Source organism: Ovis canadensis, chromosome 11 (assembly GCF_042477335.2).
Source record: "Ovis canadensis isolate MfBH-ARS-UI-01 breed Bighorn chromosome 11, ARS-UI_OviCan_v2, whole genome shotgun sequence".
In the NCBI taxonomy this organism is placed as follows: domain Eukaryota; kingdom Metazoa; phylum Chordata; class Mammalia; order Artiodactyla; family Bovidae; genus Ovis; species Ovis canadensis.
This window is the reverse complement of record NC_091255.1, coordinates 49,235,110-49,307,198: the sequence shown is the minus strand read 5'-3', so window position 1 is coordinate 49,307,198 and position 72,089 is coordinate 49,235,110. Positions and strand designations below refer to the sequence as shown.

At 39.4% G+C, this 72,089-nt stretch overlaps 3 protein-coding genes across 5 annotated transcripts in view; all 3 read left to right on the top strand.

The window, feature by feature from the left end:
- KRT24 (keratin 24) overlaps nt 1–1,519 on the top strand; it is a 4,359-nt gene extending 2,840 nt beyond the window's left edge. The window contains exons 5-8 of the mRNA XM_069543436.1: nt 1–67; nt 409–626; nt 838–965; nt 1,162–1,519. The exon at nt 1–67 is cut by the window's left edge and continues 59 nt beyond it. Of these exons, the coding sequence (XP_069399537.1) occupies nt 1–67; nt 409–626; nt 838–965; nt 1,162–1,265 (517 nt within the window). The 3' untranslated portion in view covers nt 1,266–1,519. The remainder of the gene's footprint in view (nt 68–408; nt 627–837; nt 966–1,161) is intronic.
- Nucleotides 1,520–32,311: 30,792 nt separating this feature from the next.
- KRT222 (keratin 222) lies at nt 32,312–42,040 on the top strand. Of its 2 annotated transcripts, none has more exons than XM_069542427.1 (6): nt 32,312–32,488; nt 35,508–35,636; nt 36,362–36,582; nt 39,042–39,118; nt 39,424–39,559; nt 39,974–42,040. In XM_069542427.1, the coding sequence occupies exons 1-6, from the start codon at nt 32,393–32,395 to the stop codon at nt 40,200–40,202; spliced, it is 888 nt and encodes a 295-aa protein (XP_069398528.1). In that variant the 5' UTR covers nt 32,312–32,392; the 3' UTR covers nt 40,203–42,040. The 2 variants fall into 2 exon arrangements, with proteins under 2 accessions (XP_069398528.1, XP_069398529.1); XM_069542428.1 differs by having other exon boundaries at nt 32,346–32,570.
- Nucleotides 42,041–45,145: 3,105 nt separating this feature from the next.
- Nucleotides 45,146–67,115, top strand: SMARCE1 (SWI/SNF related BAF chromatin remodeling complex subunit E1). Of its 2 annotated transcripts, none has more exons than XM_069543435.1 (11): nt 45,146–46,095; nt 48,301–48,352; nt 48,529–48,572; nt 51,479–51,583; nt 56,445–56,525; nt 57,711–57,842; nt 58,107–58,278; nt 63,010–63,182; nt 63,718–63,819; nt 64,434–64,644; nt 66,842–67,115. In XM_069543435.1, exons 2-11 carry the CDS (start codon nt 48,346–48,348, stop codon nt 67,048–67,050), a joined length of 1,236 nt encoding a protein of 411 aa, XP_069399536.1. In that variant the 5' UTR covers nt 45,146–46,095; nt 48,301–48,345; the 3' UTR covers nt 67,051–67,115. The 2 variants fall into 2 exon arrangements, with proteins under 2 accessions (XP_069399536.1, XP_069399535.1); XM_069543434.1 differs by having other exon boundaries at nt 64,434–64,656.
- The last annotated feature ends 4,974 nt before the right edge of the window (nt 67,116–72,089 follow it).

The following is a 72,089-nucleotide window of genomic DNA, read 5'->3' as shown; positions in this document are numbered from 1 at the left end:
TGAGATCACAGAACTGAAACGCACTCTCCAAGCCCTGGAAATTGAGCTGCAGTCCCAACTGGCCATGGTTTGTGCAAAGAACTTCTCACAACTCTCCAACAGGGAAGTTGAGCAGTTGGTTTCCTTTCTTTGCCAAGATGTCCCACTTGGCATGTCATAAAAGCAGGATTAGGGAGGACTGTATTATGGTTGTCAAAAGCATAAGACATTCCAGTTAAAGATAATGTGTCTATTTCCATGAAAGATTTAGTTTCAAAAATAATAGCAAGAAAAATTAAGGAAGCAGAGAAAGCCATAGAGGTGGTAACTCATGGAAAGTGTCTCCTAGTATCTTATAAAATGTATTTTTTTAAAAACCACCCAATGATCTATTTTCATGGTGAAATTTTAATTTGCTTCTTCTCTTAGAAAAGCTCTCTGGAAGGGACCTTGGCAGACACGGAAGCCAACTACGTGGTGCAGCTGTCACAAATTCAGATGCAGATCAGCAGCCTGGAGGAGCAGGTCTGCCAGATCCGGGGTGAGACCGAATGCCAGAACGCAGAGTACGAGCAGCTGCTGGACATCAAGACCCGCCTGGAGATGGAGATTGAGACCTACCGCCGCCTGCTTGATGGAGAAGGAGGGTAAATGAAAGTCAGAACATGCTAAATGCAGACCTTGGTGTACTTATGTTATGCAACCAAAAAGGGGCATGGGGACCAGGCTTTTATTTATAATGTAAGAGTGACACGGTCCGATGAAAAGACTGCTGCCATCATGGGAACGAGCCCACTGTGCGGAGGGTTTCTCCTGCCTTTGCAAAGTGCAAAAACAAACAGTTCTTTTTTTCTCCAGTGGTTCTGGTTTTGGAGGATCTGATTATAGAAGTTCAGGATCCAGAAACATGGGGTCCAGAAACATGGGATCCAGGGATTCATCTGTGTCTGATGGCTCAAGATCTGGAACTTGTGTCCAAGGCAGAGGTAGATAATTTTTTCATGTTTCTGATTATTTTAGAATTGAAACATAAAGACATGCTTTGCTTCTCATACAAAAAGCATGTACTATTGTTCACATCATCTTACCTAGATAGAACATACTCAGTGAATATATTTGGATTTCTCTTGATCTGTGTTTCTGTGAGTTTCCAGACTGATATTGTGATCCTGTGATTTTCAGACCCAAGCAAGAGTAGAGTGACTAAGACCATCGTGGAAGAGGTGGTGGATGGCAAAGTCATCTCATCTCAAGTCAGCAATGTTTCTGAGGTGAAACTGAAATAAGCAATTTCCAGATCAACAAGAGTGTCTTTCAGAGGAAAAAAAAAAAAAACTCTAAAGGACACCAATGAAGAAATTGCATCAATCTAGCCATCTTTCAGGATCACTTCAGGGAAAAGTATCTATCCAGAAATAGAAGACGAACCAATTTTTCTGCATCCTCTTCTTTTCTTATTAGAATGCTCTTGAAAAAAGTTGAAAAGACAGCTCTGCTCTAATTGCTTCTGTGCTTCAATAAACTTACTTTTGCAAGTTAACTACATTATTCTTGAATTTTTTTTTAAGAAATGCAATACTTTAACCTAGAAATGAAGTTACCAATTGTGACCTGGCTGCATTATCATTATGAATAATAATGTATGTATTATACATTATTTATATAGTATCTTCCTCATGAGAATCAAAATTATAGCCATTTTATATGTGGGAAATTTTAACAACATCACATTAGAACACATTGATAGTTGACATTAGACCTCAGGTCTCTATGACTGCAGTTAACAGTTCAGCCCAAAGAAGGATGAGATTATTTGAATAATCAATCTATAATTAATTAATATCTAATTTCTTTTTTCTGCTTTTATTTTTGAGTTTTATTTTATATTAGAGTATGTTGTTGTTTAGTCACTAAGCCTCTTCCAACCCCTTTGTGACCCCATGGACTGTAGCCCGCCAGGCTCCTCTGTCCATGGGATTATCCAGGCAAGAATACTGGAGTGGGTTGCCATTTTGTCCTCCAGGAGATCTTCCTGGCCCAGGGATTGAACCCAAGCCTCCTGCTTGGCAGGGGGATTCTTTACCACTGAGCCACCTGAGGCTCTTTTATATTATAGTTGATTTACAATGTTGTGTTGGTTTCAGGCGTACAGCAAAGTGATTCGGTTATACATATACGTATATCTGTTCTTTTCTAGATTCTTAATATGCAGTTTCTTTTTGTCCATCACCGAACTGGGGATTTCATGAGATAAAAAGAAACATAAAATATGTCTCTGACTTCAAAAAGTTTACATTTTAGATGGAAAGGAAAGCTAAAAGCGCAAAGAAGACAGCAGACAATACAGGGTGTTACTACTAAGGGCTTGATTCCACAGTATCCACCAGAAGTGCCACAGGAATCTGACAATCCACGTTTGCAGGACACTTAGGAGAATGGTCGAAATAAAAATTGTAGGAAAGAAGATGGGATGCGTGATACGGTGCCAAATTCCTGAAAACTTTCAAAGCCCCAAAGAGAAGAGATGCTCAGACATTTGCTCCCTCATCAAATTTAGCCATGGAGAAGACAGAGGCACCCCACTCCAGTACTCTTGCCTGGAAAATCCCATGGATGGAGGAGCCTGGTGGGCTGCAGTCCATGGGGTCACGAAGAGTCGGACACAACTGAGCGACTTCACTTTCCCTTTTCACTTTCCTGCATTGGAGAAGGAAATGGCAACCCACTCCAGTGTTCTTGCCTGGAGAATCCCAGGGACGGGGGAGCCTGATGGGCTGCCGTCTATGGGGTCGCACAGAGTCGGACATGACTGAAGCAACTTAGCAGCAGCAGCAGCAAATCTAGCCGTTATCTCTAACCAAATTGTCACATAGCCAAGCCGGTGTTTCCTTTTCCCCTGCAGAGCTCTGTCTTGCCTTGCTGGGAAAATGAAGCCTGTTAAAGTAGGGTAGAGGGTAATATAGGTCAGTCTCAGGAAGAAACAGGCAAAGGATAAAGCCAGATTCTATAAGGACTTTCCCACTCAAGGAATTTAATAGAGCCAGATCACAAATTAGATCATCAATCCCACAAGCCAGTCCTCAAGAAAAGAACATGCAGCTTGGCACAAAAACTCAAATTAAATATTACAAAAGGGTAAACTTGAATGTAATTCACGGAAATTGTTCCTTCAAATATAAAGTCAATAAGAGCTATACGAGCGTATCATACCTTAATAATAAAAACAACCAAATAATGTAGCTCTTTTCTTACAGGCACATTGAATAAAAAATTAAAATGAACCTAAAAGCACCCTGTAACCAGAGAATGAACTTAGTACCTAAGCATCAACCACTATTCAGAGAAAAAGAGCAACATTGTCTCAAGTCAAACATGTGTTTCCCATCAAAGCATTACAGCAAGTTAAAACTTGGATGTTTCCTCTCTACTGAAAAGTGAAGAAATGTGAACTGGCTGATTCAGCTTTGATTAAAGACAGAAGGACAGACTTGGACACCAGCTTATATGTGGCCTCCCATCCTTCAGGTCATCATGGTCACATCAAGAAAGCCTCTCTCCGTGAGTCATCCCAAGTCCAGTCTTCCAGTCCTGTACTACCCGGGACCTATGTTTATGGCCAGTATTAGCCTCATGTCAGGGCGAAAATATGCGGCTACTCTGAAGATTATCTTCAGGTGAAACCCTCATTCTGGGTTCCTTGGCATGCGTTGAGATGCTGCATTTGTACTAAATGATGGTTTACAGATACAGAAAGTTCTAGTTCATAAGCGCCAACTTGCTGAGATGCAGTAGAATGTGTTATGAGCTCATCCAATTTTAAAAATTGAAATTATTGAATCATTTTGGATTGTAAAATTGATTTAGAGGGCTGAATAAATACTAAGGACAGGGTGTTCCTATGTTATTGTTTGACATTTCAAAGACAGGTACTGGATTCCAGCCTATTGTCGTTATTCAGTCTCCAAGTCATGTCCAGCTCTTTGAAACCCTGCGGACTGCAGCACACCAGGCTTCCCTGTCCCTCACCATCTCCCGGAGTTTTCCGAAGTTAATAGCCACTGAATCGATGATGCCATCCAACCATCTCATCCTCTGTTGTCCCTTTCTCCTCCTGCCCTTAATCTTTCTCAGCCTCAGGGTCTTTTCCAATGGATTCCAGTCTACCCACCACAAAACTTATCCAAAGATCTGGAAACTGTTTAAAGGAAACTGCAACAGTTCAGTGTAAAATGTTATATAATATGTTATAATAAAGAGTTATGATGTGGATATCCTAAGAAATTAAGAGAACAATGCACTTCCTTTGGGAAGCTAATTCATCAGAATGATAGGGAGAAGAGTTCTCTCAGAGACTGACCATTCCTCATAATGTGACAATTAAGATCTGTTAGATTCTTCAATATGCTTAGACCCAGAGATCTGGTATGTGCAAGGATGTTTGTTACATTATTTTCTAACAAAGTAAAAGCATGGAAACAGCCTGAATGGCCATCAATAATGAATAAACTATGTGCATACAGACAATGGAATATAATGTAGACATTAATACGAATGCATTGAATAGAAATAAACTCACAGACATACAGAAGAGACTTATGGTTGTCAAGGGGGAGGGGAGGAGAGTGGTTGAGTGGGGTGTGGGGTTAGTAGATGCAAACTATTATATATAGAGTGGATAAACAAGCTCCCACAGTACAGCACAGGGAACTATGTTCAACGTCCTGTGATAAACCATAATCCAGTTCAGTTCAGTTGCTCAGTTGTGTCCGACTCTTTGCACACCAGGCCTTCCTGTCCATCACCAACTCCCAGAATTTGCTTAAACTCATGTTCATCGAGTCGGTGATGCCATCAAACCACGTCATCTTCTGTTGTCCCTTTCTCCTGCCTTCAGTCTTTCCCAGCATCAGGATCTTTTCCAATGAGTCAGCTCTTCGCATCAGATGGCCAAAGTATTGGAGTCTCAGCTTCAACATCAGTCCTTCCAATGAATATTCAGGACTGATTTCCTTTAGGATGGACAGGTTGGATCTCCTTGCAGTCCAAGGGACTCTCAAGAGTCTTCTCCAACACCACAGTTCAAAAGCATCAATTCTTCAGCGCTCAGCTTTCTTCACAGTCCCACTCTCACATCCACACATGACCACTGGAAAAGCCATAGCCTTGACTAGACGGACCTTTGTTGGCAAAGTAATGTCGCTGCTTTTGAATATGCTGTCTAGGTTGGTTTTAGCTTTTCCTCCAAGGAGCAAGCATCTTTTAATTTCATGGCTACAGTGATTTTGGAGCCCAAGAAAAGAAAGTTTGTCACCGTTTCCATTGTTTCCCCATCTATTTGCCAAGAGGTGATGGGACCAGATGTCATGATCTTAGTTTTTTGAATGTTGACTTTTAAGCCAACTTTTTCCCTCTCCTCTTTCACTTTCATCAAGAGGCTCATCAGTTCCTCTTTGCTTTCTGCCGTAAGGATGTGGTCATCTGCATATCTGAGGTTATTGATATTTCTCCTGGCAACCTTGATTGCAGCTTGTGGTTCATCCAGCCTGGCATTTTGCATGATGTACTCTGCATATACATTAAATAAGCAGGGTGACTATAATATCCAGCCTTGACGTACTTGTTTCCCAATTTGGAACTAGTTTGTTGTTCCATGTCTGGTTCTAACTATAGCTTCTTGACCTGCCTACAGATTTCTCAGGAGGCAGGTAAGGTGGTCTGGCATTCCCATCTCTTGAAGAATTTTCCACAGTTTGTTGTGATCCACACAGTCAAAGTTTTGACGTAGTCAATAAAACAGACGTAGATATTTTTCTGGAACTCTCATGCTTTTTCTATGATTCAACGGATATTGGCAATTTGATCTCTGGTTCCTCTGCCTTTTCTAAATCCAGCTTGAACATCTGGAAGTTCATGCTTAACATACTGTTGAAGCCTTGCGGAAGCCCAAAACAGATGTCATTTTCATTATAGGGGACTGGAATGCAAAGATAGGAAGTCAAGAAATACCTGAAATAACAGGCAAATTTGGCCTTGGAGTATAGAATGAAGCAGGGCAAAGGCTAACAGAGTTTTGCCAAGAGAATGCACTGGTCATAGCAAACACTATCTTCCAACAACACAAGAGAAGACTCTACACATGGACATCACCAAATGATCAATACCAAAATTAGATTGATATTTTTTGCAGCCAAAGATGGAGAAGCTCTATCCAGTCAGCAAAAATAAGACTGGACACTGACTGTGGCTCAGATCATGAACTCCTTATTGCTAAATTCAGATTTAAATTGAACAAAGTAGGGAAAATCACTAGATTATTCAAGTATGACCTAAATTAAATCCCTTATGATTATGGAAATGACAGTGGAAGTGACAAATAGATTCAAGGGATTAGATATGATAGACAGAGTGTCTGAAGAACTATGGACGGAGGTTCATGACACTGAACAGGAGGCAATGATCAAGACCATCCCCAAGAAAAAGAAATGTGAAAAGGCAAAATGGTTGTCTGAGGAGGCTTTACGAATAGCTATGAAAAGAAGAGACGTGAAAGGCAAAGGAGAAAAGGAAAGATATACCCAATAAAATGGAGAGTTCCAAAGAACAGCAAGGAGAGATAAGAAAGCCTTCCTCAGTGATCAGTGCAAAGAAATAGAGGAAAACAATGGAATGGGAAAGACTAGAGATCTCTTCCAGAAAATTAGAGATACCAAGGGAAATTTTCATGCAAAGATGGGCACAATAAAGGACAGAAATGGTATGGACCTAACAGAAGCAGAAGATATTAAGAAGAAGTGGCAAGAATACACAGAAGAACTGTACAAAAAAGATCTTCACGACCCAGATAATCATGATGGTGTGATCACTCACCTAGAGCCAGACATCCTGGAATGTGAAGTCAAGTGGGCCTTAGGAAGCATCACTACGAACAAGGTAGTGGAGGTGATGGAAATCCAGTTGAGCTATTTCAAATCCTGAAAGATGATGCTGTGAAAGTGCTGCACTTGATATGCCAGCAAATTTTGAAAACTCAGCAGTGGCCACAGGACTGGAAAAGTACTGTTGAAGCTTGGCTTGGAGAATTTTGAGCATTACTTTGCTAGCGTGTGAGATGAGTGTAATTGCGTGGTAGTTTGAACATTCTTTGGCATTGCCTTTCTTCGGGATTGGAATGAAAACTGACCTTTTCCAGTCCTGTGACCACTGCTGAGTTTTCCAAATTTGTTGACATTTCGAGTGCAGCACTTTTAGGACTTGAAATGGCTCAGCTGGTATTTCACCACTTCCACTAGCTTTGTTTGTAGTGATGCTTCCTAAGGCCCACCTGACTTCGGACTCCAGCATATCTAGGTCTAAGTGAGTGATCACACCATCATGGTTATTAAGATCTTTTTGTATAGCCCTTCTGTGTATTCTTGCCGATTCTTCTTAATATCTTCTGCTTCTGTTAGGTCCATACCATTTCTGTCCTTTATTGTGCCCATCTTTGCATGAAAAGTTCCCTTTATCTCTAATTTTCTGGAAGAGATCTTTAGTCTTTCCCATTCTATTGTTTTCTTCTATTTCTTTGCGTTGATCACTGAGAAAGGCTTTCTTATCTCTCTTTACTATTCTTTGGAACTCTGCATTCACATGAGTATATTTTTCCTTTTCTCCTTTGCATTTAGCTTCTCTTCTTTTCTCAGTTATTTTTAAGGCCTCCTCAGACAACCATTTTGCCTTTTCACATTTCTTTTTCTTGGGGATGGTCTTGATATTGCCTCCTGTACAATGTCATGAACCTCCATCCATAGCTCTTCAGGCACTCTATCAGGTCTAATCCCTTGAATCTGTTTATCACTTCTACTGTGTAATCGTAAGGGATTTGATAGAGGTCATATATGAGTGGTCCAGTGGTTTTCCCTACTTTCTTCAATTTAAGTCTGAATTTGGCAATAAGGAGTTCATGATCTGAGGCCACAGTCAGCAACTGGTCTTGTTTTTGCTGACTGTATAGCAAAAACACTATTTATTATGATAAATCATAATAGCCAAGAATACATATATATACACATATAACTGAGTCACTTTGCTGTACAGCAGAAATTAATACAGCACTGTAAATCAACTATACTTCAATAAAAAATAAAATTTTAAGAATGCATTAAATTTCTGTGTACTAACCCATGTGTGAGTACTAAGTCGCTTCAGTCATGTCTGACGCTTTGGGACCCTATGAAACGTAGCCCACCAGGCTCCTCTGTTCACTGGATTCTCCAGGCCAGAATACTAGAGTGGGTTGCCATTCCCTTCTCCAGGGGATCTTCCCGACCCAGGGACTAAATCTGTGTCTGTTATGTCTCCTGCGCTGGCTGGCAGGTTCTTTACCACTGTACCATCTGGGATTTTCCCTGATAGTTCAGCTGGTAAAGAATCTGCCTGGAATGTGGGAGACCTGGGTTCAATCCCCAGGTTGACCAAATCCCCTGGAGAAGGCTACCCACTCTAGTATTTGGCCTCGAAAATTCCATGGACTGTAGTCAGACACCACCTGGAGTAATCTACAACATTTTGTTAAGTATAAAAAACAAATGCTCAATCAGTACACATAATACATTTGTGTAATATATATGGAAGGGAGAGAAGAAAGAGTAACCCTTATGTATTTTTATGTGTTTGTATGAGTATAGAAAAATATGCCTACACCAAAAGATTAGCTGTGATTACCTAGTAGGGCCTGGTGAGGAACTGGTGGGCAGGGGAAGAGGAGTGTGCAATTTTTCTTAATACATCTGTTAATGGCTTTACTGAGTCTATGGAGTAGGCATTGCTTAGTGCTGCCTCTCATGATGCAAAAGCATTACAATGAACTAAAAAGTCTATATAAAGCTAGGTGTTTTTATAAGTGATGGCAGCATAACAACTTTTTAAAAATTTAATAGTAGGGTTTAGCCGATTAACAGTGTTGTGGAGGCATAACAACTTTTTGAGCCAACCAAAAAAGCGGAAGAAGATGAATTCAGAAAAGAAAAGGAATTTGCATTTCCTAAGCACTTGTTAAACATGTAAATACTTGGTTGTTTCTGTTCAGTCATTAAGTCATGTCTGACTCTTTGTAACCCCATGGACTACAGCACACCAGGCTCGCCTGTCCTTCGCTATATCCTGGAGTTGGCTCAAATTCATGTCCGTTGAGTAAGTGATGTTATCTAACCATCTCATCCTCTGCTGCCCCCTTCTTCTTTTGCCTTTCAATCTTTTCCAATGAGTCAGCTCTTCATATCAGGTGGCCAAAGTATACGAGTTTCAGCTTCAGTATCAGTCCTTTCAATGAATATTCAGGTCTGACTTCCTTTAGGACTGACTGGTTTGATCTCCTTTCAGTCCAAAGGACTCTCAAGAGTCTTCTCCAACACCACAGTTCAAAAGCATCAGTTCTTCAGTGCTCAGCTTTCTTTATGGTCCAACTCTCACATCCAGACATAAATGAACTTTTACCATTTCCTATATTCAACTCACAATGTAGTCTCATTCTGTAAAAAGTACCCAAGAGAGGACTATGTGTATTTCCATTTTTCCAAAACTACCTTTCCCCCAACTAAAGTAAATAAGCAGGGTTTAAAATTCCCAGAACACTCCTCCATCTTCCGCAACAGGAGGAAACTGTCAAAGCTGGAGACAGGAAGTGCTAAAAGAGGTGGCCCTCAGCCTGAGTTCAGAACAGAAGACAGGATACTAAATGCCCCTTTGGCCGTTAAAACTGAAGCTGGATTTCTGATAGTGGGCAAAACAAGGGGAAGACCAGCTTTCAAAGTAGGATAGGAGATGTTTCCTGGTAAAGTCAAGTGTGGCATCTTGAAGTGAGCTTCATAATCTTACCTTGGCTGCAAAGGTGGAAGATGAAACAGGTGAGGCAAATATTTTCATGAAAACTAAATTTTTATGCACGAAAAGTATAGATGATATGTATTATAAGCAAAAGCCATTCTAAAAACTTTGTAAGATGGTGAGGAGATCTTCTGCAAAGAACTTTGTAAAGATCTGATACATGTTTTGAGAGATGTAATCATAGTCTAAGCACTCCCTCTTATCCTTGAAAGCAATCTATAGGTACAATACATAACTGAGATTATTAGTACCTGGAATTCACTGACCTTTTGGAAAGAGGTTTCATACTCTCACAATCTCTGTCAATTACGTCTGGCATCCTCATCTTTAGAGACAGATCATTTTTAGCTGCACTTGTTGCTGACAGCTATCTGCGAAATAAATTACTTCAAATAATGTTTTCTTAGTTTGCCTAAGATCGAAAGGTCAGATTGTTAAATCTCCATGTTTTTATCAAGAACTCCATTGCACCATTTCAAAATGAGGTCATTTTGCTTTCCCCATACGGTGTCCCACATCTAAAAGTTTCTGTAAAGATCCAACATTAATGCTTGTGATTTATATCACAATCATAGCATGGGTTTCCCAGGTGGCTCAGTAGTAAAGAATCTGCCTGCCAATGCAGGACACACGGGTTCAATACCTGGGTCAGGAAGATCTCCTGCAGAAGGAAATGGCAACCCACTCCAGTATTCTTGCCTGGAAAATTTCATGGACAGAGGAGCCAGGCAGACCACAGTCCATAGGGTCCCAGACATGACTGAGCAACTGAGCACAAACCACTTTGCTGTACACTAGAATCTCGCACAACATTGTAAATTAACTATGCTTCAATTAAAAAAATATCACACATTTTTAAAGAGTTGGATAGTGACTTTGATTTCAATCTCAAACCCAAAACAGAAATTCTTCCTGAAAGATGATTCTAGGCCTCTAGCCTCCAGCTGAAGGTTGCCCAGAGCTTGGAAAGTTCCTGACTTGGTAAAGCAGGTCATCCAATTTAAGAACAGATGTAATGTTAGAAAAGTTTTCCTTGTTAAGCCAGGCTTATCTCCCTATGTAACTTCCAGCAATTTGATCCTGGCTCAGGCTTTGGGAGCAGTCTTTTATAGGCTGTGTATCTTCTCTTTTTTCTAAACAAAAATTCCAGTTTCATCTGACATTGTTTCATTCATTCACTCTTCATTATCTGGATCACGTGTTATTGACATAATGGACATATTTGCAGTTAATCAGTAGCTTAAAATACAGCACCCAGAACTAAACACCTGGTTCAAGAGCAGAGGGAGAATGGCCCCTGGACTCTGATTCTTTTACTGTATGTAGTCTCAGTAGCAGCCACTAGTCTGTTGAGGGGGAACTTCTGCAGAGAAACTGTATCCTTCACCTGATGTTTTGTTCTCTTTGTGTCTTTAACTTACAAAACTTCACTTTTAAGACTTCACTTATTTTACAAAATCTAATTTATTGGGCATCATCCTTTCAGCCTGAAAGACTTTGTAATATACTTTCATGTCTCTCACTCAACATATTACATATATTTGGGATCATTTAGAAGAAAAGTAACAATCATGAAACCTAAAAATGTAGTTATCATCACCCACATGGCCCCACACAGGCCAATAATAGCTATCAGCTTGACATCTGTGTTTCCTAAATATGCCATTTAAGGACTTTATTCTGTGTGCAACTGTTTCTACTTTAACAGAAGTTTTAAGGGATGTTCACTTGATGACTGGGATGTTCGAAGACACAGGAACAGGCTCAGATTCCACCTTAAGTACAGTGAAGCCAAGACCACGCAGAGAGAGAACATCAAGCAACACTAAGGTTATTGACCAAAAATATTGTCCTTCTAGTGAGACAGCTTTCATTAAAGATAGATAGACTACATACAAAACAGAAACAGACTCAGACGTAGAGAATCGACTTGTGGTTGCCGACGGGGAGAGGCAGGTTGGAGAGCGATGAATTGAGAGTTTGAGGTTAGCAAATGCAAATTATTATGTATAAAGAATGAATAAACAGCAAGGTCCTACTGTACACACAGGGAACTCCATTCAATATCCTATGGTAAACCATAATTGAAACGAATGTGAAAAAAGAATGTGCATATATGTATAACTGAATCACTTTGCTGTACAGCAGAAATTAACACAACATTGTAAATCAACTAAAAACCTGGAAAAAAAGACAGATGATAGATAGATACGTGAACAATAGTGAAAGTGAAGTCGCTCAGTCGTGTCCGACTCTTTAAGACCCCGTGGACTGTAGCCTACCAGGCTGCTCTGTCCATGGGATTCCCTAGGCAAGAGTACTGGAGTGGGTTGCCATTTCCTTCTCCAGGGGATCTTTGTAATATGGAAGTCATGGGGGAAGGGGCTTCCCTATGTTAGTAAGAAATTGGCAGGGGGCTGGAAGTGCCGCATGTCATGGTTATTATCTCCAAGTCGAGTTTTTCCGCTACAATTCAGGATCTGCATAGAACGATTTAACTGCAGAAGAAACAAGAAGCAGCCACTGCAGAGGTTTATAAGAACCTGGAGAAACTTACAAGCTTGCTGTTTAATACTAACTCAGTACACTATATTGTATCAGTTCCTCTATTCCACTTTAATTATTTGAGGGTCTTAAACTTTAATAAAACAAGAACACAAAATCAGCATTAATCGCTTCAGAAGTCCTAGGCAGGCTTCAAGAAAATTTTGAAACTTCACATTTTATTTTTGTACAATAGACAAAATTTAAGAAAAACATAACAAGAGAATATTAAAATGAATTAGACCCTTTTCTCTTCCTATGTTTTATTTTTACATACTGTACAGGGTGCATAAGCTAAGGATCGGCCACTTTCTATTCCTTCACCAGAAATCCCTATAAGTTGATTTCAAATAACTTCATCTGAAAAGATAGCACTTATCACACAATTCCAAAGCAAAATAAAGTACAATAATCACAGTCATAAAAAAATGCATGAGGGCAGAAATTCATAAGGGAAAATACAAGTTTAACTAAGTTGATATCATGTAAATATTCTCAGCTCCACTTCTCCGATGTTAGATAATAGATATCTGAAGGTATTTTCTGTACTTTTAAGTAAATAAACTCTATGGAGTTTAACAAATAATTACCAAAACAATAATTTAATATTGTAGATGTCATTAAAAATCCTTATGGTAATTCCATCAGAGATGAAACATCCACTTTATCCACTATAATAGGAGTTACTAATTGATAACTCTCTCAACACTCCCTTGAAACATTGGGTTTTGCAGTGTTGAAGCCTTTCTTTGTGTCACACATTGCCCAAAAATCAAGTGTATGGCAATTAGACTCTCTTCAAGGGAAAAGAAGAATTGTAGGGGAAAATGTGGCTTAAGTGGCTTCTTGGGAGCTTTTCCCACCAACTTCAGGAGTGCCAACTGGGGAGTAAATGAGGGAACAACAACATTTAGAGAAATCTAAATGTCCATCTCACAGTTTCCCTAGTCCAGGTGGGACTCTGGAGCAGGCAAACGTACACTTGAATATAAAATCGTAGCATTGTATACAAAATTTTGGATCTGGGGCTGATGGTCCAGGAGAAAAACAGGACTACATGGGAATTACCTCGCAGTTCAGTGGTTAGGACTCCACAGTTCCACTGCCAAGAGTCTGGGCCCTGGTCGGAGAAGTAAGATCCCTCAAAACACATGACATGGCCAAAAAAAGGGAGAAAGAAGTAAAACAGTTCTACAAGAAGTATTAATCAGATAATTGAGGAATTTCAAAACAAGGTAAGAGAATTTGCTACTGCTGGATGAAAGAACTACACTAAAAAATAACAAAATATTAAAAGATTGGGAACATCTTACACATAACCTATATATTTCTCAATTTAACCAGTTTAAGGAATTCAACAAGCAACAAAATCTACCTCTTAACTATGTTAGCTTTTTTTTTCTAATTTGTTCACTTTTATATAGTTCATTTTATGGAAAGAGCTATAGAAATGTTTCCAAATGTTTCAATAAAAGTAGACTAAGCAAATTGCATACAACTTTTTCCTTCTCAAAATAATAGATAAATGCTGTAAAGAAATATTTCATCAACTATCTAATGTATTTGTCTTCAGAGAATCATATATATATATAATTTCTTTGAAGACCCTGAAATTGGCATTGCTAAATATCAGTGCACAGAAGTTCAGAAAGCGAGTGTAACAAACACAACTTCTGGGGGTCCTGCTTCCCCACCTATCAGATGCAACTGTTAACAACACCGTATTCCCTCTACAGACTGACAATGTAAAACTAGTAGCCAAAGGCTTCAGACAAAAGTAAGACATGGTTATTTTATTGGGCGCAAGGGAAACACAAGCCAATGAGAGAAGCACTACGTGAGGCCATACTTATTTTCATACTGGAGTCACCAGTTATGAAGAGTATTTTTCTGTTTAGAAATAAATGAAATCCTAAAAGTGAAAGATCACTTTAGCTGAATACACTATAGAAGGTCATTATTTACAAGAATGTTTCACGTTCAAAGAATCATTACCTAATTAATGCTGCATAAGGAGGAATTATTCTATTTATGTAAAGTTGAAAAACATGTACCACTATGAAATGATGTATGGTTTAGTGATGCCATCAAAAGAGGTGAAACTAAAAAGAAGAGCAAATAAAATAAAAACACAAAATTCAGGGGCAGGAAGAAGAGGCACGCAAGAGGCTCAGTGACGCTGGTAATGACAACGTCTCATTCCTAACGTGAGTGTGGTTCATGGGTATCTGTTGTATTATTTTTCCCAATATTTTGTACATAGTTTATAATTATTGCTTTTTATCTACTCAACAATGTTTTTAAGTTCAATAAAGCTACAGGGCTTGAATTTTGAAGGAAAGATTTGAATAGGCAGACTTGAAGCCAGTATGAATGAAGGAAAAGCAATGGGACTGACCATTATTTATATGGGACTATGACGCTGAATCCAGCAGAGTGAAGAATTCACCAGAACGACAGAATACAGCATACATCAAATCAGGAGAGTCTTAAGAGCATCTCTGAGAAGACACTAATCTTAAATTTCACAAGGAACTCTTAGAAGCTTTAGGCTTAGGAGTAACCTCTCAAGGTTTGAAGAAGGAAATTAATATGACCTCTGTATGCAAGATGGTTTGGAGTGGTGGGGACAGAAACTAGAGAAAAAGTGAGCATGTTACTATAGCAACTCAAGGATCAATTGAAATTTTTCTGAATGGAGATGATCCTGGGAGTAGTAAAGAATCTGAAAGTTGGGATTTAGTCAGTTATTAGACTTTAAAGAGCTAAAAGAGCGTAAGCAAAAACTTTTAGTTTTCCAGGTAAAATAAAAATTGGGAAGTTGAGAGGAAGAGCAAGAAGAGATAATAGAGAAAGTTGTATTTAAACTGAATTTGATGTAACAATGGAATGCCCAACTGGAAATATCCAATAGAAAACCAGAGATACAAATGGACACTGCCTACAAGTCACACTGAGATAAATCCATAGAGCACGAAAGACAACTGTGTTTTCATTGTTATGCAAAATTTATCATGTACTGCAAAAATCCTAACCAAGTGATAAACAGTCAAATTTGTAGAGTACATTTTAAGAATCACTGTACAACTCACACAACTCTAGAAATTCAGAGCTAAATATATTTGGAGGTATGAAATATCTCAACTCAAGAACCACAAGAGAGAGGTCCTTTCTGGATGTGAGTCACATATTTAAACACACATTCAGAATGGAACCATGTCTGTCTTGTAGGTGTTCGACTCAACTCAAAAAACAGTTACTGACTGTTCAGAATAGGCAAGTACAGTAATAAGGTAAACTATTAAACGTATCATACAGTTGAAAAAAGATCACAGTTAATCCTAAAAGATTAACATTTCGGATTCTCAAAAGAGAACTGAGCACATTTGCTAATTCTCAATCAGTGCTGACCTCAGTGAACATCTCTTTCAAGGCAAAAGTCATCGGTTTTCTAACAACCTGGAGAAGTTTCAAAGATAATGATTTTTGTGGGTAACTGGGCTTGTGGTACTTGTAGGTCCACATGTCATCCAATTTCACTGCTGGGGTCAGAAATTATAGATGAAGTGAGCTTCTGGGAAGATGAGACATTTGAAAAAATGATTCCAAAGGAGTTAAAGCTTAATGGATTAGTATAATGAATTTTCTGAGGGCAACAGTGTGGAAATATTTCTAAGAGGTGCAGCAGAACATGGAATCACTAAAAGGCAACTATTCTTGTCCAACCGACAATTTGTTTTCATATAGGCTGGACAAATTTTCAGAAAGTATATTAATTTCCCAATGTAATGGTTTGTATTTTAAGTGAAAAGATATCTTTAAATGTACTGAAACTTTTTTTTTTTTTTTTTTACTGAATGCACCACTGGTGTAAGAACCAGAAGAGAAATAAAAGTCAAATTGAGAGGCCAAAAAAAAAAGGAAAAGGATATCTTCAAATGTTCACAAATACCACAAACAGTATTGCAGACTACAGTCTTCCAGAAATAACTGGGTTTCCATAGTGGGCCAGTGCTTAAGAATCCTCTTGCCAATGCAGGGACATGGGTTCGATCCCTGGTCCAGGAAGATCCCACATACCACAAGGCAACTAAGCCCATGGGCCACAGCTGCTGGGCTCATGTGCCTAGATCCTGAGCTCTGCACCAGGAGAAGCCACAGCAACAAGAAGCCCATACACCACAGCTAGAGAGTGGCCCCCACCGTCAGCAACTAGAGAAAGCCCTCACAGCAATGAAGACGCAGCACAGCCAAAAATAAAAACAAATAAATCTTTAAAAAGAAATCAACCATTGTGTTAAGCACAAATCAGAAAATGATTCTTGAACACTTTCACCTAATACCAGATTATCTTACAAAGACAGCTCAGAAATTATTATTAACTATATACCAAGTTATAGTTAAAAGTAAAAAGGTAGCACAGCTAAACCATCAATAGTATCATATAAGAGTATACAGTTGAAAACAGAGTGGATTCTGTTTTAGTCAATCTTTGAGATTAACACTGAGAATTTATCAAAGAGAATAGAAAATAATTTTCAAACATTGCTCAGTTCAATGAACATCTCTTTCAAGACATGGGTAGTTAGTCTTGTGGCTGCTTGAAGAGGTTTCAAAGATAATGATTTTTCAAGGTTAAAATCTAGAGACTCCACTATTTCCTCCAAACATGCAAAATTGTTCACAGAAGTAGAAGCATTATATTCATGTAAAATGATACAATTTAGAGGTGTAATTAAGTCGCATTATACCAAAAACTGCCAGTATCCTGTATTCATGTCTTTAATCAGAACACAGCCCCACGCCCAAGAGGAAAAGATTATCATTCAGTCCTAAACAGACAACAGTAATCCCTAAGGGAGCAACTCCCCTCCTAGTTATACAATAAGAAAGTCAAAACAAACCTGAGCCTTGCAATGAACATTCCATTTATTTAATAGCCAGAGTTTACCTCTTCCAAGCCTGTGGGGAAATATCCTTTAAAAAAACAAAAAAACTGTACAGCTAAAAATTTCTTTTGTAAAATATCTTTTTATAAACAGCCTAAATGTACCACTCCTGAGACTCAGGTTTTTATATATAAACTTACTTAAAAAGGGATCCACGTATAAATACGATCTACCATACTGCCAGCCACGTACACTGCATCCTTCAAAGCTATACAACAGTGCCAAGAAGCCAAGGGGGCTCAGACACTCAGAAACTGGACTGGAAAATTGAAAGCAAGGGAAGAAGAGAAGGAAGGTACGGACAGAAACAGATGCGTCTGATAGCAGCTCGCAGGGAGCAGAGTCCAGCCCAGAAAAAGTCGGAGGACTCTGTCATGACAGCGAGGAACTAAGGCAGTGATAAGCACCAAGGGGAAGTAAGAAGGCAGAGGGAGACACAGGACACTGAGAGCTTGCTTCTGGAGCAGGCATGTTCATTTAGCCAGTTTGTGCAGTGCGAGTACATTTAAGCCTGAAAACAGCACTCAGTAATTCAAGCTATTATGTGAAGACCAATAAGCCAAAATAATATCCAAAGATATACAAATCTGGGTTACCAATAAGAGCTATGTTGTACCTCTGCATGTGATCCACACTTTTCCTGCTGCCCACACAATCTGTCCTGGGAAAGCTGCTGGAGACAACAAAAGAGGAAAAGTAAAGCTGAGCCCTGCATTCAAGGCATCTGAAACACACGCTCAATTGTGAGGACTAGACAATTACAACCATAATAGTGATGCAAGGCATATATCCAGAACTAGGACGCAACCAGCACTAATGTCAGAGAAGGTTTATACAGAGACACAGCTTGCTTAGGCAAGATGGATGTTCAATGTCAAACAGAGGAATTTCTGTAAACTTTTGTGTCCCCTACCATCAGCCACCCTCTGATTTTTCTACCTGCCACCTCTCCCTCTTTGCTGCTACCAATTACCACTTCACATGAAGGCCACATCATCTGCGGTAAGAGCTCAAAGTCTAGTGTATAATGTCTTTCCATATGTGTTAAAACGTTCCTTCCAAAAAAAATTTTTTTTAACCAGTTCTGGATGTTTAATACAGACAGTAGGTGTCCTTTGATTGTGTATGATGTTTTCAAGGCTCATCCATGTTGTATCATGTATCAGTGCTTCATTCCTTATTGTGGCTGAATATTCCATTGAGTGGATATACCACAGTTTGCTCACTCATCTGTTGATGAAAGCTTGAGTTATTTCCATTTGGGGGGTATTATGATTAGTGCTGCTCTTCATAAAGACAGAAAGCAAATTGATGGTTACATAGGCTGGGGGGTCGAGGAATGGGGAGTGATTGCTTAATGGGTACGGTTTTTCTTCTGAAAATGCTTTGGAACTAGATGGATGTGCTGGTTACCCAGCACTGTGAATGTGCTGAATGACCTGTAACAGTTTTATTACTGATTTATTTTTGGCTGCAGGGGGTCTTAACTGTTGCACTGGCTTTTCTCTAGTTTCAGTGTGCAGCTTCTCATTGCAATGGCTTCTCTTGATTCGGGCAGAGCAAGGCTCCAAGATGTGCAGGCTTCAGAAGTTGCCACACGAGGGCTTAGTTGCTCTGTGGCCATGTGTAACCTCCCTGAACCAGGACATGGAATCTAACCCGTGTCCCCTGTATTGGCAGGAGGATTCTTAACCACTGCCCCACCAGGAAGTCCTGTACATTTTTTAAAGGTTAATTTTATGTTACGTGAATTTCCCCTCGATTAATTTTTTTTAAGTGCAAGTCAAAGCCTCCATTGCCACCTGCCTAAATCAGGGTCCTATGTGTGGGCTAAATTACAAATAGGAAATGTTAGATAGTTTAAAATAGATTGTCTGTAACATGTAGGCTGTCTTTCAAAGCCAGGATCAGACACTAGCTGCTTTTTGAAGCTTAGTGTGTGTGTGTGTGTGTGTGTGTGTTAGTCACTCAGAAGTGTCCAATTCTTTGTGACCTCATGGACTATAGCCCACCAGGCTCCTCTGTCCATAGAACTTTCCAGGCAAAAATATTGGAGTGGATTTCTAAGCCCTTCTCCAGGGGATCTTCCTGACCCAGGGATCGGACCCAGGGATCAAACCAGGTCTCCACTGCAGGCATATTCTTTACCATCTGAGCTACCAGGGAAACTCACTGGAACTTGTTGGGGAAATACAATTAAAAATAAAATATTCTCCTCATTCAGAAAGCCTCTCCACAAAGGTAGTAGAGAAAGAAGACATTTTTGCATTGAATAAGCATTAAACCAGAATGTGATGGACATTTCATTCAATCCACTAAGAAAATCACAGACAGAAGGATCTCTTACCCTTTTATAGCCAAGCAGTTAAAATCCACTACATCTTTCTTTTCAAGATAAACCCATCCTCAAATAAGAGGACCTGACGTCATCATTTGTCACGCATAGTTCACCTAGTAATTCGGGTGACTTTACCTAGTGATTGGGGTTACTATCTGTGTTCACTAATAGGCTTCAAATAGAGGGCAAGTACATATCTTGTAATAGGAGGTAGTTTTGGAGAGAGGCTCCTTCCTTCCCTCAGGAACTAGAAGACCGGGGTGCTGCTTTCCTTGGATGTTTACATTCCAAAGTATGGTTCCTTTGAGGAACATGAGGAAAACATCCCTGAGTCATATAGCTGGCCAATGGTTTATTGACCTTTTTAAAATATGCACTTATGTTTTGAAGAGACAGAGAAAGAATCTACAAGATTTCTAAAGCAATTGTTTCAAGAAAAGAGAGATGGGGGAGGTATCTCTTTCCTTATTTTCAAGAAGGAGAATTAAGTCTCTCATTTTTCATTTGTGTTTATTTTCTCTGATATCAGCAAAAAGTAATTACTCCCTCTTCCAAGATGCCTTTCCGTGGCACTTCCCACTTAGTATTTCGAACTGAAGTAATTTCAACAGGATCAGTATCTGTTTTCTTTCTGCACCCCTCCTGGTACCCAGCACACTGCCCAGAGCCAACACTCCGAAAAGGCCCTGGATGACAGGAGAGAACCTTGTGGTGATGGAAATGCCCTGTACCTTGACTGCATCAGTGTCAATATCCTGGTTGCCATTTTGTCCCATTGTTCATAAGATATTACCATCAGTTCAGTTCAGTTCAGTCACTCAGTCATGTCAGACTCTTTGCGACCCCATGAATCGCAGCACGCCATCATCAACTCCCAGAGCTTGTTCACACTCACATCCATCGAGTCAGTGATGCCATCCAACCATCTCATCCCCTTCTCCTCCTGCCTTCAATCTTTTCCAGCATCAGGGTCTTTTCCAATGAGTCAGTTCTTTGCATCAGGTGGCCAAAGTGTTGGAGTTTCAGCTTGGTCATGAGTCCTTCCAATGAATATTCAGGACTGATTTCCTTTAGGATGGACTAGTTTGATCTCCTTGCAGTCCAAGAGACTCTCAGGAGTCTTCTCCAACACTGCAGTTCAAAAGCATCAATTCTTTGGTGCTCAGCTTTCTTTATGTCCAACTGTCACATCCATACATGACTATCGGAAAAACCATATCTTTGACTAGACGAATCTTTGTCAGCAAAGTAATGTCTCTGCTTTTTAATATGCTTTCTAGGTTGGTCATAGCTTTTCTTCCAAGGAGCAAGCATCTTTTAATCTCACAGCTGCAGCCACCAGCTGCAGTGATTTTGGAGCCCAAGAAAATAGTCTGTAACTGTTTCCATTGTTTCCCCATCGATTTGCCATGAAGTGATGGGACCGGATGCCATGATCTTAGTTTTCTGAATGTTGAGTTTTAAGCCAACTTTTTCCCTCTCCTCTTTCACTTTCATCAAGAGGCTCTTTCATTCTTCTTTGCTTTCTGTCATAAGGGTGGTGGCATCTGCATATCTGAGGTTATTGTTACTTCTCCTGGCAATCTGGGAGCAGTGACCCCACAAGAGACTGACCCAGACTTGCCTGTGAGCATGCAGGAGTCTCTGGTGGAGGCGTGGGTCAGTGGTGGCCTGCCGCAGTATTGGGGGCACTGAGTCCAGCAGTGCACACACAGGACCTTTCAAAGGAGGTCACCATTATCTTCACTACCTCCACCATAGTTTGGTCTCAGGTCAAACAACAGGAAGGGAAGGCAGCCCCACCCATCCACAGAAAACTGGATTACAGATCAAACCAGTCAATCCTAAAGGAAATGAGTCCTGAATATTCATTGGAAGGACTCACGCTGAAGCTGAAACTGCAATACTTGGGCCACCTGATGCGAAGAACTGACTCCTTGGAAAAGACCCTGATGCTGGGAAAGATTGAAGGCAGGAGAAGAAGGGGATGACAGAGGTTGAGATGGTTGGATGGCATCATCAACTCAATGGACATGAGTTTGAGCAAGTTCTGGGAGTTGGTGAAGGACAGGGAAGCCTGGTGTGCTGCAGTCCATGGGGTCACAAAGAGTTAGACACGACTGAGTGACTGAACTGAACTGAACACAGCCCCACTCATCAGAACAAGACCCAGTTTCCCCCACGGTCAGTCTCTCCCACCAGGAAGCTTCTGTAAGCCTCTTATCCTTACCCAAGAGGGCAGACAGAATGAAAACCACAGTCACAGAAAACTAATCAAACTGATCACATGGACCACAGCCTTATCTAATTCAATGAAACTATGAGCCATGCCGTGTATGGCCATTCAAGACGGACGAGTCACAGTGAAGAATTCTGACAAAACGTGGCCCACTGGAGAAGGGAATGGCAAACCACTTCAGTATTCTTGCCTTGAGAACCCCATGAACAGTATGAAAAGGCAAAAAATGATATTACCACTGGGGGATTTTAATAAAGGGCGTGTGAGTTTTTGCTGTTACTATTTCTTACAACTAAATCTAAAATTACCTCAAAAGTTTAATTAAAAATTTTAAATGCCCTTGAATGAGTAAACACATGTGAATTACTGTCAAATAACAGTTATGCAATACTATAAAGAGAAACACAAACCAGACTGAAGGGAAGAAAATTCACAGGTGCATTCAGGGGAAGAGTTGAGCAGAATTAAGGGATGCTTTTAGGTTACTATGGGGACTATCAACCAGGATGCTAAAAACTGCTGTGCAGAGCAGAAAGCTCTGAGAATGGACTAGGTCAAAAAAAAAAAGTTAACAAAATTAAAATGTTTAGCAACATGGATGAACTAGAAATTATCATAATATGTGAAGTAAGTCAGAAAAAGACAAATACCATATTCTATCACTCATATGTGGTATCTAAAATATAACACAAATGAACTTATCTATGAAACAGAAATACTTACAGACATAGAGACTAAGCATGTGGTTGCCAAGGGGGTGAGGTGAGGGAGAAATGGATTGTGAGTTTGGGAACAGCAGAGACAAACCATTATATGTTGAGTGGATAAGCAATAAGGTCCTACTGTATAGCACAGGGAATTCTATTCAATATCATGTGATCAGTCATCATGGAAAAGAATGTACATATGTATATTTAATGTTTAAAGAGAGACAAAAAGAAGGCAAGAAGATAATATCCAAGAAAGGATGAATGCAAACAAAAAGGATTAAGTTGTCTAAAATAAACTAAGACAAAGGGAAGTTAACTAAGACAAGACTCCCCAGGACACTTTCTAGAAGACAGCAGGGTCAATGTCAAAAGTTAGAGAAAGAAGGTTTAGAAAAATCAGTTTTTCAAAGGCGGGAAGAGAAGCTAGAAGAATTCCTGTCAAACTGGTGAAGAAGATGTACTGGGACCCAACAAAGAAAGTCTAATGTTGTGGCTCAAATGGGAGCAATGGATGGGCACACAGTTTTAGCTTAAGAATTATAACTTCAGAGGTTGGGGTCTCCTAATGAAAAGGGAGTGGAGAACAGGAAATTGAATTCTTGTGGAGTTTTGTTTAGTGTTTAGTCTGCACTGCTAACAATATAACACGGGTTATATTGGTAATACACTGAAACGCTACATAATTGGTATCCTAAATTGGCCTCACTCTCTAATAATGCTCATTTTGGGAGCGCGAAACATCCATGTACTGGGCAACAAAGAACAAGCTAGGAAGGGGAAGCGCTATGGAAAATGCCAGAAAAAATAGGACCCAAATGCCAAACCTTTGATTAGAGAAATAGCCCTGCGTTTCACTCTTGAGTTACAACAGCAAAGAATTTTACCAAGAACACTCTGGCGTGTGTACGGTGGTCTGATAAATCACTCCATGTGAAATGCATGTGCAGGACAAATAGAAATGAACGCCAGTATCACTCACACACCTTAAAACAGGCTGGGAAATGCTGACAAACATGCTCCAACACAAATCTGTCTAATTATATTCTTAACTGATACATGAAACATAAGATTAAACCAGATCGTGTGGAGGCGTGCTCCTGTGAGAAAAATCAACAATATGAGAGAAAGAGGACAAAACAGTAAACTGAAGTTCTGTCACACGCCAATTTTTTTTTTAAGTACAAAAAAATACATTTTTATTTGCTGATGAATTATGCATCTATAATCTATCAAATGGCATGATTGATTAAAAAAGAAACTCACACTATCTTAAGCAGCTAAAGACATTACTCTTAATAAGCAAAATAATACCCAAGCTCTATGAGATTATCCCCCTAATTAAAGGATCAGTTAGACTGTTTAAAGGAAAGAGATTCGCATGTACAACTGCCTGGAGGAGAAATCCCTTGGATAGAAACTTATGTGCCATTGGTTCTCTCTGGTACGGTTTTTACCTTTTTTTCAAATTAATTTTTATTGCACTGCAGTTGCTTTACAATGTTGTGTTGGTTTTTACTGCACAGCAAGGTGAATCAGCCAACCCTTCCCTTTGGACTTCCTTCTCATCCAGGTCACCTAAGTGTATTAAGCAGAGTTCCCTGTGCTACACAGTACAGTTTTTAGAATAAAACCTGATCACAACTTTTATATGTAGGACAGGCAAAATACTAAGTGGATTAAGATTCAGGACCCACACATGCAACAAAATTAGGCACTTGAACAGATGCCCAAGCACATTATATTAAAAGCACATACATATGCACCCAAGTACATTACTTGAAAATAAATGAACCTATTATTTTCCTTTCAATGTTTTTTTTCATCCTGAAAGCAAAAATCCAGTCTTAAGTACAAGCAGGTTAGAAGAGACACTGTTTCCTTCAAAGGTTCAGGCCAAAATCCCAACATATCACTCAGTAAAAATCCATTAAGATGGAGGATGGGTATGTGCCTGACTTGCTTGGATTCATAAACACTAAAAATGTGGGGAATGTAATGGTTTTGAACTATGTATCCGTCTGCTGGTAGTTCATCACCCCCCACTCCCACCTCCTTCAAGCAAATAAGTGACTCTGTTCATTGCCTCAGGGAAGTAGAATGCAAGCAGAATCCTTGGTCTTGGAATAAAGAGGATTCAGGGTCCAAACAACAGAAGAAGCATCATTCATTTTATATGCATTATATGCAGAGTGCATCATGAGAAACGCTGGGCTGGAAGAAGCACAAGCTGGAATCAAGATTGCTGGGAGAAATATTAATAACCTCAGATATGCAGATGACACCACCCTTATGGCAGAAAGTGAAGAGGAACTAAAAAGCATCTTGATGAAAGTGAAAGAGGAGAGTGAAAAAGTTGGCTTAAAGCTCAACATTCAGAAAACTAAGATCATGGCATCTGGTCCCATCACTTCATGGCAAATAGATGGGGAAACAGTGGAAACAGTGTCAGACTTTATTTTTTGGGCTCCAAAATCACTGCAGATGGTGACTGCAGCCATGAAATTAAAAGATGTTTACTCCTTGTAAGGAAAGTTATGATCAACCTAGATAGCATATTGAAAAGCAGAGACATTACTTTGCCAACAAAGGTCCGCCTAGTCAAAGCTATGGTTTTTCCAGTAGTCATGTATGGATGTGAGAGTTGGACTGTGAAGAAGGCTGAGTGCTGAAGAATTGATGCTTTTGAACTGTGGTGTTGGAGAAGACTCTTGAGAGTCCCTTGGACTACAAGGAGATCCAACCAGTCCATTCTAAAGGAGATCAGTCCTGGGTGTTCTTTGGAAGGAATGATGCTAAAGCTGAAACTCTAATACTTTGGCCATCTCATGTGAAGAGTTGACTTATTGGAAAAGACTCTGATGCTGAGAGGGTTTGGGGGCAGGAGGAGAAGGGGACGACCGAGGATGAGATGGCTGGATGGCATCGCCAACTCAACGGACGTGAGTTTGAGTGAACTCCAGGAGTTGGTGATGGACAGGGAGGACTGGCATGCTGCAATTCATGGGGTCACAAAGAGTCAGACATGACTGAGAGACTGAACTGAACTGAACTGAACTGAACTGATTGTCTCCTCACTGCCAGGCACAAAGCTAGAAAGTGATGAAAGAGCTGTGAACAGGACAGACAGGTCTTGGGGCTTATATTGTAGAACAGAACCTTAGGATAGAAGAGCTTCCCTGGGACTGAAGGGAGAGGGGAGAAAGGAGGAATGAAGAGACAGGGGTAGTGGTAAGTCTCCAAGAGAGGAGCCCCAGCCCCTGCTGCTGAGTCCGAGCCCCTGCAAAGCAGCAGAACAGGAGGTAAGCTTGGGGACCTGATGGCTTAGGAGCACTACATCCTGCTTCTTGGACTGTGACCCCAGGAAATGGACAACAGCCAAATAGGTTATGGTTGAACGGGGTATCTGGCAGCTGGAGCTACAAACAACCCACCTGGTATATCTGTTCCAGGGGCACACTAATGTAGCAGAATGGTTCTCAAGGCCTCAAGCAGGAAGCAAGCGGCTAAAAGCACAAATACAAATTCAAACTAAGAGGCTTAATCTTCCCTGTTGAAATAAGGTAAGACACACACACACACTCCGTTTTCTTAGAGCATTTACTTTAGAAACCTTGTTATTGTAAATTCTTTCTTTGTTCCTTTGAAACGTAAGTGAATCTTTTTTAAAGCTAAGTAAGATTTTGTCCAGCTTTGCAACCTATGAATGTCTTTGAATTTGAAATGTAAACATCCAAGGAAAATAGCACACCAGTCTCCCAGTTCCTGTGGGAACGTAGGAGCCTCTCTCCAAAACTACCTCCTATTACAAGAAGTGTAGTTTTCCTTTATGTGACGCCCATTAGCGAACACAGATGGTGACCCCAATTACCAGGTAAAGTTACAAGATGAACTGTGTGTGACAAATGGTGATGTCAAGTCCTCTTTCTGGAGGACTAGTTACTGTTTCTCTTGAGAACAGTGGTGTAACAGATTGTATCTGCTTGATTCTAGAAGGGGAAGATTTTCTCCTGTCTTTGCACTCAGTGATTCCTGGGATGTGCATCATATTCTAATATAAAGCAACGTGTTTTCTTTCTCTACTGTCTTTGTGGAGAGGATTTCTGGGTTGGGAGATTTTGTGTTAATTTCTTCCCCAACCCCCAACAACACAAATGGAACCAGTAGGAAGGATAGAGACTGACTCAGGGAACCCAGACTTAGATGACATCAAAGATAGTACAGGGGCCCCATAGTCACAACTACGAAGTTCCCCAAAACTTAGATGCAAAATTTGGGGGAAAAAAGGTGGGAAGTCCATATGATGAAATTTAATTACACATCCTGTGCAGAATCAAAGCTCAAGGTAAAGACTAATTTGTTTTAGAAAAATATAGTAACTTATGCATCCTGTCTACCTTAGCCTATGGACTCAGATTTATATCAACTATAGCAAATAATGGGACTTGCCAGTGTTTAACTTTGGGAGTCCTATTTCAGACATTAGTGCTAAAAACCCATTTCCTCTGGGTGAAGCATAGAGGGAAAAGAGTGAAAGGAAGCCTAGCATTTGTAACAGTGATTCTCAAGTGATTATCAGACTTTGCTGCATGTTAGACATCAAGGAAATCACAGTCAATCTTAAAGGAAATCAATCCTGAATATTCATTGGAAAGACTGATACTGAACCTGAAGTTCCAATACTTTGGCCCCTGATGCAAAGAGCCAACTCATTGGAAAAGACCTTGATGCTGGGAAAGATTGAAGGCAGAAGGAGAAGAGGGGGACAACAGATGAGATGGCTGGATGGCATCACCGACTCAATGGACGTGAGTTTGAGCAAACTCCAGGAGATGGTGAAGAACTAGGAGGTCTTATTCTCCCTGGTGGCGCTAGTGGTAAAGAACCCGCCTGCCAATGCTGGAGACATAAGAGATGCAGGTTCGATCCCTGGGTTGGGAAGATTTCCTGGGTTGGGAGAAGGCCATGGCAACCCACTCCAGTGTTCTTGCCTGGGAAATCCCATGGACAGAGAAGCCTGGTGAACTATAGTCATGGTGAACTATAGTCCATGGAGTCGTAAAGAGTGGGACATGACTGAAGTGACTTAGCATGAATGCACCTTATGTGCCAAGTGTTTTACATCAATTACTAAGACATTACCAGCTTATGTTCTAAAGGGTAGACTCTGGAGTCAGACTGCCTGGCTTTGGATCTTGGCTCTGCACGTCACTGGACTTCAGTTTCTAGAAATTTCCACTGCTTTTCCAAAATAGTTGGAATAATTCTCCCACTCATTAGCCTATGAAATTACTCATTTCTGGTGGTTCAGATGGTAAAGAATCCACCTGCAATGCAGGAGATCCCGGTTTGATCCCTGGGTTGGGAAGATTCCCCTGGAAAAGGAAATGGCAACCCACTCCAGTATTCTTGCCTGGAAATTCTCATGGACAGAAGAGCCTGACCCCACATGAAGAGTCACAAAGAGTCAGACATGACTGAGTGACTAACACACACACACACACACACACACACACACACACACACAAAACAAACTAAATATCCCACATTTCAGAGCTCTTCTCACTTCTCACACAGACTGCTTTCTGTCTATGGAATGTGTATCTCTCTAAATAAACCTGCTTTCATCTCACTTTGTGACCTTCCCTGGTGGTTCAGAGAGTAAAGAATCTGCCCTCAATATAGGAGACCTGGGTTCAATTCCTGGCTCAGGAAGATCCCCTGAAAAAGGAAATGACTACCCACCCCAGTATTCTTGCCTGGAAAATCCCATGGACAGAGGAGCCTGGTGGGCTACAGTCCATGGGATCGCAAAGAGTCAGACACAACTGAGCATCTAACATTTTCACTTTGTTTTTCAACATAACTATGGCTCACTCTTGAATTCTTTCCTGCTCAAAGCCAAGGACCCTCAGTTGGTGGCCAGTCCCAGGGATTCACTCGAAACCTGGGACAGAAGCATGCATGTTCCAGTTGCAGAGAGTGTAAATCTGTATCATCTCTGCCCTCTCCTCCTCTTCCCTTCAAAATCAGTTGCCACTTGCTAAAACTCGCTGATTTCACGCATGCTCCCCCTCCTCTATGCCCATGGCCTTATTCACATGCAGTTTCCTGTGATTGCCCAGCCAGAACTTTGAAAATAACTTTACTTCTTTCTTCACGAACGCTGGTTCTCTAACTGGTGTCCTTACTCTGAAATCTTCTGCACTCCTCCCCAATTAATCTCACGTGTGACTCCCCATTTCATAAACCAGGAATGATTTTCCATTTCCGACCAAATAAAATCTAGGCTTTGTAGCTTCTCTTTTCTATGATCTGACCCTGAACCCCCCTCTTTTTTTTCTCTTTCCTCTGATTCCTTCTCCACCTTTTCTCCCCACAATATGGTCCAAAATGTCACCTCTCCACTTCAGAACTCTTCTAGAACTTTATCTTTACCCAACACACTTCTGTGCAAACAGTAATCATCCAATAACCAACTGAATGAATGAATGACCTTCAGTCTTGAGTTCTAATTCTGAAGGGTCTGGGGGCTCACTCTCGTGAATGTCCCTACAACTGGTGTTCTCAACCACATCATTTTGGTTCTTGTGAGTTATGTTATAATTAATTTGTCTCTAGTAACAAAACACAACATTTCCAAATGATTTCTTTTTCTCATAACTAGAGTAGACTCAAGATGATCCCTATAAGAAGGAAGGAGGTCCTTGCTTATTTGAACTCTGTTATGATTTCTAAAACATAAAGAATAGTATGTAACTCTAACTAGTGCACTGAGAATTACATGGAGCCTACAATTTTATATATGCCATAGTCTTTAATGAGCTATTTAATGAGCAGTATTTAATGAGCTATCCATGTAATGAGCTATTATTACCAATTTCTCTAATAAAAGACAGTATTTTTAACAACAAATTAGCAAAATTTTCCTTGAAAAGTGACATTTGAGATCTTGAATTAAATAACTTCATGATTCACATGCTTATAGAATACTTTTAAATACATCTCCTCTCTCATTAAAAAAAAAAAATCTGGCACTATTTCTTTTAATCTAGTATGTATGTGGAATGTTCCAGACATGGAACTCCCATTTGTGTGGGCCAGCAGGGCCCAAATATTAAAGCTGCAGCGTTTAACACAGTAGCTACTAGCCATGAGGGTTCTAAGCACTTCAAGAGTAGCTTGCCCAAATTGAAATGAGCATAAACATACACATTGGATTTCAAAGACAGTATCACAAATAAAGAATGTAAACTATCTCATTAATACTTTATATTTATTATATGGTATATGGTCCAGCTCTCACATCCATACATGACTACTGGAAAGACCATAGCCTTGACTATACAGACCTTTGTTGGCAAAGTGATGTCTTTGCTTTTTAACACACTGTCTAGGTTTGTTATAGCTTTCCTAATGAGAAGGCAGAGTGCCAAAGAATTGATGCTTTCAAATGGTGGTGCTGGAGGAGACTCTTGAGCATCCCTTGGACAGCAAAGAGATCAAACCAGTCAATCCTAAAGGAAATCAACCCTGAATATTCATTGGAAGGGCTGATGCTGAAACTGAAGCTCCAGCACTTTGGGCACCGGACACAAAGAGCCAACTCATTGGAAAAGACCCTGATGCTGGCAAAAATTGAAGGCAGAGTGAGAAGAGGGTGACAGAGGATGAGACGGCTGCATGACATCACCAGTTCAATGGGCAGGAACTTGGGCAAACTCTGGGAGATGGTGAGGGATGGGGAAGCCTGGCATGCTATAGTCCATGGGGTTGCAAAGAGTCGGACACGACTTGGCAGCTGAACAACAATAATAACTACATGATGTATCTTAGATATTTAAGGTTAAATAAAACATTTGAAAATTCATTTCACTTGTTTCTCTCTTTTGATATGATGACTAGAAAGTATTAAATTACATATGCAGTTTAAATTTGCGGCCCACTTTCTGTTTCTTTATTGGAAAGCACTGCTATAATGTAGAAATATCTGAGAGGTTTGTTTCAGATGCAGATTGCCAGGCCTGGAATCTAGTTCAGCTCTCTATATTTTAGGCGAAGATTAGCAAGAACTGCATAAAGTAATAAGAGTTTAATTCTTTCCTGATTCTCCTTGCACTATCAATGCCTGTTTCTCTTCCCATTTCTCAGTTGCAATTACCCAAAAAAGAGAATCAGTTTGGCCTAAATAATCATAAGCAATGCTCTTTAGTCAGAGCTTTAGGGTCAGGCTACCTCACAGGTCTCTGACCTACAGATTGACTCTCCTTGGGTAAAGTGTCCACCTCTAGACCAATCCACTGTGATCAATGGGGAGGGTGGAGGAGGCGAGGGCCAAATTAAACAGAGCAGAGGAATGACCTGGAACCTCACCTTTCAGCAGGAGTTCTGGGTGCCCAGCTTTGTTTGGAGGGGACTGTGAGAATGCCCGGCACAGACTGGACTAGCCAGCAGTGAGTTAATTCAGAAATCAAAAGAGCATAATGTGCATTCAAAGGCCCTGTGAGCACCAGAGCCAAAGATTGATTATTTCCTGAACTACACTCCAGAAACAATTTCAGCCAAGCCACTCTACAAATAACAGTGATAGATCTAGCCTTTAAAATATTTCAGTCATATCCAGCAGCCAGCTTTTCAGGCTAAACAAGGAATTTAGATGGGGAGAGACATTACGCGGAGGCAGACTAGATAGTATTTGAAATACAGCCAAGGGATCAGAGCCCAGTCCCAAGGATGCCATTACATCACCAATCACCATATGACCTCGGGAAAGACGCCTTAACCCCTCCTGCACAGACTTATCATCTTTACAGTTTACAAAATGACAGGGATTGTGACAATTAAACAGAATGACAGACGTAAAGGTGCTTTATAAAGTTAGAAGAGCTGCACAAATGTTACATGAGTACGCAGGAGTTGTCATCAACTCTGTTTACTCATGAAAGAGTAACCCAACAATATATCTTATTTCTTATTTATTAATACACCCAGCACAGGGTGCTTGTTGTATTTCTTCAAACTTGTTGAAATGTTGGAAATGTCAACTGTCAGTTCTCATCCTCTATTAGCACTTATCTCCAGCCATAGCTTCATCTGTAATATGCCTTCAGGAATTCACCTCAATATATCAAACTCTGCCATCAGGCCAGCCGCCCACCACAAGTCAAGCAGTGTGTATTTAAGAGAAATATAATCAGCCAATCTTGCAGCTTATGACAGCTGTCAGCTGAATATAATGGTCACTTTTTCCATAACTGTCAGAATATTTAAGGTTTACAACATATTCTAATGCCCTCCCATAGCATTTCTGTTTAAATAATCCAAATGGTGAGGAAAGTCATAAAAGAAAAGCTTAGGTACCATGTTTTAAGCCCAGGTTTATTTCCATGTAATATGTTGGGAAAACAAAACACAATTTTCTTTATGTTATGCCCCATTTTCTTTCCACAAGCTATATTAACTTCCCTCTGCCAAATGTGCTCAGTTTTATAGAGACCCAATCCAGGAATACTGAGACTGTCTTCCTTTTTTGGTTCCTTTATGGAGAGACTGACACTTCTACCAGATCAACAATAGGAGAAAAGGGTTTACCAAATATTTGCATAATTGATGAGAAACCCAGGGCTTTCCATGGCTTCGGAAAAAAGGGAGCTCTGTATCTTTAAGACTCCGTGGCGCTCTCTCTGCTCGCGATGCAGACAGAGCAGGTTCTGCCGCAGAGACTCATCCTATCGATAAGGTTCTGTTAGCCAAGGTGGAGGATGGGAAAAGAATGGAGCTGTCCCAGCTACTCAATGAGATCAGGGCAAACTATGAAAAGCTCCTCACCAGAAATCAGATAGAGACCGTGCTCTCAACAAGGATCCAGGTAATGATTTCATACAGGCAGACATCTTCCAGGATAAGGAGACAATCCATGTCTATCCAATTCCTGTCCCAGCCTCTCTGAGGTACAGTATTTCCTTTTCAATGCAGCATATACTGGGGAAGGAATTTAGGTTTTACTGCAATGTGACAGGGACTATAGAGGGAAAGGCTGTGTTTATTACTGTTAAATGACCATTAAATGAATGTTGATTGATGCATTTGATTTTTATATAAATCATGAGGTTAGTGTCATTAACAAAACATCGGATCAGTATACAATAAAATGATGCACAGTAATCTCTTTTAGACATCTTATAGGAAGGAAGCATTTCAGATACCCTTGGAAGATATCAAGGATTTACTTATAGAAATAATTTAAATAACACCTTTAAAATGACAAGCTTTATAGTGAATTTATCATCTTGCACACTTTGCAAGATAAAACAAAGTAAAATATTTCTAAAAGGTTTCTATCATTTTTTCATGAGTTTGATTTTATACCAGACTGTTACAAACAGAAGTCATGTGAGTATGTGAACATGGTATTCAGAAACAATGATATAAATTGGGACAATCAAAATTCTCCAAATCAATAAGGACTTTTCACTTCGACTATAGATTTATTTTTGCTTTTGTACTAAAAGGTGAGAAATGTTTATCTCTATTACTAAGCATGTAATATTTAAGTATTGTTTAGAAAAAGAGCCAAATTAAATAAGAGCTAAATCCTCATTTCATAAACACTTTCAAATGACAATCACCCTTAGCAATTAATTAAGGTCTCATCTCTAATCAAATGGAAAAACATCTATTTTAGAAACAAAGCTTCAGAAATTCAGGGTTGTTTTTTTTTAAGTTTACCTATCATATCTGAGTTCACGTTCTATTCCAAGCACCCAAACACAGCAAAGAGTTTACTTAAGAACATCACCAAAAAGGAAAAAAATATTGTTGGAAAATCATAGGATGTTATCGCATTAGTAATTCATTTTTAGTAATATCATAAATTTAACCTCTAGGTAACATTTTAAGTCTTCATAAAGAATGATCAGCATCTCAAATGAAGCAAATTCACTGAGGTATTTGAAGTGTTGCAAGAATTCACTCACCTTTTACAAAGAGAAGAAAACAATTAATAGATGACAATTTCTGAAAATTATAAACCAAATAAACATTTTATTGTGCAATAATAGAAATACAAGTTACTTAGTTTACAAGTCACAATGCTGAAAGACTAAAGTGAAAAAGCAAGACTACAGTAAGTTTTGTTTCCTTTTAACATAAAACTACTTTAGGGGACTTCTTTTTTTTCCAAAGAATTCAGAAAATCAACTAGAATAAATTTGAGAGAGCATGATTACTTAATTATTACAAAATAAATCTAAGCTATTTTAGTTATTTACAGCTATATAACAAACCACTCTAGAACTTGGTAAATTAAAAAGACAATTGTATTGTCTTTCATACTGCTATGGGTTAACTGGGTTCAGCGGGGGTGATTCCGCGCATGACATTGGCCGGGACCACAGGCATCTTGGGGCACAACTAGGTTGGGACAGCCAATGTGGCTTACTCCTGCATCTGGCACCTTGGCAGGACATTTCTGGAACGCTGGCTCAGCTGAGACAGCTGGGCCTGTTTCTCTCCATCTGGCCTCTACACAATCTCTCCAACAGGGTATCTGGACCTCTTATGCACTGAGGCTCCCAAAGTATAACCAGGGCCCCCGAAAGCACAGAAGTGGAAGTTGTCAGGGCTTCCTAAGGCCTGCAACTGGCACATCTTCTATATTCTGCTGACTAAGGCAAGACACAAGTCATCCCAGATTCAGTGTGGAATAGGACCAAACAAGGACATGAATTTGGGGAGGTGTGATTCACTGGATTCATTCAGAATCTAGCTACCACACTAGCCTAGCTGCCAGCTCCCCACTCAAAATCCAGTAGATATCAGAATTCTTATGCTCTTCTGTTTCTGAGGTTCTTATCCTCCTCTTTTGCGGTTTCTCTAATACGTGTTGCTGCTTTGTTTTGCCAACCTAACACTAAGGATAAGTGACACAGCAAATGAATTTTGTCATCTAATTCCTTGAACTATACTTTATTGACTTTCATTTAATCCAATATTTCCTTTAAAAAAAATCTATTGTACCACCAAATTAATTTTTGTGTGTTTTAAAATGTATTTTTATATGAACATTAGAAAGTTCTAATTTTTGCCTCAAAATAGTACAATCAATTCCATACACTGCTCCTACTGTTCTTCGGGCCAAATGTTGAGAATTCTGTCAAAAGACACTTTCATTCAATCCCAGAATCAGCATAAGAACACTTACAGTTGAATATAAGCTAATTAACTCATTATTTAATATGAGAACATTTAGAGAGCAGTTTTTAAAGAAGCCATTTTGCTGCTACCCTAGATATCCAAAGTTAGCATGCCTTCTAAAAAGATCATTTTGAAAAGGTGAATCAACAGTGGATTCTTTTAATATAGAAGTCTATTTTAGAATCTCTGATGCCTATGATAACTCTCTAAATTATTCATAATATATTTTCTAGTAGTATTTACTTCCTGTTCATATATCCAGTCCCAGAAATAAGCAATTCATAAAGCAGCTTATAAGAAAAAAGTGGGGGAAGGGGGAACTAGTAGCTAAATTCTATCTTTCTTCTTTAATGATGCCATAAATAGTGGAAAGTTAAGAATCAGAGGTCTCAAACTTAGGCCTTGCAAACTTACTTCTCATTAAAATGTATTTTTCTGCATTTCATAGATGGTCATGGTAGGAAAGGACTTTCGAGGTTCATTTTACATCTGAGAAAACCCAGTGCAATTAACTCACGAGTGTGTTTAATTAGTGACTGAGCAGCAACCAGAACATACATCTGTAATTTAAAGAAAAAAGATTTGATTCCTATACTATTTGTCTATAACTGCTTTTAAAGGTCTCATTTTCAAAAGTGCCCTTTTTGTTGTTGTTGCTGCTGCTATTATTGTTGTTGTTGGCTTTCTTCTAGTTGGAAGAAGATCTAAGCAAAAAAATGGACAAAGATGAAGAGGCTTTAAAGGCAGCTCAAGCAGAACTCAAGGAAGCCCGACGCCAGTGGCACCACCTGCAAGTGGAAATTGAATCTCTCCATGCCGTGGTGAGAATGACCTCAAGGCGGCTGGCCCGTTGAGTCCCCAGATGTTATCTGATTAGGAGAGGGAAGGAGTAATATCCATTACTGGACAGTGAAAAACTAAAAATCAGGGCACTGAATTCTATCCATTTGACCTAGTTCAACTAGCGCCCCGCCTCCATCATGGCCATGTCGATCATCAGTTCACTGAAGGTTTACTTCACACTTACAATAATGAAATAATCCTTACTCCAGAACCCTGGGGTTCTCTAAATGTTAGAATGAGGAAAAAGAGCTTTTGTCATTATCCAAAGTCCTAACAGTGGAGGATTCTTTTGTCCATGCTACAAAGACTTCTAACAGAAAAATATTAAACACTTTCCAAAAATGCCTTTTATAAGGAGTCTGCTCTGGCTTTACTATTCCACATTCTATACTTTTCAATATTTAAAAATCAAATAAATCAGGGTGATAATAAACTAATCATACTGCAGATTCCTTTGGGGGAGGGCATACGAATGATCACAGGTTTCCTTGGAAATAGAAAACTCAATAGCTGTAGATAGAAAATACAACTTTTTAAAAGTTGGGCCATACCTAAAGCTGTAAGGAAATACCTCTTGCATAAGTGCTATACAATTATTGCAACCTTTTAAAGAAAGAACTCAACTGAATGAAGACATTGCAAATCAGATTTCAGAGACACAGTTTGTTTCCTTGATTCACTGATGAAGATCTGTATAAAACAGGAAAGGGGTCTTGAAAACTCCCTACATGCCAGTGAGCAACATTACCAGATGCAGCTGCAAGACCTAGAGGCAGTGATTGAAGGACTAGAAAAAGAGCTACAGGAAGTAAGGCGCGGCATTGAAAGGCAGCTTCAAGAGCATGAAATGCTCCTCAACACCAAGATGAGGCTGGAACAGGAAATCGCAACATATCGCCGCCTCCTAGAAAAGGAAGAAATCAGGTACCTAATTTCCATATAGTGAATGACCAGAAATATAGAGCCACTTAGGTCACTGATGTAGTCGGAAAAATTAAATCTAAAAACCTATCATTACCAAGGCATGATCACTGAGTTCCTACCACAAAATAGGCACTGCAAAAAAAAAATAAGTGGGAGAACTAGTTCCAGCCCCCTCAAATTATCAGGGACTTTCTCGATGGCTCAGCCAGGGAAAGAATCGTTCTGCAATACAGGAGACGTGGGTTTGATCCCTGGGGTGGAAAGATCCCCTGGAGAGGGAAATGGCAACTCACTCTAATATTCTTGCCTGAAAAATCCCATGGACAGAGGAGCCTGGCAAGTTATAATCTGTGGGGTCGCAAAGAGTCAAACATGGCTGAGCGACTAAGCACACACCAAATTATGAATAGACGAGCCAAAATCAGGGACTTGAGCTACAAGAAAGAGCACAAGCAAGCCTGGAACAAAATGGAAATGATCCTCCATCACTACAAAGAAGACCTTCCTTAACATTCTCACTTTCCCTGCCATTCACCCCTTATAGAATTAGTGCCTCCAATAGACCACCCACGAAGAAAGTTTGAAAAATTCACACATTACTGCTTTTCCCCCTCCCATAAGGGCCCACTCCAGGCACACATCAAACTCCAAAATAATAATATTATTAGTAATACTGTTGTTACTATTATTATATTACAACCATGGAAAGCAATGTTGTTCTACGTACACGGTTTGAAAGACTTCCAGATGCTCTGACAACAAAAGGCATCAAAAGAGGGATTCTTAATAATTCACACACAGTTTCATAATCTGCAATCACTTATAAGGTCATATGACTTGGAGCACAGCACAACCTACAATTTTCAATATTCCCAGAAAAATAAAGCTTTATTTGTGCTTGCTTCAGAATTCTGCTGCTGCTGCTGCTAAGTCACTTCAGTCGTGTCCGACTCTGTGTGACCCCATAGATGACAGCCCACCAAGCTCCCCCGTCCCTGGGAATCTCCAGGCAAGAACACTGGAGTGGGTTGCCATTTCCTTCTCCCTAATGCATGAAAGTGAAAAGGGAAAGTCAAGTCGCTCAGTCGACTCTTGGCGACCCCATGGACTGCAGCCCACCAGGCTCCTTCGTCCATGGGATTTTCCAGGCAAGAGTATTGGAGTGGAGTGCCATTGCCTTCTCTGCCAGAATTCTGAGTCCTCTATAAAACTGGGTGAAACTACTACCATCTATAATAAGTTTTAACATTTACCTAATCTTTGAAAAACACAAATTGAATTTAAAATGCCATTTAGTAGCTGAGTGATGCTGGGCACATTATTGGATCTCTCCTTGTCTCAGTCTCTCATCGATGAAATGCTTACCTCAGAATTGCTGAGGATTAAATGAATTAATGTTTGTGAAGTGCTTAAAACAGTGCTATGTAAGTAAATTATATAGCTGTATACATTTAATCCATTTATTATGAAATAAAATGGTTGTAGATTTGGTTTAATGCCTAATCATTCAAGATGTTGATAAGGTGGTCTTTAACATTCCTTTAACACAATTTTTAAAGTTTTATTATCTTATATTTAAGATACACAGGTATTTGGGCTTCCCTGGTGGCTCAGATGGTAAAGGATCCACCTGCAATGTGGGAGACGTGGTTCGATCCCTGGGTTGGGAAAATCCCCTGAAGAAAGGAACAGCTAATACCTCTCCAGTATTCTGGCCTGGAGAATTCCATGGACATATGAGCCTGGCAAGCTACAATCCATGGGGTCACAGAGTCGGACATGGCTGAGCAACATTCACTTAAATTTATTTAAGATAAAGTTACAAAAGTTATCAAGAAAAATATAATGAACTCCTATGTTTAAGAAGTGAAACATTTATAATGTTACTGAAGTCCCCCTAATTCCCACCCCAGCACCTAAACCACACCCCCACCCATCTTATCCCCCTCTATCAGTCTAACCTGGCTCCCAGGTCTGATGCTTATAAGTCTCATTATATTTATATCCCTAAGCAAAATGGGGAATTGTTTTGCATATATTTTAATCTTTGTAAAATTAGCTAGCTACACTCTTTCTTCCCCCCACTCAATGTTATACTTGGGAGATTGTTCCCTACAGATACAGTGTATCTTGATTTCACTTATTTTCACTGTTAGATAGTACTTCCTTTGTATTAGTGATGGTTTAGTCGCTAAGTCCTGTCCGATTCTTGTGACCCCATGGACTGTAGCCTGGCAGGCTCCTCTGTCCATGCGATTCTCCAGGCAAGAATACTGGAGTGGGTTGCCATTTCCTTCTCCAGGGGATTTTCCTGACCCAGGATCAAACCCAGGTCTCCTGCATTGCAGGCAGATTCTTTACCAACTAAGCTACAGTTTATCCATTCTCTTATTGGAGAGCATTTGTGTCAATTACATGCTAATACAATGTTGCTCCTAAAATTTTGTTTCCAATTTCAGATATTATGGTAGTATCCAAGGTGGGAAAAAAGAACAAAAACCAACCACAAGTAGAGTCGGTTTTGTTTTACCTTCAGGTGAGTTTGTGATTTAACTAACCTGAAAAGTGAAGTGCCTAAATGGCACTTATTATATTTTTATTATTATTTATTAATAACACGATATGTAATTTTATATATATTATTATTTAAAATAACATAAAGTATATATTATATAATAATATATTATATATTTAATAAGAATTTATTATAAATAAATATTCTAAAGTAGCAAAAATAGCAATATTTGAATAAAGTTTGACATACACATTGTGACTAGCACTTAGTATATAATAGTACTGTGAATGTTGTAATTTAATATTTCATAAATAATATTTTCACAGCCATTATAAATGAAATATCTTTTTCAACAAAAGTCCCACAAAAGTATGAGGATGAAAAAGTGGAAACAGTGACCAAACAGGCAATATTAAATGGAAATATTGTGAAAGAAAGCACTGAAGCTCATGGCACTATTCAGTAAGTAAAATAATTTTCACTTAGAAATAATAATGAACACATGCAAAAAAAATTAACTTCAATTGAGTAATCTCAGTAATCTTTGAATGTGTCTAAACATAATTTTACATATTGTGATTTTTAATCAGACATGAATAAAATATGTAAAAACTCAGATGAAGTATTCAATCCTTAATTCATCATTTTTCCAAAAAATATAGCCAAGACATGAAAATTCCATAGAACCCCTTAGAAATTTTATTCATATGATTTTTAAAGAATACACATTTAACTGTCACAATGTAAATTATAAATTGTAATTTAAAATTTAATATAAGGTATATACATTTTTTATTATTCATATACAATACATATTACATATTTTTTACTATAGCTGTACTTCTTCATATAGGAAGATTTATTTTATCATTTCAGGACAGAGAAAGTGGATGAAGTTATTAAAGAATGGGAAGGCTCCTTCTTTAAAGATAACCCTCGATTAAGGAAAAAATCAGTTTCTCTTCGATTTGATCTTCATTTAGCAGCCACTGATGAAGGGTGTTCACAGACTAAGCAGGATAATCTACCAGATATAGAAGTCAGGCTTATCATGAGAAGATCATGCAGTATCCCCTCTATCAAACGTCCATCAACAACTAATTAATCCAAAGACAGTATTTGACTTGATGTGAAAATGACATTAGGATGGACCAGGGTAGGCCTGCTGGCCACCTTCTGTTCCAAAATGTAAGTTATTAAGTATGTATGTTATGACCAATGTATGACTCATCAGAAAAAAAAAAAAAGAGGGAGGGACAAAATGTCTCTGAATATAATTGTAGGTTTTTTGGGGTTTTTTTTTTGGACAAAGGGAGCTTAAAATCAGAAATTAAGTACAGGTTCTATTTTATTTATTATCCAAATAGTCTTCCTTTTCCCTTAAATTTTTGTCAGAAATTGTAAGCATTAAAATGGTTTAGTTAAGTCTTCAGAATTTCACTCAATGGCTGAATATTCTAAGGAAAAGGGAAGGGTCTGTTTAAATATGATTGTATTATATCAAGAAACACATTGAGTCATCATTATTCCATCACTGATTACATCTAAAAGGATTTTTCTACTTAAAAAAGAAAGCATTATAAACAAACCTTTAAAGAGAAATCACTTAACCGAATTCTTTCCTTTTGAGATACTAATTTGTGCAGGTAGAAAATAAAAGTTATTTTCTACCAGATGTTTTGAACAAACAATAGAAGACACCCCCAGGAGCATCTGATGATTAAATTAATCTTCATCTGAAAGTTTTCTGTCATCATTATCTGATTTCCTGAAGAGTAACTTTACTCAAAGAACTGTAAAGGTTGTATCCTCCCACACAAAAATCAGAGGGCCAGCTGCACAAGCAAAAGAGGAAATCTAGTTACTACAATTACTAGAACAGGATCCAACCTCTCATCATTCCAACTTTTCCATCTGTATAAAGTTAAATATGATTTTAACTTGAGTCTCTGATGTGAGCATTAGATAAAGATACTATATAAAGTATTGTAAATATTTCTTGCAAACATTCATGTGAATTAAGATAACAGTATTGTTATCTAAGCAAAGAGTATTTGCAGGATTTATGTTTGTAAGTTGTTCAAACCCTAATAAATATGGAAAGAAAATATATTTGTGAATAAGTCAAGTATTGTTGCAAAGGTTTTTAAACAGCCTAATTTGTTTAATACAGGTATATTTAAAGACCTTAAATAATAAATACTTGTTTTAAAACATTAGAAATTTATAGGCTATCAATTTTTTTCTAAGCAGAAAAAACATTGAGTACAACTCTCCATACTTTTTTTCCCAGCTAAAGTATCACCTAAAGGGCTACAGCTATTAGCATATTAATACAGCCTTTGGAACTCTCTCTCTCTCTCTCTTCTTTCAACCAAAAAAAAAAAAAAGTAATTTTAACCAGAAGAAAATTATGTTAAATAATCTTTAGCATAATACAGGGAATAACATTTAAATGTTCTTTGGTTAGTTCGGATTTATTTTAGCCTGGCTTATTCTATTCTGTGAAAGGGATGATTTTGTTTTGTCAACGACACAACAGCATGTGAAGTGCTTCTGTTTGCATAAGCATCTGACCTAAAATACATCCTGTATATCAAAGTGTTTTCATTCAATATTAGTTAAATGCTACTAACTTTATTAAAGCTTTGGAAATGCAATCATATAAGCTATTGTACTAAAAGTTACTGTACTAAGCAACAGTATCATAAATAAAGAAATAAATCTAGTGTCATCTATACAGTGTTAAAAACAGTACCCGGCATCATGAATGTAACTGCTCGTGATAGTAATTCCACTATGCAGCTCTTGTATGTATAACATGTACATTTTAAAATACAGTACCTGAATTTATAACAGCTTTATTTGTTTCAGTATTTGCATTTTAAATTGGGATATGAGTTTACCAAAGTAAATGATACCACTACAATAAAAAAAAAAAAACTGAAACATGAACTTGCAAATCTGTATTGTATTTGAGTTTGATACATTGTATTGAGCAGAATTATTCCAATATTGTTAGCTTCATTGCAGAATGGAGAAAACTACAACCAAGGTGCATAAAAGCACAATTGTTATACTTTTATTTAACAACAGAAAAATTAAGAATGGTATATGCTAATATATGATATATTCTAATTAAAAAATAAAAATAATCTCATAGTCCTGGGAAAAGTATAATAACAGCAGCCACAATTTGCAGAGGGCTCACTCTGCTCCTGGTCCTGTAATCAGCATCCTCAAACTCAATCTCTAATCCTCACAGCAATCCTACAAGATGAACAGTATCATCCTCATGTGATGGATGAATAGAAATTAACATTCTTCAATCTCTCTGAAATGGTTCAAATGCACGCTTCCATAACAAAATACAAACGTAAATGCTACGAATCCCTTCACTATTCACCCGAAACTACCACAACATTGTTAATTGGCTACAACCCAATACAAAATCAAAAGTTCAAAGTTTGGGGGGAAAAAAAGTAAATAATAAGTTCAGTTACCAACAACTGCACAATCCCAGCCCTGCAACCATGCAACCACTCATGACCCATGCAACCAGGAAGGAGTCACCTAAATTCTCTAGGTCTCCGTTTTCACACCTGAAAATGAAGAGAAAGGTGGCACTTGATCATCATTCCTGCCCTGCCTACTTCACAGAGCTGTTTGAAATAACACACATGTAAAAATACATGGCAAAGCACTACTCAAATATACAAGAATATATGGATGAAAACAGTCACTGGGAGAGAAGAATTCATGTGCATGTCCCAAATCCCCAGATATTTTGAAGGTGAGGCAGAAGACTGTAAAAGCAAACCACACTGTGTCAAAGTCTACACAACATGGTGAATTACTCAGACCTGGAAATCTGCTGGACTTCAGTATTTCACAATGACTTCTAGCAATAGCAACTGAACAGCCATAACTTCTGCTTTCACAGAAAGGGCTGAGAAAACTAGCTTATTTCACCATGTTTCTTATAGCCACACTTTGTTTTTATTAGCCAGACTGTTATAAGTGGTTCAGACAGAGTTCTGTCCTCCCTTTCCCTACTTTAAGTGGTGGGGAGCGGGGAATCCATCTAAAAATGCTTCATTAGAACAAACTCTAGACAAACTGCATGACTCAGTGTTGGATTCAAATCCTTTTTGAGTCACAAACTTCTTTGAAAATCTGTTAAAGGTCAAAACCTCTATCTGGAAGAGGGTTGGGAGAAAGCACCTGAAAATTGCGTACAATCTTAAAAGGTTATAAAGCAATAAACCTCCTGGAGCCAATTCACAGACTAGTAGGTGTCCAAGGACTATGAGTGTTTCCTTATTCTCTCCCATGTTCTCCTCTTTCTTCCTTCCCAGTCATGGTCTTGTTCTACCCCTGTTTCTTCCTTTCCAGCATCTTCCCACAGCAGGAGGGAAAGAAATCAAAGAGACTTCAATCCCAGCTTAATCACTTATTAATTGGGGGGAGGAAGAAGAACCTCGAGGAAGTATTAGTGTCAAAGAGCAACACAGGTAAAGTTCCTGGATCTTGCCGCCAGAAAGAAAACTAAACTACTTGGTCCTATCTCTGGGGTTTACCATTAGGTGCCCGTGAGGGTTCCCAATATCTTTACATGTAGTATGAACAGTCATATTAACTGTTCATCCCACATCTTCCAGGAATAATCACCATTCAAAATAACCTGTCCTGCAGGCCCCATAAATATCCCTGCCCATGCAAGATCATATGTCCTAATGTCTGCTTGGGGAAAAAATGAACAGCAACTCAGTGTAAGTAGAGTCCATCCTGTTGGATATTTCACTCATCAGTCTTAATTTCTAGGACTTTCTCTATTATATTTTGCCTATATTCTTCCTTTCTTAATTTTTCAAATCTTCAGAGCAGAGAAAGAACTAAAGGGAAGAAAATGAGATAGCTGATCATTTTTTCACTCCACAGATATGGGCATGAGAATGCGCATTGACAGATGTTGAATCCCCCAGCCCACGAAGCTTTCATTCTTGATGGGAAGAAAAATATAACAACATAAAAATATAACAAATAGAGTATGTTAGGTGGTAATATATAATATAGAAAAAAAAAACATGACTAGGAGGTTGGGGAATGAGTTTTATATAGATCAGGAAAAACGTAGTCAGAAGGTGACATTTGAGATGAGACAGTGTATCAGTGTCACCACTCCTTTCCTTTCCTACTATTTTTGAGTCCTCCCTTTCCCACTACAGTATGCTTTGTTGCTAACACCCAGAACTTTTTCTGCAGAAGACTGCCTAGAGATGACATAACCAAGCACCTGCCCCAGCATGGTGCCTGCCCAATCCTCCACCATAAAAGCCAGTGGAAGAAGGTACTGGGATTCCCTGCTGAAGCCTTCGTGTATCTTACATTAACCCATATATCTGATGCTTTTATATTTTTAAAAAAGCAATTTCAGATACATTATCTCAAGCCCCACTCAGGCTGCCCATTATCCTTTGATGACCTCTTTTCCCTTTCATATGCTCTTTAGTTTCACTAATCTCTAATCATGAACATGAAAATATTGGAGGTGGAAGAACTGGACAGAGGGTCACTTGTCCCTGGCTTTGCATACTTCTGGAGATACCCTAGTCCCTGCTGGCACACCCAGGATGGTGGCTAAGGGTAGCTGAAGAATCAAGTCATTCTAAACGTCAACACCATTCTCAAGTGATTTCAGATCCTTCCCCTCTCTGCAGTGGCGCACGTCGGTCAAGTGTTTATATATCCAAGGAGAGGCTGCTATCTAGTACATCAACGTGGTCATGATTTAGTGAAAAGAGTCCTGGACTAGACCATAGCCTGCCTCAATATAGATTTACTGAGCTTCTTACAATGGTTCAAGGCCTTACTGGGCACTGGCTATAGGAAGATGACCAATGCAGACGGCTGAATTTTTGCTTTCAAGGCTCTCATAGAGTACTGAGAATAACAAACACAGTCTGATACAATGTATTAGGTAAAGGCCATAATTGTTAATTTGGGAGGAGGAGGGGCGCGTGAGGCGGGGAGTTCCCGGAGGGCATCAGGGACAGAATTTGAGCTGGATCCGGAAGGACAGATGAGTTTAAACCCAAAAGTGAAGGACTGTCGTTCCTGGCAGAGGAAACCGAATGAGCCAAGGCGCTTTAGGACACAGACCCCTTGCCCAGCGCTGCAGGGACACACAACCGGGGGCAAGGAGATTTACATCTCCGGGCCTTGGCTCAGAAACCTGTGACAATTACACCAGCCTTGCGCTTGGAAACAGCTGGAAAGATCTGTGCTGGTTTCGCCAAAGCTCTTGCCCGCGGTTAAGGCAGGAAGCCCTGGGAGGCGCGCAGGAGGACGGAAACTGTAAACCCGGCTCTCCACGCCTCCATCCTCGGCTTGGTGAAGTATATACACTCCAGCTCCCAGAGAAAGAGTCAAGAAAAAGACCGGAAGGGAAAAAAAACCCAGAAACTCTCGGGGGCAGGGACGGGGGGCGTGCGCGGCCTGAGCCCGGCCGGGGTGGTGCGCGGGCCGCGCGGCCACAGAGGTTCCGGGACTGGCGACCGGGCGCGCTCCCCGCCGCCTTCCGGCCCCGCGCGGGGAAGCTGAGGCCGCGCTCGCGCCCCCCCTCGGCTCAGCCTCGCGCCTCCCGCCGCGCCTCCCGTCCCCGCTCCGGCTCGCTGGGGGCCGCGCGGCCGGGCCTACCCGCGGCCGGGCCACCTCCTCCCTCTCCGGAGTGACGAATCGGCGCCCGGCTGGCAAAGTACTGACTTTCGGGGAGTTTTGAGGAGCGTATGGGGCCTGAAAAAAATCCTTGACTGTGCTAAACACCACCGCGTCCCCACGAGAACGCTAATTTTCCTGAAGAGAGTCGGGTGGGGCCTGGAAAGGAATTAAGAAGAGTGTTGAAAGTGCGAGCGCGGAAGCTCGGGACGCGAGGGGCGGGGCGTGCGCGGGACAAAGGGAAGCGAGGCCGGAGCTGCGGGCGCTTCTTCTGCCCGCGGGTGAGTGTTTCCGACTGGGCCCGGCTGGGTCGGGAGGGTGGAGAGGCGTGGGGTCCTGGCTTGGCTGGGGTTGCTGAGGGTTGCTGGGGTTCAGGCTTGGCCGCGGGACCAGGGCCGGGGGCCGGCTGCGGCCTCTTTGAGGCCTAGCGGAGCGAGGGTGGGGAGAGAGTCCCATCTGGAGCTCCTCTTGGGCGGCCAGAAGTGCCCCTTCCACTAACCCCACGGAAGTGGTCAAAGCGCTTCTGCATGCTCCTCTTCAGTAGAGTAGCTGGTAAAGTGCACCTTCACAGCAAACCAAACCGAATCGGTCTCAGAGGAAGCCCTTGGGGCAAGCTAAGCCCGTGGTCCTCACCCCCAGGAAGATGGTTTCCCCTTGCCCAGGCAGCGATCTGAGGACTCCCGGTGTGGCTTGGAGTGAAAAGCGAAAGCTGGGCAACAGTTTGGCCTGGGTTTGAAACCCAACTCTGACACTTCCTGACTCTGTGTCTTGAGCCAAGTTACTTATACTGAACGAGACTCCTTTTTTCCCTCTGTAAAATGGCAATAGCAGTACACACCTCGTTGGTAGTGTGACTGTTAAACCAGATGGTGTGAAAGTAGTAAACCTGTCCCGTATAAGGTATTCAACAAATAACTTCTCCAGGATCTTATGCCAGGCACCGGAGATGCATACAGTGGTGGACAATTGTACGAGATCACTCTTGAAATTTATGGTATAGCAAAAGAGACCAGTAATTTTAAAGTGTCAATAAAATGTGACACACCTGGGAGCTTGTGGCAGATATTATCAGGGCCCCCCACAGCAAGGCCTACTGGATGTTGACAGCCCACCCAAGCTTGAGCAGGAAGGAAATCTGCATTAGACTCTGGTGTCCTGCATGTACCTTAAGGAGAGAGGGAGACCCAGGTTGGGCCATTGAGAAAATAAATGATTTCTTTCTTTCCACACCAGGCCTCTTACTCATAATGCTCCAGAAATGCCCTTAAAATACAAAACAGGAGCAAAAAAAAAAATCATGTTTGTTTCTCATGATGTCGGATGAAAATACTCTAGTAGTCATAGAAGTTATTTGCCTTTTTTGTGAAAATGAATGTTCATCTCTTTGTACACATGGTGTGTAATGTATAGTGAGGTAAGGAACAAGTTCACGTGTGTGTGGTCATGTCCTGAGCTAGTGTTACTAGGACTGAAGTTGGTAAAAATTGAGCTAGGTACTGGGACAGCAATAATGAACTAGCTGGTCCCTGTCTCCATTCAGCCCCCATATTAGCAGGTGTAATATGATATTGATCTGTGTAAATTGGAGTACAAATGAGGAAACATTTAATTTTGTACAGATAGGTCCAGAAGTCTCCATTGAGGAGATATATTTTGAGTTGAGCTAAGAAAGATCAATAAGAGTTTTTTCCAGTAGACTCTCGAAATTTATTCCCAGCGGTTATGAAGCTGTTTACCATCATGTTGTTTTTTAGTGGCTCAGTTGTGTCTGACTCTTGCGACCCCATGGACTATAGGGTACCAGGCTCCTCTCTCCATGGGATTCCCCAAGGGAGAATACTGGAGTGGGTTCCCATTTCCTTCTCCAGGAGATCTTCCCAACCCAGGGATTGAACTCAGGTCTTCTGCGTTGGCAGGCGGGTTCTTTTACCGCTGAGCCACCAGGGAAGCTCCATTACTACTATAAGAGAATGTGAAGTTTCTTGTCACACCAGTTACCTTTTCCACTGCCTTCAGGAGTAAAATGCTGTTTTACTAGAAAGAAGTTGTTATCCTAAAAGGAAGGCAGAGCTGTGGCTGATCATGGAGCTGTCAGTGTCTGGTAGGCCTTGTTGAGGTAGGCCCCAATAATACATCATATTCTTTTGTCATTGTATTTTTACCGATTTGATTAAATGTTTACATGGCATCAGCGAAACGTTTTCCATACAAGAGGTGGCTCAGTATCAAAAAAAAAAAAAAAAACTTGCAAGTACATGTCTAATTTTACTTTTTAATATCCCCTGTCATTTGTTTTAGTCATTTAATTCTGATCAACTGAGTGACCTAAAGAACTAGTAAAATATTTAAAAGGCTTGATTACTAGAAGATAATGTAATTTTACAAAGAAATATCAAACTACCCTATTCTTTAGAAAAACATTCTCTTATGCTTGCTGAGTTTTGATTATCTTTATTTTTCTTTTTTTTTCCTTTTTTTTATTTTAGTGTCTCAGATTCATTCTTAAGGAACTGAGAACTTAATCTTCCAAAATGTCAAGTAAGTTTCATTTTTTATATTTATCAATCTATATTAATAAGAGACTAATGCCCTAGCAAATGGGAATTCCAAAATACTCTCATTTTTTTTTCTTCAAAACAGGACCATTGGTAGTTTTGTTGCATAGTATTATATCTCAGTTGTTTACAAGAAGTTATTTATTTTCTTTCAAACAGAAAGACCATCTTATGCCCCACCTCCCACCCCAGCTCCTGCAACAGTAAGTTTTAATTTTCTTGTTAATGTAATAGCCAAGTCTGGCCTTGATACAAAAACCCAGATGTCTTCCAGTGACAGTCACTCAATCATTACAGCAACAGGATGAAAAATTCAGCTAAAAAACAGCACTTCCTACTAAATAAAATAACTCTGCATCTTACCTTGAACCAACCCCAACATTTAAAGAAACATACTACTGAAATGCCAACCTCCTATGCTCAGTTCTTTTTTTAATTAGAAATAAGTGGCAAGTTTAACACTTTTCTTGTTCATCTCTATTAAGATTCTTGAAAGCTAATATGAAATTAATGCTCATTCTGGCATTTATTGTTTTTAAACCTAACCTTCAATTGGTTACATTTTTCTCTTCCTATCTGTATATAATTTTCACATGAAATCAAACAATAAAGCTTCCAGTTCTATACTACCTTATTGTAAATCTTTATTTTCAAGCTGTTCAAGTAAGGATTTCATTATCTGTGGGTCAGATCCTGCTATTGAGTTTTATGGCCTTGATACGTTTCAAAGTGTATAAATAATAGTGAACTAGTTTTTTTCACCAAGCAAGCTCTGGCCCAGCTTGGTCAGCATGTAAAATAATTGCCCAATCCACAAAACAGATTTAACAGTAACTCTTCAAGCCTTGCCGAAATGGATTCCTTGTTATTTTTTTATTTAAAAACAAAAAACACTGTTAACATTGACCATATCCTACAAAAGAAGTTCTTTAACTAAAGCTGTTAGCCCTCCTTCCATACTCCCTACCCCTAAATTTCAGGCTAGCTAACTAATTAGGGCCTTGTGTAACTTTGTTTTCTCCACTAGATTAACTTTTATTTACTAACCTGCTGTATGTTTCAGTTTACCAACAATTTGTTTTTCCTTAGTAAGATGCTTTTAAAAAGGGATACTGTATCACATCTCAACTTTCTATAACGTACAGTTTCTAAAGTTACTTCCAGTAGATCTTAAAGTCCTGTGTTTGGTTTATTTCCTTTCTTAAAGAACATTTCTTAGTACCATCTCCTTGGCACTCTGCTAGTGGCTATACAGGTGGAGTTGAACAATTGAGATTCCTGACCTCAAAGAGCTAACCATGTACTTCATTTTTGGAAATGGTATAATTGCAGTGTTTTAGTTTCAATTTTTTTTTTAAGTTCCCTTACTTAATTTTCTTACATTATTGCCTCATAATATTGAACAGTGATTATCATTGCGAACGCAACCTTTGAAGGTGTCATTTTGACGCAAATACTGCCTCTAACAGCGTATATTATCTTGAAGACATTAACTTTTTTGAGATAATAGAAATAGCTCAGAAACCAACCCTATGATTTCTTAAATATAGAAAGAGATATTTTTACCTTTCTTCAATCATACTTCTGTACCATTATAATTTTACATTACACATAATATACAGAAGACTAGGGGTTAGTACATCCAACAGAATGGATATTGAATGAGTTATCCTCCTTTATTTTATTTCCATTTCTTCTTCCACCACCATCACCACCACCACCACCTCCACCCACCACTACCACCCAAACGTACCACCACTCCAAGTAACATACACTTCTTTTGTGCCTTTGATACTTCATCTGTGTTTTGCCTACTTATATATGCTTGATTTGCGTCTTCTATAACTACATAGACTAGAAATTGATCACTTGTTCTCTTGTAAAGAATATCAAATGATTGATCTGCTTGAATGTCTTTTTTTTTTGGACACTAAGGATATGTGCAGTGGCATGTTTTAGAAAATTGTGTTGATGATAGCTACAGCTTAGTTGGGATGTGTTGTTTACTTTACATTATACAATTCAGCATTGGTACTAATTGCATGTTAAAATGAAATCACTGTCCCTTGTTTTGATTGACTTTCATTAGGTCAAATACCTTACTTTTGGTCTCTCTTTGCCACATCCTTCTTATGCACTAGACTTTGATTCTCATGAACATTGGATGTCATTTTATTAACCACGAAGGGCACTGCTATATAAGAGCCCATTTGTGATCACATCAACACATAATTTACAAAAGCTGAAAATTCTGTTGCTCCAACAAGCAATTGTGGTTGGAAAGAGGCAGGGCTATCAGGAAATCAGATGAGAAAAAAAAAGTTCAAGTCTATCTACTAGAGAAGTAGTTCACATTAAAACTAAATGCAGAAATTGTTCGTGATTGACCTGTGGAAGATGGATCAAAGAAGAGATGGAAGAGAAAGCCTTTAAAAGAATGACTGGGTTAAAAAGATCAGACAGTACCCCCAGAATGAAATCCATGCATTTCTTACAAGTCTTTGTTTTGAAATCATGTATGTGACATCCATTGACTCCCACATATGTTTTTTTCTATTGATGACTGCTGGCTTCCTGATTTGGATCTCTTCTCATTTCTCACCCTACATGAAATGATTTCAAGCTGTCTTCGGAAGCAGTCCACTTCTTGTTTTTGTTTTTGGTAGATAAGTGCATTGGTGGCATTCACATGACTGTCAAATAAATCATGTTTTGTTTTGCATGTGAAGTGTTTTCAGACTCCCAGTTTATCACATTTCAAGCTTTCCAATCTCAGACATATATCGCTAAGTTGTTATTCCATATATTGACCATAAAGTGATCCTGAATGTTCACGACACTTCAGTGTATTGCTTATCCTGAAAGACAAACACACATTCACACATACAAACACCACTGGCCCCTGCAAAGAGACAGAAAGAGACAAAAAAAAACAAAAACCACTTGCAGACTGGTTTTTCAATGAAAAAAAAGAACAATTACAACACATCATTGCTTGTTTAAATTCAGGTTGCTTTTGCATGCCATATGCAGATCATTTTTCATTTCTGTGTTTTCCTCGTTTGAGCTCATTTCTCATTCGTGTTTTTGTCTCATTTGTTTCCATCAGCAAATGCCCAGCACACCAGGGTTTGTGGGATACAATCCATACAGTCATCTCGCCTACAACAACTACAGGCTGGGAGGGAACCCGGGCACCAACAGCCGGGTCACGGTAGGAGAATCAACTATTACAGCATCCAGCAAACAACTGGAATTGACCAGAAATGCCTTCAGGTTTAGGTCCTTTTGAGTCATCAGCACAGCCATTTAAAAAAAAAAAATTAACCTGGCTTTTAGATTATTTTAAATATTCATTGTACAATCTTATACTGAAAAACAAACAAAAAAATAGTAAGATCTGGGTATGTATATAGAAGAAAAGGAGAATCCATTCTGTTTGGTGATGGGTAGAGATAAAGCCTTGGGCACTTAATGGTAGTGCTCTATGTAGACAAACCTAGGATTTCCTATGGTTAAGATGCCCTTTTTGAGGCAAAGAGTATCTTTCGTTTAAGGTATTTGGCATTAGGCTCAAGAACTATTTTCTTAATAAAGACTGGGCTTATAGACCTGGCCTTTTTGGGCTATTCTACCAGTTTGAACTGCTGCACACAATTATTTGTCTTTTGGATTTAACAGTTGTCGTAACTGAGATTCGTTTCTCTCTAGTTAAAAAGATACTTGTGCCAATTCAAAGAATTGCAGAATGAAAGCTGAACGAAATTAATTTGTTACCAGACTATACATATCCACAACCAGAAGTACGTTTATAGTTCAGAGGATAAAGGATATGGTTGCTGAAACTTAGATGTTTCACTTAAATAATCAGCCTGAGATACCAAAATTGGATGATGTACTTCAAACTTTTTTTTTTAACGTCAGACTTTTTATTTTAAAATTGTCTTTAACTTCATTTAAGGAAATTTAAGGTACCAAAAAAACCAAATAACTGTAAAAATTATTTACCAAAAACAAATAAATCCAAAAGCCAAATGCCGACATACATTGGAATGTGAATTGGTAAGAATTTATACAACCCAGAATGGCTGTAAACTTTTCAATACCTGATTTTTGTTTGCTGTATTCAAAAATAATTCAATTAGTGTGACTTCAGAAAAGCCCTCTCACCCTGTAGTCAAGCTAGAACAGAAAGCTTGTAACTACCAAACTATATGTCTATCTTGGTAAGCATATTGCTTAGCTTGATAGGTTTTGTTTGTCTAAATATTTCATTGTTTCTACATAATTTGTACTTCATAAGCATATCAAGTTTTATGTGCCATGCATATTTCATGGTATCTGAAAAGGATTCTGACAAAGTGTGTGTATGTATGCATTTTACAATGCATACAGTTTCTATGTGCATTGGTACTTGTTTTTCCCCTGGCCTGAATGTGGTGTTTGACAAGTGTAATGGGTGGCAAAGTTATCAAATGATAAAGAACATTTATTTTAATTAAGGGGCAGAATCAATTTTGGATCATTTATGTTAATACAGAAAATTATTCATGGTAATAATCAAAAGAATGATTATATTTTAATAGCTCTATACAGTCAGCTCTTGATTATCTATGTTGATGGAAAAGTAATGGTGGTAACGGTAGTATTAGAATCATTTGTATTTTATTTTCTGTAAGCATTCTGTTCTCAACTGGGATGTATCTGGGAATCCTTTGTTAATAAAGTGGTATCATTCAGTGGAGACTTACCAGGAACAGGAAGGTAGAGTCGCTGTCTCAGCCTTGGCCAGTTATCTGTTTCTCCCCATTCCTTCCTGGGGCTGTTGGAGCCCAGTATTTGGAGTAAGCACTAGCTTTAGGGTAGATTAGTATGGGAAGGCTGTTGGGCATGGAAATGTTGATGTTCTGGTTCTTTATAGTTGTTTTATTTGTAGTATTGTCCTCTCAACACCATATTGAAGGGTAATCCAGGTGCTGTGTAGACTTGAAGGAAATGTGGGGGCTTTTAGCCTGTGTTACGCCTTCAGCGTTTAGTGACCTCTCGGGTAATCATTCTTTACAAAAATTAGGCCTAAAATTTTAAACTACCTTTTTCTTTTTGTCTGTATATTTAATTTAAGCTCTGATTTTGACCTTTATAAAAGTGTTATTTTAATATGACCCCATTTATGTGTTACTTTGTGGGGGAGCTTCTCTGGTATTATTGTCTGCAAATCACCTGAAGTCATTGATTTGAAGGAGTGATTTGATGACACCCTGTGAAGTAGCTTCCCATAGGATCCACAAACACATGGTTTTCCCGATGACTCCAGAAAGCTTGAAGAGTTTTGAGACAATAAACACTTTATATATATAAGCATGTTGAAATCTTTTTGGAGTGCTGATGGTAGCTATAAAGTGGAATTCACTTCTGGTCAGTTCTTCATCAGATGCTGATTAACATTCTCTTAAGTACCTACATGAAAACAGGTTGAGACAGAATGTTAAGAACAGTTCATTTCTGTGCTTTAATGGGAATTTCATCCCAGAAGAAAACCTTAGATAAGATCTTACCAGAGAAGCAGGTGAAAATTGGGAAGAAATAACACAAATCTCTCAAGTAGCCAAAATTTCACTAAACCATAGACTTTATTATTCACAGGGGACCTTCCTCTGTTGTAAGCAGTTTTAACTAGAATAATTAGTTGTCTTCCCCCGACTCATTGCCATTTGGAGAGGGGGACAGTTGCTGCTGGAGGTAGGTTTCCTGACAGCAGCAAGGAAGGAAACAGCTGAAAAAGGAGACATGCCTCCCAAAATTAAAACTATCAGGTCATTTAATAAAGGAACCGACAGTTTTTCATACCTCAAACCAGGGGATTATAGCAGAGCAGTGGTTATAATTATGTACAGTGCAAACTGCTTTGGGGGGGGCGAGGGTGGTGAAGAGTAATGTTTGAGACATTTTAGAAAGATGTCTGTTTGAGATGGTTAATAAATTAAGACTGTTGAGTGATATTAACTTTTAACGTTCTAAAAACCAGCTAGAATTTAACGTTGTTGTTATTGTTTTGGTTTGGTTCTGTTTGTATTTGTAAATTGGTCAATGTAATGAAAATATGACCTCAACATGCAAATGATCCAGATACCTTCCTTTGGGAGAAAAAAAAAGAAGCAAATTCATTGTTATAAAATGCAGCTCTTTGAAAAATATCAAGGAGCAAATATTATTGTAATTTGTTTTTAGTGTTTTAATTCATTTGGAACCCACTCCATGAAATTCTGAAGGTTTGTGTTGGCTGTGAGTTGGAAGTGCTTTCTAGTAACTTTATGTATGAAGACTCAGACTTTCATGTGTTTCTTGCTCTGAATTCGTGACAGAAGGTTAGCTTTGTAGAAATCCACACCCACCCACCAGAGAACTCCTGCAGCCCTCAGACAGATCTCCTGTTGGCTGTTCGTACCGCCTCTGTTGACAGTGTCCATCCCCCGTGTCTCACTTCACCCTGCTGCCCACTGCTGGCTAAAAGCAGGGTTTGTCCACACAGGTATCAGCATCCTGTGTGGTAAGAATACATGGGCGATGTGGAAAGAGGAATACTGCTGCAGAGATGAAATGCTTTCTCATAAGTTCATGTATGAAGAAGCAGAGTTACTGACAAGTATATAGGGCTGGAGGGAGACCCTTCTCATAGGAAGAAGAAGCATTGTTTGAAAGTGGTGGAAGGGGTACAGACACACTCTTCCCTGAGCCCTTGGATGAAAAATAAGGTTAGACTTGGAGTCTCAGCTGAGAATTGGGGTGGGGGGTTTCCATCTGGTTTTACCACAACACATAAAGGCAAGGGAGGAAAATGTCACCTTAGTTTTCTTATAAAGATTTGTTGATTCCTATCTTTTGATAATTAGAAGGAAGCCGCCTTCCTTCCCAGCCTGTCAGGAAAATCAATATCAGGAGTCTTCCAGAAATGTGGGGGAAACAAATGTAATTCAGCCATGATTTGATGCTGGGCCCTTGATCAAATGCAGCAGTGTATGCAGAGGTGTGAGTAGGTTCAGAAGCAGCTCTCCTGTACTGGAGGTGTGTGGGGGCGGTGCCCACGGGGCTGCTTGGTCTCCTGCCTGGATTTAGCCTTTAGAAAGAGCTCATCTCCTCTGTTTCTCTCCCTTTTGCCTTTCTCTCACCCACTTTCGTCTTTACCTTTTTAAAAACTATTTTTTAGTTTCCTCACCTTCTGTTTCCCATTTCTTTTTTCTCTGTCTTCCCCCCAAAAAATCAGCATTTTAAAAAAATTAAGAGGAGTTTCTTAACATATGGTCTCAAAATAACTTAATCAGGCCCTGTTTCTGTCATTTCTCTGCTCCTGGTAAACTTGTTCACTCCTCTGCTGTGACTAAGAGTGCAAAAAAGGCATGACTTAAGTGCACACTTCCTAATCTCCTTTATTTAAAAAAAAAAAATAGATATGGGTATAGAACCTTAAGAAGAATAAAAGCTCTAGTGATATCAAAGGAGTAAGAAGGTTTTTTGTTTGTTTGTTTTTCATTGTTGAATCTAGGGAGTAGGTTTTGTGGTGGTAGTAGTTGTTCATGTGGAAATGTGTTCCTGAAATGGTACAAATAGTAAATAGTCCCCAGTGGGCAGTGTGAGATGTGGTAAGTGCTGATCGGGTTCAGCTTCTGGTGAGATAATCAAGTGTTGACTGTATATGTAATGGTAAATTAAGCAAAATAAAAGGATGCCAGGTAATGTCCTAAATGTGGGACATCTGATGTATAACCATATATTTTTGCTGTATGGATAATTGTGTAATATTTCATTTGTTCTTACAGCCAGGTTGTCAAAGCAGTGGCAATAAACTGCTAAGTAATGTATTAAAAAGCTCTGTGCTTAAAGTCATTTTCTTTATTTTCTTTTGATGTGAACGTTTCTGAATTTGCAGTGATAGCTATTTTCAGTGGAGAAAATATAAGAATCTTGTATCCATGGACGAGTAGAAGAAAGGCGCATTAGAATTTTTAAAGGGACTCTCTTTTCAGTTTGCTGGCGAACTTCTAGCAATTGAGTAATGAACGTATTTAACTCTTTTCTAGGCGTCCTCTGGTATCACGATTCCAAAACCCCCAAAGCCACCAGATAAGCCGCTGATGCCCTACATGAGGTACAGCAGAAAGGTAGGTGCCCTGGAGCCAGAAAGGACCGAGGACCACAGTCTTTGCTCTTTGCTTTACATCAAGGTTCGACGGACTTAGCCAGCCATTCAGTGCATAGTCCGAGGAGAGGATACAGGATTACAGTTGTTAAAGACATTAGTTCTGATTTCAAAATTCCAGAACTAAAATCCAACAAGAAAATGATTCAATAAACAGTTAAGGGCTTCCCTTGTGTTCCGGTGGTCGAGAATCATCCTTCCAGTGCAGGGGACAAGGGTTCGAGCCCTGGTCCAGAAAGATCCCACATGCTACCGAGCAGCAACTACTGAAGCACACGTGCCTGGAATCTGTGCTCCGCAGCAGGAGAAGCCACCACAACGAGAAGCCCGCACGCTGCAGCCAGAAAGTATCCCCCTCTCAGGGCAGCTGGGAAAAGCCTGCGCAGCAGTGAAGACCCAGCATAGCCAAAAAATAATAATAATGTACATGTGTACATAATAAACAGTTACAATACTTAAGATCAAGTTGTGTAGCCAGCATTGTTTAGTCTTTTGGAGAATATTTAATGACTTGAGAAACATGTTAGGTGAAAAAAAGGAATGCGAGACTACAAGTACTGGTATCTTATTTTTATAAAAATAATAGGAAATACATGTTAGTTTGAATTTTAAAAAAAAAAGCCTAGAAGACAGTGGTTATCTATAAACAATCAACTTATGGTTCTTTTTATTTTCTTCATACTTTTCTTGAATTTTTCTTTTTTTTTGGTGGGGGGAACAGATGATGAACCTCCATGACTCTCAAAATAACAAGTATAGCTGATACCTTTATTAAAGATGAGCATTTACCTATTTCACTACTACTTAGAAATTTTGAAATTTTTGGTCATAATTATTATATGTGTAATTTGACGATATGTTATGTTGTATTACACGCCGTAACCTCATTCCTTCTAAACTCGTGAATTTTTAGAAAGACAGACTGTGTAGAGTTATTTCATGATAAGTGTCTGCAGTGTTTGGAGGTTTCTGAAATCTGCCTTAAAGTAACCCAGCGGAGGACCCTTGATAATTATTGCAGCAGGCTGATGGACTATTCCTTGTGCCTTTGTTGATGATTAAAGTAAAGGTTTCTATATTAAAAAGTATTTGTAAAGTCTGTATTTTTAGGCATCAGTACTAAAATCTGAACTGTTTCTTTTTCAAGGTCTGGGACCAAGTAAAGGCTTCCAACCCTGACCTAAAGTTGTGGGAGATTGGCAAGATTATTGGTGGCATGTGGCGAGATCTCACCGATGAAGAAAAACAAGAATATTTAAACGAATACGAAGCAGAAAAGGTAGGATGGGAACTACGGTGGGACAGGTACAAGATAAAGTTCGTAAACACTTGCTTATTACCTATAAAAGAAACATACAATCTAATCAGACAGCTGAGCCTTCATCTGCCTGGGTCAAGTCACTCAGTTTCTCTAGACTTCAGATTTCTTGTCTGTAAGAAGGAGATAGTTATCCTGTCTTTTGATGTTCAAATGAGATAATGTAAGTATTCATTATAACCTGCAAAATATTAATTCTAAAACAGAGAAACATTTGAATTTCAGATAGAATACAATGAATCTATGAAGGCCTACCATAATTCCCCCGCGTACCTTGCTTACATAAATGCGAAAAGTCGTGCAGAAGCTGCTTTAGAGGAAGAAAGTCGACAGAGACAGTCTCGCATGGAGAAAGGAGAACCTTACATGAGCATTCAGCCTGCTGAAGACCCAGACGGTAAAAAAAAAAAAAAAAAAGTGGAGCTTTGTTTACGCTTTCTCTGAGAATTAAAATATGAGAAATCTCTTAAGTTGAAGTTTTGTTTCCTATCCGAAATGGCAAACAGAGCATAATTTAAGTGCCATTTCAATATTTTAAATAATTATTTTGATTAAGATTTGTGTGTAAATTTCCCAAAGAAAAAGAAATACCTTTTTTAGTGCAGACAATAGCAAAAACTACCTATTGTTTATCAAAATCTTTGTACTCCTTACCTCAGCTGCTTTTAAAAGTTAAATGCCTTCAGGTTACTGTTATTGGTTCCTTAAATCAGCTGAGTTAAAGGCTCTTAAGCTACAAAGTTAATGAGTGGGAAGAGACATTTTGAACTCTAGTTAATTCCGAAATCCAACTAGAATTCATAAATACAACTCATAATGATGCTTACAAGGGTGCTTTACTGCCTAGTCTCCAAGTCACGCTGGATCTTTGGCAACCCCATGGACTGTAGCCCGCCAGACTCTGTCCGTGGGATTTCCCAGGCAAGAATACTGGAGTGGGTTGCCATTTCCTCCACGGGATCTTCCTGACCCAGGGATCAAACCCACGTCTCTGCTTGGCAGGCAGGTTCTTTACCACTGGGCCACCTAAGAAGCCCTACGAGGGTACACACGTACAAATGTTATACACACACACACGCACGTGGAGCGGAGCTTCCTAATTGGCATTCTATGAAGAGTCTGCAGGTGTGCTCGTGCGCTTCCGCTTCTCTGCAGCCAGGAGGGGTCTGAGGCTGCAAGGAGCTTCAGAGCTAGGCACCTCCCGCTATGAGTGTACTCATCCACATAGCACGCATGCTATACAAATCATTTTCCTCGTGTGCTGCTGTGATGTGGAAGAGGTTGGAAGCTCTAGCTGCAAGCAACAGAAACATTAGGAAAATAATTTAAGATCCCATTTTAAAGTAGTAAAACAAAGAAGCTTATAAGGCCTTAAAGAAGAGACCTTTAAGAAAAGAAGCACTAATACCACCTAAAGACATGAATAAACTGAAATACTTCGAGAAAAAGCACAAACAGTCCTTTAAAAGAAAGGACTGGAATATTGACAAATATCCCCATAAATACAAATCTAATAAACATAGAGACTAGAATAGGGAATAGAGAGAATCAAGCATGTTCAGCAGTCAGCTGTGCTACAGACACACGGGCACATGCAAACTCTTAATTGGTCAGATTGAATGATTAATGCAAGAAAAAAGCACAGAACTAAACAAATAGAAGATCCAGTTTACAAACTATTGGAAGGATGGGAGGTCAGTAATAAGTGGGAACAAAGACTTGGGATGTAGAAGCCATAAGTAGGAATCAGACAAAGTTTTCACTAGGTGAAGGTAACAAACAGCATGAACGTGGAGCGGGCCTGAAAGAGACTCACTAAGGAATAGTCTTGAAAAGAGAGCCCTTCTCTGTTTCTCAGGCTTCTGCCCATTATGTTTTTTAAGTTTAAAATAGGATATTAGAACTAGAGCTGGCAGTAACAAAGGACAGTAATACTTAAGATGCCAGGATAAGGATGACTTTAGACCTTGGACTTTACCCCCAGAACAGAGTAGCAAGAGGAAGACTTGGGGGGGCGGGGTGGAAATGTACGTAAAACCAAGAGGAAGGCCGAAGGTCCACAAGTACAGCAGCTGCTCTCTTAATAGAGAAGACCTACAAGCCTACAGGACATAGGCAGTTATCCTCACAAAATAGTGAAGGCTTTTTTTTTTTTAGAAAGGGAATATTCATGAGATCAAGTAAATACCTGGTGAATTAGAAAATATAAACCTACCCTCCCCTTACCCAAAAATAAATCAGCCAGCTAAAGTGCAAGGAAAGACGGGTGCAGACTTCCTTGGTTAAGTTTGTGCCCTCCCAATGCAATGGTTTGAGCTCTGTTCGGGGAACTAAGATCCCACGTGCTATTCAGCATGGCCAAAAAATAATACATTTTTTAAAAAAGGAAAGACAAGCCCGTATTGCTAAGACTTTATTTACCAGTGATCAACACTGGGGACATATGAAAGAAGAACAGTAATAAAAAGGAAACCTGGATGGATAACCTAGCACAAATGTACATAATCCTAAGTGTGAATATGAAAAACTCCCTTAAGTAAAAAAAGTCACAATTTTTTAATGGTATCTTTTGTTCCAGTAATTTTAATTTCAGAAGTAATATCCTACAGCAACTACTTAAAACAAAAATAATCGGCACAACAGTTCATAGCGGTGGTATTTCTGATAATCCGAGTTTCAGTAACTACTTAAGTTCCAGATATGAAGGGATGTCCTAAAATGACACAGCAACACAGTTAGGGCCTTTGCAGTAGAGTTTGCTACAGTATGGTCCCCCGCCTCTGATAGAGGAACTTTTGTTTTAATGTGTATTGCTTAAGAGGAAGCACTTTTTTAAAAAGTTAGTTGATTTAAATAAAAATATTAACAAAAAATAGCACATGTTATTAGCAGATATGTCAAAAACTGGTAGTGATAAGACCGAAGGTTCAGTTCAGTTCAGTCACTCAGTTATGTCCAACTCTTTGTGACCCCATGGACTGCAGCATGCCAGGCCTCCCTGTCTATCACTAACTCCTGGAGTTTACTCAAACTCATGTCCGTTGAGTAGGTGATCCCATCCAACCATCTCATCCTCTGTCGTCCCCTTCTCCTCCTGCCTTCAATCTTTCCCAGCATCAGGGTCTTTTCCAGTGAGTCCGTTCTTCGCATCAGGTGGCCAAATATTGGAATTTCAGCTTCAACATCAGTCCTTCCAATGAATATTCAGGACTGATTTCCTTTAGGATCGACTGGCTGGATCTCCTTGCAGTCCAAGGGACTCTCCAACACCACAAGAGTCTTCTCCAACACCACAGTTCAAAAGCATCTTCATTGCTCAGCTTTCTTTATAGTCCAACTCTCACATCCATACATGACCACTGGAAAAACCATAGCCTTGACTAGACAGACCTTTGTTGGCAAAGTAATGTCTCTGCTTTTTAATATGCTGTCTAGATTGTCATAAATTTTCTTCCAAGGAGTAAGCGTCTTTTTAATTTCATGGCTGCAATCACCATCTGCAGTGATTTTGGAGCCCCCAAAAAATGAAGTCTGCCGCTGTTTTCACTGTTTTCCCCATCTATTTGCCATGAAATAATGAGACTGGATGCCATGATCTTAGTTTTCTGAATGTTGAGTTTTAAGCCAACTTTTTCACTCTCCTCTTTCACTTTCATCAAGGGGCTCTTTAGTTCTTCTTCACTTTCTGCCATAAGGGTGGTACCATCTGCACATCTGAGGTTATTGATATTTCTCCCAGCAATCTGGATTCCAGTTTGTGCTTCATCCAGCCCAGCATTTCTCATGATGTACTCTGCATGTAAGTTAAATAAGCAGAGTGACAATATACGGCCTTGACGTACTCCTTTTCCTATTTGGAACCAGTCTGTTGTTCCATGTCCAGTTCTAACTGTTGCTTCCTGACCTGCATACAGATTTCTCAGGAGGCAGGTCAGGTGGTCTGGTATTACCATCTCTTTCAGAATTTTCCACAGTTTGTTGTGATCCATACAGTCAAAGCCTTTGGCATAGTCATAAAGCAGAAATAGATGTTTTTCTGGAACTCTCTTACTTTTTTGATGATCCAACAGATGTTGGCAATTTGATCTCTGGTTCCTGTGCCTTTTCTAAAACCAGCTTGAACATAAGGAAGTTCATGGTTCACGTATTGCTGAAGCCTGGCTTGGAGAATTTTGAGCATTACTTTACTAGCGTGTGAGATGAGTGCAATTGTGTGGTAGTTTGAGCATTCTTTGGCATTGCCTTTCTTTGGGATTGGAATGAAAACTGACCTTTTCCAGTCCTGTGGCCACTGCTGAGTTTTCCAAATTTGCTGGCTGATTGAGTGCAGCACTTTTCACAACATCATCTTTTGGGATTTGAGACAGCTCAACTGGAATTCCACTACCTCCACTAGCTTTGTTCATAGTGATGCTTCCTAAGACCCACTTAGGCAAAGTGTAATAGTGTAAGAGCAAAGGTAATAGCTACTAAAAATAAGCTTGTAAACTAGACCCATACTATATGTATATGAACTTGAGTGAATAGAAATAATGTGTGATACCTTTATACACTGATAACAAATGTATACATGTATAAATTGATAAAAATTAAAAGTAAAATTTAGAACTAAACATTTTTTAAGGCCTTAGTGTTATTTTAATCTGATAAAATATATATGCCCATCTGGGAAACTGCTATTACTAGAGGTAATGTTTTCTCTGCAGTGGGCATTTTCCTTACTTTGAAGTGCTACAGTGACAAAGACACCAGAAAGTTCCTTTGCATCATCAGCTGTAAAAGCTTTGAATTATATCAGAGAGTGAAATATTTGGCAAAATCTGTACTGCTATCACGTGCAGCCTTCATGTTGATTTCCAGGCCAAAGACACTTGGTTATATCTGATTTGTGTTTCAGCCAAATATCAGATGCACATCCTCACTTAAAAGATTTTGTGAGAAAAACCAACATCTTGGCTGGTGAACACATTGTATCCTCTGTATGGTTTTTATCCAGTGACTGCCCTGGTGCTCCTTTGACACCCTTTAAACCCACTTATTAGACCAGTGAGGACCATGGCTTCTTGGTAACTAAGTGCTAATTATGGTAATTGGTGACCTGATTTCCAGATCATGTTGTTTATTCCAGATTATGATGATGGCTTTTCAATGAAGCATACAGCCACCGCCCGTTTCCAGAGAAACCACCGCCTCATCAGTGAAATCCTTAGTGAAAGTGTGGTGCCAGACGTTCGGTCAGTTGTCACAACAGCTAGAATGCAGGTTCTTAAACGACAGGTCCAGTCCTTAATGGTTCATCAGGTAAAGACAGAAAACATTTGTTATGGTAAGATGGGCCTGTGCCGTAGGTGCCCGGTAACCTGATTGTGTACCATGCATGAGTGTGCCTGTTAAATAGTTATGTCCAATATAACCCGTTCCTGATTCAGGGAGGAGGCTGGAGGGCGTAGACCCTTCCCAGAGATTAAGTAAGTTTGTCATTAAAACTGTAACAGGGAACCTTTTGACGGAAAGTGTATTTGTTAAGAATTTTGAGATATCCTATCAACTTTTACTAGCCTACTAAATATTTTTCTTCCAAAACATTGCTGAGAGCTGACAGTATTGTCTAACTTACTCTTGTTAATGAGTTATCTTCTCTGTGCTGCATTTTTACATTTTTTAAATTTTAGCACATTATATAATAAGTAATTTAAATTTAAAAAGCGAAACACTTATCACACTGTGAAAAAGTGTGGACCATTGAAAAAAAAGAGACATATTTTCTGTGTTTGACATTAGCTTTAGAGAAGATAATTTAGTAGTAAATAACAAAGCCTGGTCTTATCTTTTACAGCGAAAATTAGAAGCTGAACTTCTTCAAATAGAGGAGCGACACCAAGAAAAGAAGAGGAAATTCCTGGAAAGCACAGACTCATTTAACAATGAGCTTAAAAGGGTATGGAATGTGTTACCTATACTTGTATCACTGTGTCTGTTACTTTTTTTTCTCATTCTTTTTTCCAAAATAGTGTTTTTATGTAGTGTCATTCACTTTGAAACAGGGTTAACTTTGCTGTAGCTGGTAAGATCTTTACTTTATAAAATAATTTCCATTTTCTGGCAATGTTGCAATAGGTTTGAAACATTGTATAGTATACACGTTCCCTGAACTAGGCTGAGACTCTAGAACCCTCTGATATTTTAAACTCTCATACACTTGTGAATTATTTTCATTGCAACTTACTCATCAAATGTCTTCATTAGCTGTAGCTCACAGTTTGCACTTCACACGAAAACAAGTAAATAGAGTGTTTGGCAGCCTGAAATGTAAAACAGAAGCTTGAGTATAAGCCAGTGCTTTCAGCGTTGCTTCACCAACTATTCTGGAACACTTGATACTACATGGCTGCTAGGGCAACTTTCCTGTAGACACAAGAGCTTGGTTTTTTTCCTGCCATATATATGAATATAGTTCTTAGCCAAGAAAACCCACTTGTGAATAATTTCTCTGATTCAGAGATTGTAAGAAAAGAACATGACTAAGAGAGTGTTTTGTTTTCTGACTACTAGTTGTGTGGTTTGAAAGTAGAAGTGGATATGGAAAAAATTGCCGCTGAAATTGCACAAGCTGAGGAGCAGGCTCGAAAAAGGCAGGAGGAAAGGGAAAAAGAGGCGGCAGAGCAAGCCGACCGCAGCCAGGGCAGTATCGTTCCTGAAGAGGAGCCAGCAGCGAGCAAGACCGAAGACAAGAAGGAGGACGAGAGCATGCCGATGGAGACAGGTAGCCTGCCAGGTGATCGCAGAGTAAATGTTGAGGGCTTTTACAGCTGTCTTTAATTCTGACTTTCCTTTCTCAGTGCTTTCTGGAGGTCACTCTGTTAATCTTGCCTCTTGAATTATTCTCCATATGACATATGCATTCTTTCTTCCTAAATCTTAATCTCTTATAATAGATTCGCTTAAAGTGTTGGTATTGGTACAAAATAGCAGTGATGTGTTGCCTTTAGTCTGGCTGTTTGAGGTCTTGGGTATTTGCCCAGATTGAGTCATATCATTCCCTTACTTGGGATATAAAGTATTGAATGTAGTGGTTTAACGGTTAAGGGTACTGGCCTGGAGGACCCACAGATCTGGGTACTGTTCCACCCCATACTAGCACTGTGACCTTCAGTCTAGGTAAGTTAATTTCAGTTTCCTGCTTAGTAAATATTCTAGCACCCACCTCTTGAAATTGAATTCCCAAGGATAAAGAAGCAGATGTATATAAAATCATCATTACTGGATTTGGCATGGTATTGGCACTCAGTATTTTAACCTTTATTGCTAAAACTGTTTAAACAGCATGTGGTCCTTGCCCTTAAGATCAGTCATCTTTGGTGTCCTAGAACAGAGTTGGGCAAATAAAACCTGCAGGCCAAATCCTGCCTGCCACCTATTTTTGTAAATAAAGTTTTATTGGAACCATTTGTTTACACATTATCTGTGGCTGCCTTGGGGCTCCAGCAGTGTAGTTGAGTAGTTGCAACTAAGACAGCCTGACTCACAAAACCTGAAAATTTTCTATCTAGTCTCACAGAAAGTGTTTATTGATTCCATCCTAGAAAAATTCATACTTGCAGTTTTACTGATTTTCCTGACTAAAAACATGCCTCAAGGCAAACAACATGCAAAGCTTACGGGAAGTACTGATTAAATCAGTTACTGGTTGAAATCTTGGGATCGCTCTGCGCGCAGTTTTGACCCTGCTCAGTGCGCTGTGTAGTAAACAGAACTGAGCTGGAGGAAGCATGGGAAACATAACCAAAAGCTCCCTGGACTGTGATCACAAGAGCTGAGAGGGACCACAGTCACCCTTGGTGCTCTGCTGACGACTTCTGATTGGACATCTGGAAAGCATTAAGTGGGATATGCTATCTTTACCAGATATTTCTACAGAATGTAATTCAGCAGATTAACATTTCAGATAGTCAGATTTTAAGTTTGATTATCTGAATCATTTTCTGTTTTGTGTGAACATGTTTCTTATCGTAACAAATTTGGAGCATGAACAGGTTCTGTGGTTAAAGCGAGAGCCTGAGGATGAAAGTACGGCTCCTTCACTCACTTGGCAACTGGAACACTACTTGGTCCTCTGCCGCTGCTTTGTCATCTATGAATAGAGTATGCCTGTAGGAGAGTGTGCCTGTAGGTCTTTGGGCTTCACAGGTGGCGCAGTGGTAAAGAATCCTCCTGCCAAGCAGGAGACCTGGGTTCGATTGCTGGGTCAGGAAAATACCCTGGAGAAAGAAATGGCAACCCATTCCAGTATTCATGCCTGAGAAGTCCTCTGGACAGGAGAGACTGGCAGACGGCAGTACATGGGGTCACAAAGAGCCAGAAACAACTTAGCAACTACACCACCACCACCATAGGTCTTTACTCAAATTTTTATCCTCCTAACTGAAGAAAATCGTTTCAGACTATAGGAGCAATAACAGAAAACAGCCTACCATGACTTATAACAAAATACTTTATCAGTCTTATACCATTTCCTTACCTGCTTTCTCACTCATTAAATCCGAGCACTTCACACAGCATTGTCCAAAGAAATATGTCCCTGTGTAATTGGAAATGTTCTGCTACTGACCCTTTTTAATGAAATTTAAGTGAAATTAATTTTAATAAGTCTTCAAACGCCAGTGTGCACTTTAGACTTAGAGCACATTGAAATTTGGAAGCTAAATTTTCAGCAGAAATACTTGATCTGTATTGAGATTCAAAATTTACAGTTAAAAAGTGGATTTTTGTTTTTCCAAATTCCAGCTTGTTTTAAACCTGCTGAAAGTTCCTTGGTCACACTAGCCCATCTCAGGTGCTTGATATGTGTATTCATATGTAGTGAATGGCTGCCTTATCACTGGATGCTGCAGCTCTGGACTGTCAACACAGAAGTGTAAATTTTTGTCTGGGAACTAACAGTGACAAATGTCTGATTACAGAGGAGACACACCTTGAAGATACAACAGAAAGCCAACAGAATGGTGAAGAAGGCACGTCTACTCCTGAGGACAAGGAGAGCGGGCAGGAAGGGGTGGACAGTCTGGCAGAGGAAGGGACCAGTGATAGCAACACTGGCTCAGAAAGCAACAGCGCAACCGTGGAGGAGCCACCGACAGATCCCGTACCAGAAGACGAGAAAAAAGAATAAATGTTGCCTTGTTTTATGTGTTCTAAATAACTTTTTTAAATGAAAAAATGTTTTTTGAGTTTTAATGGTGTTATGTGGTTTGTGTATTAATATTGTTCTTGTCCATATCACACCACCAAAGGCTTTTGGACCATTTAGCATCACGAGCTGAATGGCACAGTCACCTTTCGTAAGCGGTCGCAAAGATGGTTCTTTGGATCTTGTTTCTAGCCCTCAACTGCTGAGAGCCTCAGAATTTAGATTAACTGAGAAAATGCCCACCTCTTTTAGAGAATTCTCCTTTGATGCTGCAAATCTACTTGTACAAATGCCTTCCTACAGCTCACTTGGGTGCTTACCAAAGCCATAGCTTTAAGCCTTCCCAGTCCCCATCAACAGCTTCCTGAAGGCCTGCTTTCTTGCTTCCTTCCACAAAGAGCAGCTTCTTGAGAACGTAATCATGTATGAGTGTGTATTTGTTCACTTACCCTTTTTTATTTTTCGTCAGTGTCAGATACCAAGAGTTGTGTTAATGTGTTGAGTGTACCTACAGCCACACTTGGATTGTATTGATCCAGAAATAGTCTCCATAGTTAGTTACTGGCTTATGAAATAGTCGTTAAAGTGAACATGGCACATATACACTTATCTATACACCTTTTGCTATAATTAATATCAGATATGTTCTGGTGAGAACCCATCTTTATTGTACAGGGGGAAAAAAATACTTTTTTCCCTGAGTTTTCCAAAGACAGAATAGATCACAAAACTGAAAGAAGTAAATATTCTTGTAATGGAATATGTAACTTCAAAATGATTAGCCCATGCTAGAAAGAAAACAGCTGGGAATTAAGGTTCATCCACTGGAAATTGTTTTACAATAATCAAAACATTTAAAACCTCAAGGCTCAGGATCCCATAGGTCAGAGCCAACCTTTTTGATAAACTTAGTAAAGTCTTAGAGACTGGAAGCAAGATAGTTTGTGACACATAAGCATTCTAAAAACTAGAATAGATTTTTACTGAATAGTGGTATAACTGATGGTATATGTTTCTTAAAGGTCCAAATGTAATAAAAAATTGGAAAAAAGAGTCTCAGTGTTTTTAATGCACTAAATATTCTTATGTAAGGCAAGCTTATAATTTTGTTATTATGATGTAGTGACAATATGGAGTGACCTTGCACAGCTGTTAATGAATTTGCTTATCCGGATAAGGTCCTGTCTCACCAAAGTACATAAAGTGCTGTAAGTTCATTTGTACAAGACACTTGAGAAAATTCGTTTCCTTATATTGTAGTCATGTCACATGGTCTTCAACCCCAAAAGTAGTAAATTTCTGCATTCCCCTATGAGAAAAAAGTTTTACACTGAAAAAAAAAAAGTCCAAATAAAGGTAAACCCTTTAGTTACATGTAGATGGCTTGTCTATATGGACAAGACTTGATTTATAGTGAATTCACTGTGACTGAGCTCACAGCCCATAGTGACTATGACTTTGTCCAGCCTCCTGAGAGTGAGAGCAGGAGAGGAAACAAAGCTGGGAACACCCCTTGGTACCTGTTTTTTTCTTAAAAACACATGGAATCTTTCTCCTGTTTCTTTCTGAATCAAAAACTAATTTATCAGGGACTTTTGGTGGTGGTCCAGCAGTTAAGAATCCACCTTCCAAAGCAGGGGACACTAGTTCGATCCCTGGTCAGCAAACAGGTCCCACGTGCCAGGGGGCAACTGAGCCCTCACTGCAGCTACTGGGCCCGCACGCTCCAGAGCCTGAGCACTGCGGTGAAGACCCAGCACAGCTAACTTCAAAAATAAAGTTTTCAAAAAACAATGTACTAGTTCTCGGTGTAGGGTATTGTAGGCCTAAGAACTTCAACCGGCTCATCCCCGACAAACTTGGTATCCTTTTTAGTACATTGTCAAATCTGGGCAGAGGAGAGGTTAATGTAGGTGGTAAACAGTGCTAGATCAGTGCTCTGGTATTGAAGTCTCTCAAAAAGATGGAAGTGGTTCCTTCGCTAAGCTGGAGATGACAGGGAAAACAAGTCTATCTAGACTGAGCCTGCACATGCAATGCTAGAGCAACAGGCAGAAACTAAGATGGGATTTGGCAGCTTTCAACCACGGCAGGAAAATCAAAATTCTTTCCTGTCAGAGTGATCATGCAGAAAACACGGAGTTGTTTTCCTAGTTTCTTTAAGAAGGTGGCATGTGGTCAAGGTCCTTGTCTTCCATATCCCAGTAGGCATATCACCGAAACTCTCTGAGCCTCTTTCAACATAAAATAGACTGAACTACTTTCAGTCCCCTTACTTCTCCACATAGACATGATTTTTTTCTTTTTTTTGGCTGCACTGGTTCTTAATTGTAGAATGCAGGATTTTTAGTTGCAGCAGGTAAGATCTAGTTCCCTGACCAGGTATCAAACCTGAGCCCCTTGTATTGAGCCTCTGGACAACCAGGGAAGTCCCACAGCCATTATTTTTAATGCATTTGTTTTGAGTATGAATGCACATAAAGTTTGAGGGCTTACATTTTTATTCATTTTTAACAACAAATGGCAAAGGGGAATCCCCAACAGTCTCCCAGTTTTTTTTAAAGGCGTTTCAAATGTCATATCTCCCCATTTATCAACAAGCATGACTTTTTAAGTACCTCTCCTGCAGTACATGAAAATGACATACTCTGTAGAACAGAGCTTTCAGGAACGTAACTGGAAGGAAGCTCGTTTTAACATAGAAACATCCTATGGAAAAGATAAGATACTTGATTCACTATATTTGAGAATCTGGAGCTTAACTCCCACATTTTTAGTTTTGATCCTTCCCTTTTAGACTAGTTTAGGTTTTGAACAGTTGGTGCTGACAGTGTGAAATTCCTATTGTCTGCCATTAAATTGAAGCTGCGGCTTCTCTTGTGAGCAGGCAATGAAGCTGGGATTATACTGTGTTAAATCCTCACTTCAGAAATCACTTCCTTCTACCCCGAAGCACTACCACACACAGTGTCCCTGCCTGGCTTCAACAAGGGCAGGAGTTCTACCCTATTGCTTCTCATTGCTGGGCAAAACTTGCTGGAGTAACAATTACCTTCTTAATGATTTGCACATTAGAGGGCTCAGTGTCTTTACAAAAAAAAAACCCACACTGTAACAAGCTGAAAGGAACCCTTGAGGCTTTTTAGAAGAAATCATGCTGGATTGTTATCTGGCTTACAATGTTGTTTCTTTAATCAACACAGTAGGGGAAATTCTGAATATAGTCAAGAATATCTACAGATCTTAGTAATCATAAAACTGTTTATAAACATCTTAATATTCAGTTCAGTTCAGTCGATCAGTCGTGTCTGACTCTGTGCGGCCCCATGGACTGCAGTACGCCAGGCTTCCCTGTCCATCACCAACTCCTGGAGCTTACTCAAACTCATGTCCATTGAGTCAGTGATCAACCATCTCATCCTCTGTTGTCCCCTTCTCCTCCTGCCTTCAGCCATTCCCAGCATCTGGGTCTTTTCAAATGAGTCAATTCTTCGCATCAGGTGGCCAAAGTATTGGAGTTTCAGCTTCAGCATGAGTCCTTCCAATGAATATTCAGGACTGATTTCCTTTAAGATGGACTGGTATGAAATTGCCAATGTAAGTTTTTATCTACAAGATGACAATTTCACCTGGTCTAACATAATAATTCTGCATTTTATAGTCCAAATTATAAGCTCTTAATAACAGTTTTCTAAGTGTGAAATGATAAAACTTTGGACTTCCCAGGCTGACACTTCTCTAAAAATTACTGCCTATTATTAAAATCCAGATTAAGATGGAAATCCTGAACTATCAAGTATTTAACAGCCTGATTTTTAAAATACAACACAATAACAGATAGTTAAATTAGCTGGCTTGTGTTCACATGTTTTCCCATTTAGCAACAAAAACATGTAATTTTTTGCATGTATTCAAGACATACAGGGAGGGAAAGTTCTCAAATGATTTAATTGCTTTTTACATAGAACTGAGACAGTGACTGCAGATCATGGCCACCTCCCTATGTGAGCCATTTGAAAGGCAAGGAAGGCCACCTCAGACTTGACCTTCAGAAGCGTCAAAGACTTTGGGTCAGCCACCTCACCCACCCATCAGCCCCTTAGATAAGACCATTCCCTTCCACAAGTCCTCTAGGATTGTCACCTAAAATGAACACTTCTAGTCTTGGCGGGGGTAGGGGGTCAGGCAGAGAGGGTGTAGGGAGGGGAGGGTGTAGGGTCCATCCTCTTTTAGGACAGCTCACTTCTTGAATTAACTAAAAGTATTTCCTCTCATTGAGCTAAAACTTGTCTTTCCATTATCTCACCCTCCTGGTTCTGCTTCTATACCTTGAAGTCAAAGAGAATCAATGTAATCCTTTCCAAATAAAAGATCTCTAAATATTTCTCTTTTTTTCTTCCTAAATAACTGAATAGACATATGATCCTATGGGTTTCTTAAGACAGTTGAGTCTAGATGGATTATGGGTTGTTGTTTTTTTCCTGAGTCATCTCAAATGATTAGTAATACTTCTGTGGACAGTTGTGGTTGAGAAGTAGCACTGGTTTCAATGAATAATCTAAAGCAAAGAGAAAATAAATCTACAAAAAAGAAAAGAGAAAAAAATGAAGTGAATGCATATGATAACACTGTTTTAGGCATCTTCATGTTGATAGGATGATTTATTTTTGTTGCTCTTATTTTCCTTTTTTTAAAATTGAAGTGTAGTTGATTGACAATATCGTGTTAGTTTCAGGTGTACGAAAAGACCTTGGAATATTTCAAGACTGGTGCCCCTTGAGGTCCTGCCATAGAACACACTGTCTCTCTTCCAATGTCTCTGTTGATGAACTGGGGGTAAAGGACTATCCCTCTTCTACTCTTGAGGTCTAAACCACCAGAAAGTAAGAACGTTTTCTCTAACGGGATCAAACTCCAGTTCCTCTGCAGTGTACTGCACTTAATCTAGGCACAGCATCTCTAGACCTCAGAAACCACCTGTCTGAAGCAAGGAGGGTTGTTCTGTGATGATCTCACAGTGT

Excerpts from the sequence above, each read along its gene's own strand:
- KRT222 (XM_069542427.1), top strand. The coding sequence starts at position 32,393 with ATGGAGCTGTCCCAGCTACTCAATGAGATCAGGGCAAACTATGAAAAG. Across the intron at positions 39,119-39,423 it reads CGGTTTTGTTTTACCTTCAG|CCATTATAAATGAAATATCT; the intron begins GTGAGTTTGTGA and ends ATATTTTCACAG. Across the intron at positions 39,560-39,973 it reads GAAGCTCATGGCACTATTCA|GACAGAGAAAGTGGATGAAG; the intron begins GTAAGTAAAATA and ends TTATCATTTCAG.
- SMARCE1 (XM_069543434.1), top strand. Across the intron at positions 56,526-57,710 it reads ACATGAGGTACAGCAGAAAG|GTCTGGGACCAAGTAAAGGC; the intron begins GTAGGTGCCCTG and ends TTCTTTTTCAAG. Across the intron at positions 57,843-58,106 it reads ACGAATACGAAGCAGAAAAG|ATAGAATACAATGAATCTAT; the intron begins GTAGGATGGGAA and ends TTTGAATTTCAG.